The sequence below is a fragment of the Sorex araneus genome, chromosome 2 (genome assembly GCF_027595985.1).
Source record: "Sorex araneus isolate mSorAra2 chromosome 2, mSorAra2.pri, whole genome shotgun sequence".
NCBI lineage: Eukaryota > Metazoa > Chordata > Mammalia > Eulipotyphla > Soricidae > Sorex > Sorex araneus.
The window spans coordinates 108,782,415-108,854,503 of NC_073303.1; the positions used below are offsets into that span (position 1 = coordinate 108,782,415).

Genomic DNA, 72,089 nt, shown 5'->3' on the forward strand with positions numbered 1-72,089 from the left:
TCCTCCACCTCTAACATATCTCATGGAACACAGTATTCATCATTTGAACCTTTTGTTTCAACTTGCCACTTACCTGTCTCTCCTACTAGATTACAGTCTGCTTAAGCACAAAAGCTTTGACTTTTTCATTGTCATAGTAAGGGTTTGCTACCCAGAAAGCCCAAATAATATTGCATGGCAAAATATGAGACTAAATGGATAGGCAAAAGGAAAGTTTTTATTAACACCCTGGTAATACATGCACTAAGTGTATGCATTCACCGAACCAATCTTTTGAGAGCTAGTTGGCAAAGTCTCAGAGAAATTGATTGGTGTTGCTTGAAAGTTGAGAAATAGCTCATATACAGGTCATGTGCCTATGGATTTTCACATCACAGTCCTTCTCTACTACAGGAAGGAAGATATTCTTTTAATTTTTTTTATTTTAATGAATCATCGTGAGATACATTTACAGACTTAAAGACTCTTAAATCATTGCATTTCAGTCAAACAATGTTCAAGTACCCATCCCTTCACCAGTGCCCATTCTCCACCACCAATGTTCCCAGTATGCCTTCCCCCACCCCCACCCCTTCTTTCTTCCTGCCACTGTGGTAGGCAGGTAGATATTCTCATGTGCCCCTCCAACAGTCCCTTCAATGGTAAGCTGCTAATGTTGCCAGGTTCTAAAGAGACTGCAAATATGTCTCAACATTTTGCATGGGAGCCCGAATTTATATCCACCAATGACTCATGGAACAGTGATCTTTTAGGTGATACAAATCAATAGGGGGTGATGGGTTCCTCAGCTTAATTTAGACAAGTGTGCTGTAAAGTGCTTGAGCCCAGCTATAAGCACACGAGCTGCCATACCAAAGTAACTTCTCTGAAAATGATTTAGCTCTTTTCATTTCTCAAGAGCTAAGTAGGTCATTGCCCTCAACCAAAAATAACCTTCCGTTGGCTTCACAGGTCAAGAAACCATTAGAAAGAAATCATCCCAGATGCCCAAGGATGGTCTCCTGTCCAGCCACACGGGCGCCAAAGCCAACACCACTTTGACGCAGATGGACAGTCAGCCAGAAACGATAGAACTCCAGTGTTGGACGTTCCCTGCTTCTTCTGCCTGGAATTGAGAGATGTGGAAGATGGGATGAAAGGAAGCAGGCCAAAAATCAACAAAGGGCAATATATCCAAGCTGTTAATAAGTTTCCACAATATGAAGCGAGGGCCAGAGCCTGTATTACATGAGCCATTTGTAGTCTTTCATCCTGGCACTCAACGATAGGCCTTAAATATCAGCCAGGAAAGAGTCCTAACAACAGTCAAAAATAAATGATGGGTAATGGCTTGAATTAAGAAAAAACAGCTGGTAATAAAATGAATTATGGAAATTTTTAATAGAATGCAGAATTCGAGTTTTTGTTTAATTTTTATTTCATTCCTTCTTAACTGTGCCGTCTTAGGCTGGCCAATTATACAATTGAAAGCTACATTTTTCACCACAGAAAAGTATCGAGGAGGTACAGTGCCACCAGCAAGTCAACCTGTACCTGTGGAGCGAGTTCACCAGCAGTCTGATACCCTAAAATTGCCACTATGCCTCTGGCCAGACCCAAACAACTTGGAAACAAATTTCCTGAGAAATAAAATGGCCAAAAGTTAGGTATGTGGGAGTCCCATCCACAAACCACATCCGGCTCAGCTTTTTGTCTTGCTTCAGAATCCATAAATAAATCTCAAAAGAGATCCAAAGTCACAGTTACTCTTAGATCCTCACAAGGCTGAGCAAAACAGGATAAATCAGAGGGGGGCGGATTAGCCTGGTGCCCGCCCAAGTAGAGGCCCTGGCAACCACTTGCTCCCATAATCCAAAATTGCCACCATGCCCTGGGTCAGACTCCACTGTCTCAGGACAGACCTCAACGAGATGTAATCTGCTGAAAATTCAGATATGTGGGTTTTGTGACTAAAATCTCCAGGCTTTCTCTCGATTGGGATGGGCTACCTCCCTGTACCTCCCTGTACTTCCAGAAGCCTCAGCAGTCACATCCACACTCTGAAGCTGTCATCCAGTTAAAAAGTTACTCCAGCCTTAGGCTGGTCTCTCATTCTGGGTAACTCAGGGAAGGGACCACCAAGTAAAATGTGGTCGGAGGTCATGTGGGGGAAGGGTGATGCGGGCCGAATACAGACTAGAGACTGAACACAATGGCCACTCAACACATTTATTGCAAACCACAACACCTAATCAGAGAGAGAGAACAAAAGGGAATACCCTGCCATAGTGGCAGGGTGGGGTGGGGGGAGACGGGACTGGGGAAGGGGGGAGGGATGTTGGGTTTACTGGTGGTGGAGAATGGGCACTGGTGAAGGGATGGGTTATCGAACTTTGTATGGGGGAAACATGAGCACAAAGATGTATGGATCTGTAACTGTACCCTCACGATGACTTTCTAATTAAAAATAAACTAATAAAAAAAAGGTTACTCCAGCCTTATTGTCCCGATAAAAATACTGAAAGCCCTGAACAAACCTGATGACCTCTTAGTATCTGTATTGCAAACCATAATGCACAAAAATAGAGAAAAGCTGGGGGTGGGGGGCGAGGATATAGGGGGATGGTGGGAGGGAAATGGGGCACATCACATCGTGGTGAAAAATGTACACTGATGGAGGGATGGGTACTGAATCATTGTATGACTGAAAACCAACGATGAACAGCTTTGTAATGGTCTATCTCACAGATATTCAATTAAAATATTTTTAACAAAAGAAAAATGTTTATGATATTTTGAACCATGTACATTTGCATTATTGGAAATGTTAAATAATTATATAGTACTTTGTAGATTTTAAAGAATTAGACAAATACTGGATTTTATCTTGCTCTTCAATTATAAAGATTTGTGGTATATTTTAAAATCATAATATAGATATGATTTATGTAAAAGAACATCATTCTTGCTCTAAAACTGTGACACATTTTGAAACAAGAGTGGATTCTGTTTCCAAACAATTTCTTATTACAGTGTCCTCTTCCTCTAGTTCCTTCTTTTTGTGTGAGCAGGACAATTTATTGATTTTATTGCTTAATCTACAGCATTCTGACAGAACTAGGCAAATATCAGGCAATAACAGCCCCATTAAAATGTTGCACTGCTTTACAGTTGGCACAAAGTAAAATAAAGCATTAAAAAGCACTTTTGAAAGAAAAATGTGGTTTATAGACAGTACTCTAAGCATAGTTTTGTCATGGTTGAAATCCTTTTAAGCTTTCACTGCCCATCTAATAACTCTAGGAATCAAAAACCATCCACGTTCTTCCTCTACCCTGTTCTACTTTAGCACAATGACCCAGTTCTCTCTCAGCTTTGTACTTGACCTTCTGTCTTCTGGTATCACACACACAAGATGCCCGTTTTTCTAACACCTACACTAGAGGAACACATTTCGTCCTTTCCCGCCTCTGGGCCTTTAGTCAACTTGTTTTTCTGCCTAAAATCCTGTCCTTTCTCCTATCTGCCTCTCAAGTCCTGCCAAATTTTCAAAGCTCCTCTGTTTTAGGAAGTCTTTCAAAATACTCTGCCAATTCCTTCTTAAGTGCATTTTTCCTATACCCTAAGGACTCCTAAAGACTTCTAAGGACTTTATACCATCCTTCTATCAAGTCCTTCTGACTTCCCCTATCACTTTTTCTTATAGCTTTACAAAACAAAAACATGTAACTCTATCAATTGGGCTCTGGTTTATTTTCTTGGATCAAAAGGAAGCTGTACACATATTCACCGCTGGCAGCTTTTTAGAATGCTAGCAAAGTTTCGAAAACATCGCAGATACTAGGACACATGTTCTGATAGAGTTGACTACCTGGGCCTGGGGAATTTACAGTTTTGAGTAACTAGTTTATACTTTTAAGTAGGTAGTAACTGTAGCATGAACATTCTTTCAAATCATAAAATGACTAGCCACAGAGCACACGGTTTAATCTTTTTGAAACTCTAGATTAGCATTATTTGATACTATTGCTTTCCAGATGTGTGTAGCATAAATTATCCATTTAGAATCCAGAACAATCCTAAGAAGTGACTAATGTTGTTAATGTCTCCCCTGTACAAATCTAGAAGCAGAGACAGAGGAATATAAACCAATGAAGATGAATGGAGCTAGGCAGCAATGAATCACATCCAAGCAGCCTTCCTTCAAAACTAGAATTCACACTTTGCTCTACTTGTTTTAGTAGAGGGCCCCCAGGGGCCCAAATACACACTGCAGAAATGCCATCTGTACTCAGGTAGTCAAATCGCAGCACTATTCACAATAGCCAGAATTTGGAAGCAATCCATGTATGTGCCTGAGAACAGATGACTGGTTAAAGAAACTATGGTACATCTACAGAATGAAATACTATGAAGCAGTTAGGAAAAGTGAAGTCATGAAATTTGCTTATAAATAGATGGACATGGCGAGTATCATGCTGAGTGAAATGAGTCAGAAAGAGAAGGATAGACAAAGAATGATTGCATTTATTTGTGGAATATAAAAAACATAGCATGAGACAAATACCCAAGGACAGTAGAAACAAGGTCAAGGAGGATTATTCCTTATTTGGAAGCCTGCCTCAACTGCTGGGGGAGAAGGCAATTGGAATAGAGAAGAGACCATTATGACAGCGATAGTTGGAAATGATCACTCTAGATAGGAACTGTGAGCTGAAAGAAGGTAGAGGAACAAACATGATAACTTCTCAGTATCTGTGCTGCAGACCTTAGTGCCCAGAAGGAAAGAGAGAAGGTGGGGGGAGGATGCCTGCCATAGAGGCAGGCTCAGAGAAGTGGGGGGCGGCTAGAGGGGAAACTGGCATCATTGGTGTGGGAAATAGACACTGGTGGAGGGATGGGTGTTGGATCATTGTATGACTATAACTCGATCATTAACAGCTTTGTAACTCTATCTCATGGTGACTCGATTAGAAAAATTAAAATTAAAAAAAAAATAAAAGGAAAAGTGCCTCTAAGGTCTGACCACATTTCTATGAACTGCCAGTTCTCCATCCTTATCTTATGTGGGTTTAAGGAAAAGAGTTACAAAAACCCCCTCTTCCACCCTCCCTATCATGCCCACTTTCACTGAAACTTCTGCTTTTGTATTCCTTTCATCTTCCCTTTCTAACAACCACTAAAGAAGCAGTGGGGCTTCCTTTAAATTTAAACTGTGGTAAGTACCAGGTTGTTTGGAACCCCAGGAGCTACTGAATCAGTCACTGTTTGCCATATACTCTAACAAATATCTCTTTGAGATTCTAGAATGACTCAATCAGACATCCCACACCTGCCAAAGAGAATCAGTTGCTCTGAGATTTGAGCCGTTCCCAGAGTACACATTTTCAAAGGATCAGCCCTTTTATAGGCTTGGTTAGTAAAATGATGGGCTCCTGAGAGAAAAACAACCCTTGTTTATATAAGAGGGAAAATTCAGTATCTGAATCCTCAACAGGAACCTAGGAAATACGAATATTGAAATTTGGTAAATGATGAGACAATGATATTATTTTACAAGGCACATTCCTTAAAATGGATCAGCCCAGAGTTTCACATATGCCAAATCAATTTTGTTATTGTAAATAATGGGCCATGAACCTTCTGAAAAACAAATGCAGAATTTATGATATCCTACCTATGCTTTTCTGGAGAGAAGATACGCAATTTTGATGAATTTGAAAATTCCAACTATAAGGTTTTCTCTCAGCTAACTGTGGCATATTGGATATGCAAAAACAGTAACAACAATTCTTACAATGAAGATGTTACTGGTGCCCGCTCCAGCAAATCGAGGAGCAACAGGATGACAGTGATGCAGTGACAGTGATACAGTGAAGGTTTTCTCTCACCAAGAAAGTTTTGTGAGTAGGGTTGAGTGGAGAGATAAATTGGGACAAAATATGGCCCATAGTGCTCCCCGGTCTGATCCCTGCAACACACAGTCCTTAGAACACCAGCACCGCATCCTTAAGCCTTCTGTTGAACCACTGAACCGTGGGACAGGTTGACTGAAAATTGCCAGGAGATGGCTCAGGCCTCCAGAGCACTGCTTAGGAGGCTTTCTCTCCCTGAGAGATAGAGAGAAGAGAGAGATAATGAGAGAGAGAGAATATTGTTAAACATTGATTGGATTAATAATTATTTATAGATTCAGCTTTTGGCCCCTCTATGTAAAACCCTCCCAACTGGTCTGGCTTAGACATTCAAGTATACCCCTTGCTTCTGCTCAAATTCCTTCCAGAAAAGGCAATGTGTCTTTTGAGAGCAGAAATTATAGAACGGATAGTGTTCTTCCTGCCCGCAACCAATAGGTGACCTTGGCTGTTCTCAGGTTCCCCCACTCTCCATGCCTAACTCTCACTGACTGCCGTGTGGTGCCCACAGAAATATATCCCTTCAGAGAACATTTCACGGATCTGAAGAGGAACGATAGTGACAGTTGTGCTGTTTCTCATTTCCACATTGTTTGTATTTCTCCACAACCAAATCCTGTCCCTTCTCTTCTGCTGTGGCTTGTCTTAACATTGATGAGTAGTGATATGGTGCTTTAGAACTTAGGAACTCCTTCATAAATGTTACTTGATTCTCCTACGTCCTTAGAAAGTTCTGTTACTTGCTGAAATAGTCTATATACTAAATATTCATTTTATAAACCCTGAAAGTTGGAAGCTAGGAGAAGTCACGACTTGACTAAAGGCACTTGGTTATAAGTGATGGAGCTAAGACTCTTCTGTTCCTTAAGATCCAAGGGTTTGAAGACTATCACTATGACTGTATCACTGTCATCCCATTGCTCATCAATTTGCACTAGCCGGTACCAATAACATCTCCATTTTGAGACTTGTTGTTACTGTTTTTGGCATATCGAATTGCCACACTCTGCCATGCAGGTGGGATACTCTTGGTAGCTTGTCGGGCTCTCCGAGAGGGATGGAGGAATTGAACCCATGTCAGCCACATGCAAGGCAAACGCCCTACCAGCTGTTCTATTGCTCCAGCCCTTGAAGACTATAGTCCTAGATAATTACCCAGCATCTACCTTGTACCTACTTCTTCTCTTCCCATATGGCCAAATGACCCCTATTTAGCCACACACCATTATAATCATGTTCTATAACTATTGAAAAAATTTTTTTCTAGGGTTACTTCATTACCTACTCTCCCCAATCTGACTGCAAACTTTTGAGTGTGGGGCCTGCTTGTGTTTGAATAAGGGATAGTATCTGGCACCTGCCTAGTACTAAATAAATATTTGTTTATTAATATTTAAATAAATATTAAATAAATGTCAAATAAATAAGCAAATGGATGACAAATTATTTAAGAAGAGCTAAGGAAATTCTTTTCTGGTTTTATTAATGATGTTATTTCAGTTGAATATTCCCTTTCTTTACTTAATATTCACCAAAAATGCTGCTTAAGGCTAAAGTTTTTATAGGCAAACTATTTTGTAAGGAGGCAACTGTCTCTTGCAGGACAGTTTCTTTGAAAACTAGTTCATCAAAACCTTTGATCCTAAAGGTTTGTTTTATTTAAAGGGGGGGAATTTCCCAGTTAGAAGTACCTAATTTACTATTAGAATAGCTCTTATCTATCATATCTTCATGACACAGGTGCAGATCAATTGCAAGCAAGTGGAGAAACAGAGAATTTTTGAGCTGACTAAATTTCATGAAGGATTTTCAAGAGCAGCTCTGAGTGGGCATGCACTGTTCTTCATTACTCTTCTAATGTCGATATTTATTTGTCTGGAAGGTTCCAGGTGAGGAGTTGTTTCAGAAGTGCATCTGGTTTAATGAGGAAAGACATTTCTTGGGACTGAGTAAGCTATAGATGCATATCTGAGTTTCAGAAAACCCCAGCTGAGTTGAGTGGAGTAATTGGAATACAAGGTCAAAATTGTATAAGGCTGGATTATATCTTTTTCTCTGGCTTCAGAGAGTAACAGACACTCTGTTATGCTTTGCTGTGATTTTTTTTTCTGTTTTCCTACTTCCTCACGCAGAGAGATAATGCATTTGGTGTGATCCTTTACAGAAACTTTATGAGAAATTGTGATATGTATTCCAAGTACAGAATAGTTGATTTTGTTTTCTTTGCTGAAGAAGAGAATACTATGTCATTTAATTTAACTAAGTTTTTCTATTAAATTATTTACTAAGAAGTATACAATATTTCCTCCTGCTAATAACTTTTCCAAACTCAGTCATAGAAGCCATAATCCCATAAATAGGTGATATATTTCAGAAGACAATACAGATATACACTGAAACTGTCTGAACTACATAATCTACTTAAATTGAAGAAAGTGAGACTAATGAGATTTTCTTTTGGGCGGGCACAATTGGTGATACCCAGTGGTTCCTCCTGGTTCTGGCTCTGCACTCAGAAATCACTCCTGGTGGTGATCTGGGGACATATGGGATGACAAGGATCAAACCTGGGTTGTTCGTGGGCGAGGCAAGTGCCCTACACACTGTACTATATCTCCAGCTCTTACAAAAGCAATTTTTGGAGAAAAGAATAGTTTAAAAGTTTAAGATATATAATATTTATTGACCACTGTGTAATGAGTATGTCAAAGTCAAAATTTTCTGGAAAATTACTTGTGATGATGAGTTCTGAAAGAGGAGAGCAAAACAGCACTGTTATGGGTTGAATCACTTAAGTGGTATCCCCCAAACTTATAGCTTAAATCCCTTATTATCAACCAGCTGTATGAGAAAATAAGGATTTTAGAGAATAAGTAAAGTTAAATGCTTGTATTAAAATAGAAACCTAATTTGATAGGATTATAACCTTCTTATAAGATGACATGAGATAGCTCTCTCTAGCTCTCCATCCAGACATGTACCAAGAGTTTATATAAGCGTGTAGTGATACAGTGACTACATTCAAGTCAGAAAAGAGACTGAACTAGGTGCTGTCACCCTGATCATGGACTCAGCTTCTGGAGATGTGAGAAAGTGAATGTCTGTTGTTTAAGACATTTAGTCTATGGTGTTTGACGTGGAAGCCTAAGCTGGTTAAGAAATATTTCTATCTTCCCCTTCTCTGGAAAGATTGAAAGAACACACTAAGCTCTGAACTGCAAACACTGGAAGCCTCATTATAGATTCGTCTTGACAAAACTGAATTCTCATGTGAAGGATGCAGTCCGCCTATAAGTGCTGTGTGACATGGGTCACAGATATTAAGTAGTCACTGTCACTGTCATCCCGTTGCTCATGGATTTGCTCGAGTGGGCACCAGTAACATCTCCATCATGAGACTTGTTGTTACTGTTTTTGGCATATCAAATACACACGGGTAGCTTGCCAGGCTCTGCCATGGGGGTGAGATACTCTGGTTGCTTGCCAGGCTCTCCAAGAGGGGTGGAGGAATCGAATCCGGGTCGGCCTTATGCAAGGCAAACACCCTACCGCTATGCTATTGCTCCAGCCCATATTAAGTAGTAAGTAAGTTTAATGGTTTCCCCAATGGTAAGATAACTATTTAACATAGTGCCACACAAGGGTGATATATGCCAACACCTATGAAAATGTTTCAATAGTTGCATTTCAAAGAATTGATCCAATGAGGGGCTGGAGCAATAGCACAGCGGTTGGGCTTTTGCCTTTCACTCAGACAACCCGTGTTCGATTCCTCCGCCCCTCTCGGAGAGCCCGGCAAGCTACTGAGAGTATGGAGCCCGCATGGCAGAGCCTGGCAAGCTATCCGTGCGTATTGGATATGCCAAAAACAGTAACAATAAGTCTCTCAGTGTAACAATAAGTCTCTCAAAGACGTTACTGGTGCCCACTCGAACAAATCGATGAGCAACGGGATGACAGTGATCCTATGAGATTCTACTCAAGCACACAGAGATAGATGTATATAGGTGGTCACTGCCATATGGTTAGTAGAAGAACATAGTAGGAAAAAATGCTAAGTTCTCAAGTTGTTCATCAGTTAGAATACTGGTTATATAATGATATATTCATATACCAGAATATTGTGCTACACATTGAGCTACATATTCTTTATGTGCTACATAAAAAATGCCTCATTCCTTTCTCTATAGCACTTTTCTCATTCTTTCTGCCTTAGTATTGTTCCATGGACTATCCCTTTCAATGCCTATTGTTCTCTATATCAAAGGAGCACCTGCTGATTGTAAATGTATGCCCACTTCTCATTTTGGAACATGCTAGCTCCTGTCTGTGTTTGGCCAACTTACAGAAAGCTGTTGTAGGAGTACTTTATCTTCAGAGCTCAGATGTCACTGGACAGAACTGCTGTGGTCCATCTTCCTCCAGGTGATTCAAACCTTTTAGCTCTCCAGGTTAGAGAGGATCATTTCTTTATGGGATCTTGCTCATCTCTAAGCTAGTTCACCATCTTCTGTCTGATTTTTTAGTGATTTTACAATTCATAACCTATTCTATTATTAAGTTCTATAATTTTAAAATCCTCAGACTTTATGCTAATAAAGAAACAATGGCAAAAATAACCTTTGGAATCCTATAGAACGTTCTCCTGATTGCATGGAATAACAGAATATCTATTCATAAGCAAATTTGTATATGACAAACTTGGAAAGAACATATGAGAATAATTAGCAGAAGTAGGTTCTGTGAAGGTCAGTCGGAATTTATCCTTCATTGTATATGAACTTAAACCCTTTGCATTTTTAAGATATGTAGGACGCTAAAATTAATTTTAATTCTTTAAATTTAAAAATAATTTAGGATGTAAAAATAATTTAGGGCCAGAAAGATAGTATAGGGCTCAGATCTTGGATCCACATGGTCCCTTGACCATCACCAGATACAGCCCTGGAGGACCCCAACTACTACCAGGGTGGCCCAAGTAATGAGTTATACCACAGAGCCTGATTAGAACTGCACCCTTGGGCCCAGGGATTGAACAATCAGCTTGATTGACTGAGAATAACCTGGAGGTTTCCCTCAGCCTCCTGAGCACTGGTTGGGAGAACCAAACTCAGAAAATTTAAAGTGTAAAAATATTTCTGCCATTTCAGAGGAATTTCCCCCCAGGTCTGTTTTCTTGCCTGTCCTGAGAGGCTGGCAGCTTGATTCCAGGAATATCAACTCCACAGATGCCACATTGATCATGGCACCTTCATGCTCACCGTCTTCCAGTGCTTGTTCTGACTATGGGGATGGACACTAGAACTCATTGTTCACTTCATCCTAGACCATTGTTTACTAACAGCCTTTTCCAGTTCATGCAATGACGTGCTACCTGTGTACCAGTTTCTTCCAGTTACTTCAAATCGCACACCTGGCTTCCTCCCACCTTGGTCTCTCCTGATGCTTTCTCCTCCTACCCAAGGGTTCTTCTTCCTATACCTTCTCTCCACTAGTTAAATACTCATTTACAGAAACTTAGTTAATAAGGATAGAGTCAGGGAATCTTACTACATAGTTCATTTCTTCCCAAGTAACACACTGCCATGTTTATATAGTCTGTGATTGCTTCTTTAATGTTGGTTTTCAATGAAAGTGTTATCTGAATGAAGGTTATTGGAATCAGAGTCCCTTTGAGTTAACTGGAAACAATAGCAAACTTATTGTCTCCTCAACTGATACTTCTGGGGCATGTCAGCTGATGACTTCATCAGAAAGGGCTTCATAGATACACCTCGCCTTTTTTGTGCATTGCTTTTAGTTAAATCAAGTCCAAGTACATTTCTGTATAACTGGCTTATAACATCATAAATTTCAAAAAGCTTTTGTCTGTAATATTAATTCAACTAAGAAAAAGCTGGCAAATATGCATAAAATACAATAAAATCAATAGGCTGTTTCTGTGATCTCTTTTTGTTGCATTCCGTTTTTTTTTTAATGAAATTAGAAAAAAAAGAATCTTCCAATAACAATGAAATGATAAGGGATTTGTTTCTGTTTTTCAAATTAATAACCTTAGTTATATGTAGCCTTAGAAATAGTATTTCTAATTTTCAAGTGAGGGAACTTAGGTGTAAGTTGTTCTGGAGATTTGATCAATCTCTTCCAAGCCTGAGTATGTATTGGGCTCCAGAATGACCTCAATCCAATGCTATGCTGTTTCAGGAAATTCCATGATCATAATGACTCTTAATGGCCCTCTGGGCCAGGAAACTTGCTTCTGTGCTAGAGATGAGTGTTCTTTGTTATGCGAGTTCTCAACCTACAGTCACTTCCTTATATCTTAGGAGTAACTGAAATGGGGACAGTGACAGAATCATGACATCACACATGTGTTTGATGCTTTCCAAAGAAAGAGTTCAGATGATTAGGATGATCTGATAGGAGACACCTGGACATGCAGCATCACATTTCATTGATGCTCAGAAACAAAGGTAAATGACAGGGCACTCCAGTTAATGTCATTGATGTCATTGATGACCTCTGTCAGTATGGGATCTGTCACAGGAAGACAATGTAGTCAGCCAGCTTCATGTTAAACGGACCCCTTTGGCTCTGTTTTGAGTTTCTGGGTCCACTCCATTCGTGCTTAAGATGAATGAACTCTAACTTTACTATGCTCAGGATATGCTACTGACAATAGCAGGTGACAGGGAGAGCACGGGGACAGCCAAATTGTTCAGGAATATGATAAATGAAATGACAGGTAGCTCATAGCATTTGTCTGTTTCATTAGTGATTAATAAATGGTGGTTAATTAAAGGGCCAGTCAGGCTCCAGGGAACTTAGCCAATACACAGTCTCTTTCATGATTGTCCATAAATTCTCAAGATTACAGTCAACTAACCATACACATATTGCACACAAGTCACTAACACCAATCACTATTACTATTATTTGCTATATGGTTTCAGGGATCCAGAAAGCTCAGCTGAAAGTTCTAAGAAATATTATAGAAAAATATATGCATCATGCCCTTGCAAGAGTCTATCTAGATTCATTTCAGAAAAGAGTACTAATAGCAAGCAGTTAATGAGCACTTATAATTGTTAGACATTTTTCTGTTTTGTACTTTTCATCCAACTGGAATCCTCAGAATAACCTTCATAATCCTCCAAGGTATGTATAATTTTTATCTGTACTATAGAGATGAAGAGCGGAAACAGAAACACAAATTAGCTTAGGTAACTTGCCCTAGGTCATTGTGCTGAGGTGATCTAGAGTTCAAGTCTAGGTGTTTGGCTCTGAAGATCAATACATTAGTACTCTTCTAGGAAAACTATAATTACAAATTAGCAAATTGTTCATTGGGATAGGCACTGTGATAAGCAATCTTATATGTAAATCATTTATGCAAGCTTTAAAATGCACTTATTACCTCCCACATTTAGCTAGGAGTGTAGGACTCAGTCCTTAATCAGCTTTCTCTGAAACTTGACTCCAGAATATTGGCATTCTCTAATTTATTTTTTAAAAAATTACTGAGGCAACATTGATTTACAAAGATAGAAATGTTTAGGAGACAAAGAGATATAGGGGTTAAGGTGTATTCCCTTGCATCCCACCAACCCTGGCTCAAATTCGAAGAACAACCTATAGTCACCTGAGCACCACCAGGAGTGATCCCTGCCTGAGCATAGAGCCAGAAATCAGCACTGGGCCTTTCCAGGTGAGACAAAGAAGTAGAAAGGTTATAAGTTTTAGGAGCACAATACTATGCCACCATGCCCCCAACATAGAACCAGTATCCTTCCACCATTGTCCAGAGGATTCTATCTTTTCCTCTCATCAGACTGAGAGTATAGCCCACAGGGTGATTGCTTGGCATACAGTTGACCTGGCCTCGATCCCTGCCACCCCATATGCCCCCACCATCCCTGAGTACACAGCTGGAGTAAGCTATGAGCATGACGGGGTGTGGCCTGAAAGCCAAAGCAAACCAAAACCCAACTAAAAATATGTATTCTCCCCCCTCTTTACATAATCTCAGTTCTAGTGTCAGTCTAAAGGTTTGCTCTCACTGGGCATTGTCTATACCACTGCCTTATTTCTTTATATATCAGCTATCAATAAGAGCACCCAGTCTTGGTCTTTCTCCCTCTGACTTCTCTTGCTTCCATCTCCCTTTCCAATTCCATTCATGCCTTAGCAAAAAATAGGACTTCATCTTTTTTAGAGCTGAGTAATACTCCATTGCACTTAAATGCCACTACTCTTTATTTGTGGGGGGTTGGGGGAGATCCAGGAGTTCTCAGTGCAGAGATCCCTGGTTCTGCACTCAGGGATCACTCTTGGAGGGGCTTGAGGGACAGTATGTGGGGCTGAGGATTGAGCCTGAGGCTGCATGCAAGGCAAGCACCCTACCTGCTGGACTCCGGTCCTACTTCTTCTTTATTTACTCTTTTCACTGAGCACTTGGGTGTAAAAAAAATGTCTTCAATTTATAAACAAATGTGGCCTTGATACAAACAATATGCTGCTATGTATATAGTATTTTGCTACTGGCATATGATTTTTACCCAAGTCCCAAAATAAGTCCAAGTGTTAATTGCCCAGCTTGTCCATGTCAAAACTGAAGTTCAGAAACTGAGGGATTGATCTGGCGTCCTGTCAAACTTTGTCTTCACCCCCCCCCACCTTTGCTTCATTTATTTATAAGCGCCTTGTAAGTAACTGCTGTGTTCCAGCGTTAGAGGACAATGTTGAATGAGACCCTCTGTCTGAAATTCACAGTCAGAAAAAAAGAACTGATTTTATTTCTCTCTAAATACTTGCTACTCTCTTTACACTCCCGGTGCCATGACTTCTAGAAGGGGCAACTACTGGCCCGAGCAAATACCTTAGTCATCCTGGTTTCCCCGGGGAACCCTTTCTGGTTCATTTTCCTCTCCTTGGACTATAGTGAGAACAGAAAGCCTCCCTTACAGAAGATACAGAACTGGACGCTTGACTGCGTGAGCCCAGCCAGCTCTGTGGGGATGCTTCCAGATTCTGTAAGCAGAGAAGTGCGCAGGGAACTTGCCTGCTCGTTCTTGGAGCCCCACTGTGAGATGAGCAACTCCTGGAGTGGATGCGGAAGAATTAAGGATAGTTTATGCCAAGCACCAAACTTCCCTCAACAGCTAGAGGGCAGCGGAAAGAGCATGAAGAGAACTTCAGCAGGTAGAACACCAAGTTGGGTCTCCCTACCCCTTTGAGGATGGTGGTGTGGATGCCAAAAGATGTCCCAGCAGCACCTGCAAGGTTTTCCTGGCCCAAGACAGGAAGATGCAAGTACACGAGATCTCTGGCTCAACTTCCATTAGACTCCAAGAAATCAATGGGGTGGGGAAGTTTTGAAACCCAACCAAGTAGAAGTTCCTTCTACTATAATATAGGTTACCTTGCAGATCAAAGTGACAAATATCCCCAAAGGGAGACGGCGCGGCTGTTCCAGGTCTCCGGAAGCCCCGGCTACCGGGTCAGAACAGAAGAAATAGATCGGGTGTCTGAGACTCCCTCCTGGCTGAGTTCGGATCTTGGCCAATTCCGAGGGTCACCAGCTCGGGTGCCAGCCCTCCCCACCGCAGCCCCTCCACCGCAGGTCGCCGCTGCCAAGAGGCAGGCTGATGGCGGGAAGGGGCCGGGTGACCTCAAAGCAAAGCGGCGACAGAGCCGCTTTGTTTCCCTAGTTCGTGTGACTCCCCCCTTCCACCCCCCCACGCCGCCCCTGCTCCCCGCCCCCGCTCCCTACCCCCAAGGCCCCTTGCAGCCGCTTCCGCCCTGGCTCTGAAAGCGTTAACCCCAGACAGAGCTTGACGCACTCCCCGCGGCTCCCACCCAAGGTTCCTAAAAAAGAAAGGTGCAAAAGTTTGGTGAATGAGCGATCAAAGCTACCAAGACTTCCTGTTGCTTAGTTATATAAAGCAATGCACCGGCTGCGGAGTCGCAGCAGCGTCGCCCTCGCCCCTCCGCGGCCTCCGAGCGCCTGAGGTTTCCCGGGAACCACAATGAACAAGTTGCTGTGCTGCGCGCTCGTGGTAAGTCCCAGATCCCCGGGCGCGCGCCTCCCGCCCGCCCCGCCGACCCGGGCGGGCCAAGCTCAGCACCCCGGAGAGGAGGTTCCGAGCCCCGCTGGGGGGAGCGGTCCTCTCTCAAAGCTGCGCTCCAACTTGGGGCTCCCTTTCACTCCGGAAAGCTCTGGTTGAGAAGGAAGGAGCGCCAGATCTTTTTCTGTTTAAGTGCTTAAAAATAAAAATCCATTTAATTCACTTCCCTTCTTCATCACAGGTTATTAAGCCGCCCCTTCCCCCCACCCGTTCTCCCCATCTGTGCTAGGTTAACTCGGATGCTGTCAGCATCACTATGATGAGTATCGCCAAGAGTGTGTTCTGTTAGGATCAGGATAAGTTGGAGGACAGAGCAATCTTTAAACGATTCGACTTAGATTTGGATGTCATGAATATATGATACTTTAGGTTTAGTTCCACTGATGTGACTCTTAACGGGCTCTTTGGATAGCACCAGAAAAAAGATCCCACACAGGCACGCACACACTCTTCTTGAATAATTTAACATTTTAAAATATGTACTATTACTATAGTGTGCGTTGATGTTATTTATGCACGAACATATCAATTAAATCATTGAAATTCAGAGTTAAGTAGGACTATTTTGAACATTGTTTACTCATCATAGTGATGCTGACAGCATCCGAGTTAACCTAGCACAGATGGGGAGAACGGGTGGGGGGAAGGGGCGGCTTAATAACCTGTGATGAAGAAGGGAAGTGAATTGTTTTGTAATGTGGACTGTATAAAGGAGAAAAGTTTGGAGATATTTGAAAAACTGTGAATTTGGATCTTATTTTGATTTAAATATGTACTAATCGAGTTTGTAGAATTTGTGTGTGGACTAGTGACTAACTTCCTTTATGTTGCAAGAGTGCAAAAAATGAAATGATATAAATCAGACATTCCTGAGTGGGTAAGAAATAAAATTTTAAGTCACATATTTGTTTTGAATATTTTGGAGTAAATATTTACATTTTAACATCTCACCCACAGATAGAGAAGAAGTGAAGGCTAAGAAGTCTTCTAGTTAATTCCTGGGATACACAAATGTAAATAAGTAAATAAATAGCAAAGAAATGCTAGGTTGAGTAGAAGTCTGCATGTAAGTATGATAACCATGTGTATTCACCATTGTGAATGCTTTGGAAAAGTTAAACTTTATAAAAACATATTAAAATTGTACAATTATAATAATTGAATAATTGTACATATAAAATTGTACATATAAAATAATTGAATAATTGTACATATAAAAATTGTACAATTATAATAATTGAATAATAATGTTTCTCAAAGTGAACTTAGTTTCCAGGTCAAGAAATAATACAGTCCTAGGTGCTGGAGTGATAGCTTAGCCGGTAGGGCGTTTGCCTTGCACGTGGCTGACCCAGGTTCAATTCCTGGCATTTCATATGGTCCCCTGAGCACTTCCAGGAGTAATTCCTGAGTTCAGAGCCAGGGGTAACTTCTGTGCATCGTTGGGTGTGACCCAAAAAGCAATAATAATAATAATAATAATAATACAGTTCTGGCACCCCAGAAATGTCTACAATCCTTCCCTGTCACCATTGTGTCCTTGTCAGAGAAATCAATATTATGACTTCTAACACTAGAGATGAGTTTTGCTTGTATTTGAATTTTATAGCACTAGAGTTTATGAGTCTTTCATACAAGTCTATTAAGAGAACATCTCCACTGCTGAGTATACACTCATTTTCATCACTATATAGTATTCCATTATATGGATACAACATGATTGTTTTCACTCTTAGCTTTTGGCTACTGTAATTTATCTTGCTAAATGGGACTACTAAGTCTTCCGAACTCTTGTTTTTTTGTCAAAGATTTAAATTTTAGGATTTCTATTCAATTATACACAGACCTTATACTAAATCTTTCTAAATAATAGACAATCATTTTTTAATGTGAAAATATGTGTAGATAATCCTAAAATGAGACAATGCAGTCTTATCCAAAGAGAAGACTTTATGGTGTGACCTGAAATAATAAGTAGGAGAGATTTCCATTTTTAGAATTTGTGAAATTGACTTGTATCATAAAAGAATGGAAATATAACTTTGTAGTCATACATTTAAATTCAAGATGGGCTATTATAAGTACTGAGGTACAGTTCTAGCAACTGGAAGCACTGGAAATATCTAGTCCTTTGTACCTAGGATGCCCAAAACACCAGAGTCAGAGTGGACAAGTGTAAAACATTTCTGTCCCTGTGGAATTCACATTCTGATACTGAAGGTAGATATATTAAACAGGTCATTACATGTAGTAAGGAAGTATAGTATTTGATATGCCAAAACCAGTAATGATAGGTCTCATTCCCCTGATCCTGAAAGAGCCTCCAATCTTTGGGAAAGACAAATAAGGAGAGGCTGCTAAAATCTCAAGGCAGGGAGGAATATAGACGTTACTCGTGCCTGCTCAAGTAAATCAACGAACAACGGGATGACAGTGATACAGTGAAGCTAGTATGATGAGAAATACAAAAGGCAAATGCTGAGTGACTGGGGATTCTTAAAAGGTCTAGACCTAAGGGAAGCTATAAAGCTGTGGTTATCAGTTTGGTCATTTTGGACCTAAATATAAATGTTGGCAACACCATTTACTTAATTAAGGAAAGCAGGCATAATTAAATTTCTCTTGAGCCTTAGCTTTCTGTACAATAGAGATCTTGATAGACCACATATAATCTATAATTATCAGCATTTTGTACGCAGATAACCAGGAATCTTCTGGAACATGTGAATATTGTGAATGAAGGGGTGCTCATGCTCCAAGGAGGGAGAGAAGGTCATTCTTAAATTGAAGAGCAGAATGTGTCACTGATGGAAGACAAATCAAGGTGCCCAAACCTAAGCAAGGCAAAATTGTTTGGCAGAGTAGAATTCTAGGTCCATTTGGTGAGCACAAAGGATGTCCTGGTAGGCAAGCTGTAAGGGACATGACCATGAAGACAAATTCTGTACTCATGGGCTTGTCTAGAATGCTCACTAATGTTGTCAAGTGGAAGCCTTAACTATGCAAGATGAGACAGCATTAGCACATGTCACACCTGCCTGAAAATCCCCTGATCAAGGTTATTTTATATAACCAAGTTTCAGAAGCATCTATTTAACTTCTCAAAGCCATCTTCTGAGTTCCTGTTACAACAGTAGAACTTGGGGTAAAGGATGGAAAGAAACAGAAGAGGAAGGAGAATTTTTTCTCAATACAGTCTCCTTTAGGATAATGTCTTTCTAACTCCCTTTTGTTTCATTACTGTAGGCGTAAGGGTTTCTTCCTCTTCTCCAGTGGTTATGGTGCATATTTATCTCACCTATTTATTTAAGAAAATTTTCTCTTTGAAGCTTCTAGAAAAAGATGAGAGTCAAATTCAGAACAATACTGCTCTGTCTCCAGGAATCCCCTGGCCCCCATCTGTCCTAGCAGTCTTCAGCACAGTCCCTAATTCCAATCTAGTCTTTCATTTTACTTCTCAGGCTAACACCTCCTGTTGTCAAACTCCACTGGTTGGGGAAGGAAGCATTCTATGAAAGATGTTTGATCCACTTAACTAACAGAACAAGAACTGTTGCAGAGCCTATCCAGGGGGCACTAAACACTCAAAATTCTTGCTTTTCTGATCATCAAGGTGCCTATTGACTGTGTTCTACAACCCTCAGCGCCCCCTGCCTGTGTGTGTTTGATTTTCAGTAAAACTTTTCCAATTTAAATCAGACTTTCTTTGGCAGTGGGGTAGGATGGGGGTGCGAGAGCAGTGAAACAATACTGAAAAGAATGATCTTACAAATATTTATGTTTGCATTTTCAAACATAAATACTGATTCCCTTGGGGTGTCTCTTGCATTGCTATTATTGAGCCAAAAATCATCAATGTATTTGTATGTCTTACCTGTATTTGTACATTTTAGTCCTCATAACAGATTTCTTCTATGCTAATTCATATGAAATTCTTTAGAACAACCTTCTCTTCTGAAATGACTGACATTTAATAAATCAACATACTGGCATAAGTACACTATAAAGGGAAAGAAAATAAATCACACATGAAGACATAAGGAAGTCATGGTATTTCAGCACCTTTATGTAGAATTGACTTGAATAGTCCATCAGGAACCAGTACTGATGATATGCTTTGGGGTTCAAAACAGTACTTGATGTTTGCTTTGATCCTTTTCTGAAATAGTGAAGAAATCTGGCTAGTGTTCAAAATAAAGTACAATTGTCTATCAATTTTTATGTTTTAAAGCTTCTAGAAAATTCTGTATGTATAGAAATTCTGCAAAAATCTCCTTGAGTTGGATATAAAATTAGATTACAACAATCACTCAGATCATGGTAGACATTTTAATAGATATCAATAGCATACCAGTTGTCCATCTGACATTTGAAAATTGTAAAGGCTATAAGATTATTCTTGATTGTTCAGAATAGCTAGCAGCCTACAGTCATTGTATCAACAAAATCCCCCACAAATTTCCAGAACTTCTAGGAGGCAGTAATAGCACCACCTCTGTGGTAAACCTAGTATGAGCTCTTTGCAAACATAGATTTTTTTCATCCTATTCATATTTGTAGCTCCTAGTTTCCACAGCGCCTAACATGCAGTGTGTGTTTGCTGAGTCAAAGAAGCTATGGTGAGGTTTGCAAGGACCTTATAATCTACTAGCAGTTTCCATGGATATTCCAGCTGAAAGGAGTTTATTGCCGGGAATTTATTTTCTGTTTGAAAATATAAACCTCTACCTGCCTGACCATATTTTAAACATTCTATTATACATTTCTACTATAAAGATTCTTAGGAATATTTTCATGTAGGCCCATTCTTAAGCAGCAAGTGAAAAATAGGTTCAAACCCTGTGGGGTGTGCTCTGAGTTCAGCCGAACCACTTTCTGATCTCTTTTGGGTCATCCTAGCTTCAATTTGGGGACTTGATACATTGAAATGTTTGTAAAATATTATACAGAAGATACCAAAAACGCATTTTGACTAAAAAATAAAATGTCCAGAGAAGAGAAGCCTGAGCCATGGGTTAAAAATAAATCTAGATAATTTACCTAGAGCAGGTTATTAAAGCCTTAGGGAAGATTTCATATGGCAGAAGATAGAGAAGTAGCCTTAGAAACGTTTTTGATTCTGATAGTCTGGTAAACAAAATGCAAATATGAACAGTAATAGCAGCCATGTTTAGAAAGAAAAACAAAAAAATCAAAATAAAATTTAGCAACCCACAATAGCAGGAACTAGTGAATCGGAAATCCTAGCAACATCTGTAAACTATCTCTGCAAGAAGAAAGAGTGAGGTATGGGTAACTTGAAATAGATACAAGCACAGTATTTTTATGTGACATATAATTAGTTTTTGGAGCTCACTACCACAGAATATTTTGGTGTGACTATCTTTGAAACTCTAAAAAAAGAATTCTTTTTAGACAGTTGTAAGGTATAAGAACAGGCTTACAAGACATTAGGTGAGGCACTCTGTTGTAATCTGTCCTTCTAATACTGTCTACTTGAGATCTCTTCATTAACTCCGAAAAGGCCAAAATACTCTCTAGGCATGCAAACACGGCCTACATGGTTTCTCTCAACTGCTTTGTGGCTGAACATGATCCAGGCACTTGAGTAGATTTTTGTTTTCATCTCAGTTTCTCTGAAGCATCTAACTCAGCCAGGTCATAAATGGAGGGAAGGAAATGTCATTCCCAAAGTCCTTTTTTAAAAAAAATGCTCTCAATGGCCTTGATTTATTATTATTTTAGTAAATTTTAGAAAGTTTATCTCTCAAAGAAATTTGATGGCCTTAATGCTTTGAAAACATTGCTTGATTATCTTCAAGCTTCTTTAATAATAATGCTAAAAATAGTCTAAGAACTTTCACTTGGATTTAGTCTGGATTTTCTATAACAGCCTCTAAGATAATCAACTATAGCATAGAAAAACAGGTGTCAAGATGAATTTAGATTTAAAATGAGTGAGTAGTTCATCTGTGCTTTTTGACTGCCTTTGATAAATTCAATTTTCTCTCAAGTCTTTGACCCAAGCCTCAATTTTTCTGCCATGTGATATTACTTTCTTATTCAAAAATCTGTCTTTTATTCTTATATGAATATCATATTCAATTATTGAAATAATTTCTCTCGTCATCATTATGTAGCAACATCACCAACCCAAAATAAATGTAATTTTAGCCTTCAGTTGTGGGGTATAGTGACAATAAAAACCACTGAAATGACAGAAAAGATAGGCTCTTAGTTCTGCCTTAGACACTGAAATCCAACCTATAGGTGACTTGTCTTCTCTAGGTATTATGTATCCATCTCTGAGAAAGGGTTTAGATCTGATGGTGCGTCAAAACTTGCCGTTAATTGGAAGTATTGTCATTAAATGATAGATTTAAAGACATGTATTACATTCTCTTAATATTTCAAACATACACAAGTCAGCCTCATTTATTGGTAAATAAATTATCCGCGAAATGTCACTTTTTTCTGCCCAATTGACTTCATATGTAAGTAATTTCATTTTGTCAATGAAGTAACAAGAAGGACATAAAAAATATTACCTACTCATATGTAGTAAGGCTTATTAAGATAGTAGGTTTTTCTCTTAAAGCAAACAATAAATTCAATATTAAAAAAATCCTTCTTGCCTTAAGCTAGTAGGCATGGAAGTCATCAATGTACTTTTTTTTTTAAATAGTCCTTTTAGTTAGAAGCTAGGTTCAAGACATTCCCCTAAGACATATACTAACAAGTTACAATTATGGTCAATAGCAGTTTCTTTAGACTCACTAAGTAGAATTTCCTTTTAATTTATGTTTCTCAAGGATAACACAGCAATAGCAGGTACTCAGGAAGAACCTGGCAACATCACATCTCTTTCTGTTATAAATGTTAGATCTTCAGGGCCAGTAAGCCTGAGAATGGGCAGGTTGACAGAACCATTAAATATTACACATGTCTACCTTGGGTAGCTAATAAACAGAAACCTCTGTTCCCACATTCTGTTTTCTGTTTCCTCTTTCACTTTTTGGAGGCGGAGAGCACACCTAGCTTTGTTCAGGCATATTAGTCCTGCCTCTGGGCTCAGAGATCACTGTTGGTGGTACTGAGATAACCATATGCAATGTGAGACACTGAACCAGTGTTAGCCACATACAAGGCAAGAGTATGTGCCTTGTATGTGCAAGAGCTTGCACCTACTGTCCTGTTCCATCTTTTATTTTCTTTTAATTAAATTAATTTTTTTTTCTGCTTTGGGGCTACTCCTGGCAATGCTCAGAGATTACTCTGGGTTCTGCACTCAGGAATCACTCTTTGTGATGCTCAGGAGATCATATGGGATGCCCATGGATTGAACCAGGGAACAAACACCTTACTCACTGTACTATCTCTCTGACCTGCACTGCCATCCCTTCTTTGAATATGCAATCTAATGATGGAAGAATCTTGGCACACTGATGGATATGGTATAGCAGAAATGCAAGTATAAAACAATAAATATTGCAATCATGCAGAATTGGTAAATTTTTAAATAATAAAAAATTGGAGCAGCAGGCCCCCATAATAAAGGTCAGATAGAAAACATGAATAAGGTTGAGTGAGTAGCAGAGTAGTTTGTCGTAAATTGTTCCCAATCCTCTTCACTTTCTGGAACGTGATTAAGATTATATTTCACAGCCCCTCTTGGTGGGGGTGGGAAATGTGACTAGTCCTGCTCAGTGATGAGCCACTGCTAACTTAGTGCCATTATATGTTTCCCTAACACAGTTTTTTGTCACTTGACCTCCTGCCCAGCAAACCAGTCTTGAATCAGAGAATAGTTGCTATATCATCCTACATCCTGGGCAAAGACCTATGTTTACAGCTTGCAGTTGATCCACTAAGAATGTAGCATGAGTGAGAAATAAACCTTTGCTGTTTTTAAACCACAGAGATTTTTAAATTGTTTATCAGTGTGACCTAAAACCCAGCCAGTCCTGACTCATAAGAATGGCCAGTAATTCTCTGATCATGAGAGGAAGTAACTGCAAGAGAACACTGAAAAAGCAGAAATAACTACAATCTGTGATTTGGGATAATCAGCTTAAATTCCTTCTTCATCAAAGCTATTGTTGAAGAATTCTTGAGGAAGAACCCCATTTTTGCTTCTGTGTTAAAAATTCAAACTGTGGGGAACTGAGATGACACCAAAGTTTAGCTGTGATACAAAATAGGACAAACAAGAAATCCTTAAAAACAGCCAAAAAATCAAATACCTCATTATGTGAGAGTAAGAAAACATTGATGTTCTTGTCCTGACTTCCAACTGACCCTTCCTTCATAGAGGTTTTGTATAAGTATTCTGGTGCCCTTGTTAAAAATGAGTTTCTAGACTTTTTAGAAAACAAAAGAGGATGTGGCAAGTACTTATCCTTTGGTACCTTACTAGAGAGAATAGTTTTGGAAACACAAGAGTGTTAGAAAAGGAAAGAGAGAAAAGGCCAGGGGGTCCTTAATGAATTGGTGATTAGAACAAAATGCAACTATTAGCTCAGTCTTTAAGGATCCCCTTCCTTGAAGACTGTGTGAGCTACTCCATTCCAGGACAGTAGAGGGAGAAGAGGAAATTATTCTTCAGGATAGATAGATGGCAGATGGATAAAGAGATAAACAAAAGATTATCAAGAGGTAATTTTTTTAAATTAGTGAATTACCGTGAGGTACAGTTACAGACTTACAAACTTTCATGCTTGCATTTAAGTCATACAATGATCGAGTACCCATCCCTCCATCAGTGCCCATTCTCCACCACCAATGATCCCAGTATTCCCCACACCCCACCACACCTCTGTGGCAGGACATTCCCTTTTTTTCTTGCTCTCCTTTTGGGTGTTGTGGTTTTCAGTAGAGGTCTTGAGTGGCCATCGTGTTTGATCTATAGTCTACTTTTAACCCGCATCTCCCATCCCAAGCGGGTCCTCCAAACACCCTTTGGAAGAGGTAATTTTATCTTACAGATAAAAGACAATAGATTAAACTGAGTTTTACATTGTGTTATTGTTGATATATCACATGCTTATGTCCTTCTTAAGATTTTAAGTTCCCCGATAGAATTCTCAGTTGGTAAAGTCATTAATTCAGGCAGGGTTAGACTAGAATCCCAGTTTGACTATGTACTAACCCAATGACCTTTGACTGATTACTCAATTTTTCTGAGCCAGCTTTTTTATTCAGAGTCAGAATAACCCTCACTTTCGTGCTGGCTGGAAGGGATGGCGGATATGAGCAGGAGAAGAGGAGGATGAATATCAGCCTTCTTTATAAGAATATGATATTGATAGTAAGAGTTCTTTGAGTATGGCGCTCTCATTCTTCTAGTATGGTGTTTCAGATGTTGTAAGAGTAGACTGAAGGTTTCCATGTTTAACTCATAATGTTCATATTAACTGTCGGGTTTCTATTTTATTTCATAACCCTCATGGCATGTTTCTTTTTCTTGCCATCTTATATAACTATAAGTTGGTTGGGTTTTAATCAGGTCACTAGCAGCCCAGAAAAGCTTTCATAAGGTGGCAAGAGACATATATTATTCTGAAAGAAAGCACCAGGGAAACAAATGAAATGGAGTGAAAGAACTGAAGTTCAGAAATGATCACTGTCACTGTCATCCAGTTTCACATGGATTTGCTTGAGTGGGCACCAGTAACATCTCCATTGTGAGACTTCTTGTAACTGTTTTTGGCATATCGAATATGCCACAGGTAGCTTGCCAGGCTCTGCCGTGCGGGTGGGATACTCTCAGTAGCTTGCCAGGCTCTCTGAGAGGGAGGGAGGAATCGAATCAGGGTCAGCCACGTGCAAAGCAAACACCCTACCCTCTGTGCTACTGCCCTTCCTGAGCCCCAAATGCCAGACATTGTAGCTGGAAACTTTGAATTAATTATACCACCCTTGTGCACATCACACAAATACTCATCACAAAGTATTAGGACAGTTGTACTAGGGCTCCTACTGAGTTGTGCTCTTTTGAATTCAATTCTGGTGATTAACAGAAACCCAGAGAAGGGATGTCAAAGTCCAGGGACCATAATACTTGAGATCACTCCATAAACTTGGAAAGTTTTAAGTATTCACCTGCACTTAAATTTCTTTTCCTCAGAGATTTGTTTTCTTTCAAATACTAGTCTATCAAATGTTAATCATCTGCAAAAAAACTCTGTGGTACCAAAAGCATTTTAATCCAATCTATCCTGAGAATTCTGGTTGATCCCAAACATAAGCAAGATAGCACTATCCAATTTAAAAGGCTTTTCTATTAAACTTGACAGCTAAAGGAAACTTCTGATGGGAATGAAAAAATCACATTAAAATTGCATTTTACCTGGAGACAGTTTTTCCACCCCATGAGAAGCAAAAGACTGTAAAATCTATCTCGGAGATTCATCTAATAAATCATAATTGCTTGCATTTCCTTTTCCCTGTTTGCCTAGCAAAAGCTGTGGACAATAAATCAGTCTGTACAAAGAAACAGATTTAATTCATTTGCTTTTACTTCCTCACCTAGAGACAGAATCTCCAGCTAAACTGGCTATTGTGAAAATGATTAAGTCATGGTAGATACTCAGGTAGGCAACTGGAGCAATAGATAAACCTCTCAAATGAACATGCTGTTTGTGCCCCTGCCCTTTTAGAGTTGGAGCAGAATTGCTTGCAAGATGAAAGGTACTTAAAAACATTCTTTCTTCAGGCAAATCCTGCCATCCCTCTCCTTCTAGCAGGCAAGATAACTGAATTTTTATGGTAATCTGCAAATTTAGCTTTTACATGGTTGATGGTTATAATCACTAGTAACCCTAATTATCGACAGGCTTTCTACATATCTATTGAAAAGTATTAAATTGGATCTGTTGAATACTCACCATGTATAAGAAACCATGGTAAGTATTTAAGCAATGTCAGGAATGTGGAGAAAAATGCTTTCCTCTCGGGACTATCAATGCACACACCAGAATTATTATTTTTTAAAACATTTGATCTAGATTGGGAAAGTAATACTAGTAGAAAACAGAGAGAAACTGGTTTTAAGATCAGATTAACAGAGGATTTTACTAGAGAAAACTCACTGATACATTTTGTGTTTGACTTACTTGTTTACAAGAAACTTCAAAATGTCTTCAAAAATGGGTCTGATCCAAATTTATTTCTAACTTCTGTGCAATTAGCATATTTAATAATGCCTCACGATTGTCTGGGATCCTATTCTTCATGAAGTTTGCAGAAGAGTGAACTCATTTCATTTTTTCATTTTTAATAGTTTTTAAGGGCTACACCCGGTGGGTTACTCCTGACTCTGTGCTCAGGGATCACTCCTGGAAGGGCTTGAGGTAGCATATGTTGTGTCAGGAATGGAACTTGGGTTGGTTCATGCAAAGCAATACCTGATGTACTATATCACTCTAGTCCCAAGAATAAACTCATTTGAAATATAACAGTTGTATAGAAGTAGTTAAAATCATGCATATTTTACAGACAAGAGTCCAGAATTACTAGCTTAGTGAGCCTAGCAATCAAGCTGATTTTAAGTTCTGCTCTGCATACTTTAAATGCAGATTCCCAGCTGAAAGTGCTCTTGGGAATTCACATTAATCGCACTGCCGAATGAGACACGTTTTAGAACTTATCATTATTCATTTAACAGTCTTCTTGAAATTCTGTGATAGATGTGTTTTACTTAATCATTTTTTCCTAATATTTATTAATCCCAAATTAATAGTTTAATCATTCTCTTTACATACATAACCTTATATAATATCATTCAAACTCTCATATTATAGGGAAGCTTATATGCTCACAATACTGAAAATTGCAACTCTGCCCTGAATTTATAATACGTATATCTATTTGTCTGCTGGACATTACTTGAATCACATAAATGGATATTATCCCAAATGAATTCATTGTCTTTCTCTATTACTCTCTCCTCCTTCTGCTGCCAGTAATTAACAGTGATCCTAATGCTTAGAATTTATGGGCATGTTCTTCAATTCTTTTGAGTAATTCCTCCTCATGCAATCAGCCAATATCACATATATACTGACTCTCCTACCTTACTTGTTCCTAAACACAGCCTCTCATCATTTCTCACCTATTTCTCTTCTGAATCTACTTTTTACTCTTTTGGCTTACAAGTGTTTTGCAGTGATTTGTGAGTATTTCCCACCAGACTGGTCTTTTAGACAATTGTGCCTACAACTCCATCACTTGGCAGTATTTACAGAGTGTGATTATTTTAGTAAGTATCTTCTGGATGAATGAATGAGTTACCTAAGAAATGAAGGGGGAAATGTAAAGAACTGTAAGGCTACAGAAAATTAAGAATATAATTGCTCTTTACGAAAATATTTATAATAAGTCATATTAAGTATAAGAAAACTTTAGAAAAGTTGCCATGATATATATCCACAATGTTTCCTTTCTCAGCTAAAATCAACTGGAAAATGGCATGGTTTCCAAACTGACCAGAAGTTTAGCTAACTCTGGACCATCTTCAAATAGTTTTCTTTGGCAAACATCATGACGAGGGATGACAAAAGGAACTCCCAAACCAAGTAGTTATTTCGGGCTTTGTGTGGGCTCCTTTTAATGAATTTTCCATAAAAGGAAACCCACTGGGTCACTCATGGTTCTACAAATCAGAGAGCAAGGCTGGTAGAAAGGAATTGAATGCATTGCGTAATGCAAAATAAACTCATTGGAGGAAGCGTATTCTGCTTCGGTCTTTTATGAAGAATCATGCAGCAGTAGAACACTAGTAAAGTCACTTGTTATTTAAGAAATGTCCGCCCTAGTAGTCTTGGTTGAAAACTGGTTTTAGTACAAAGATAAAAAAGTCAAATTCATTCATCAGGATTTCTGGATGGCTTTGGTTGATTTTCTAATTTTCCTAATTGATTTGTAATCTGAGTGTAAAATTGGTGTTTTGGGGGCATACTTTTGGATTATGCCTAAATGGGTACGTTAAACAATTTGACCCCAAATAACACTTTGTGGCAAATGTCCCTAATTTGAATTCTGTCTCCACTAATTTCTGAGACCTAGAGTGGTTAATTAATTATTCTGTGTAATTATTCTGTGACTTATTTTTACAACTTATGAGAAATTAATATTAAGAATGTTAAAATATCTTAAAATAAATATGAAAATATTATAAAGCCTTGTTTTTCCTCTCCCATCTCTACAGAGTATATATGCAATGCATGTTCATCAGAGTAAAATAGAAGACAGAATTCTATTTTTTTAGCCTACCCAAAATTACCACACCTTTCTACTTGAAATTCTCATTTTTCAATAATAATGCAAAATGAATAACGAATAAGGATTAACTAAAATATCACTTAAAGCATATAATAAGGAATCACTGTATCACTGTATCACTGTCATCCCGTTGCTCATTGATTTGCGCAAGCAGGCACCAGTAATGTCTCCATTGTGAGACTTGTTGCTGTTTTTGGCATATCGAATATGCCACGGGTAGCTTGCCAGGCTCTGCCGTGCTGGAGAGATACTCTCGGTAGCTTGCCGGGCTCTCCAAGAGGGGTGGAGGAATTGAACCCAGATTGGCTGCGTGCAAGGCAAATGCCCTACCTGCTGTGCTATATTACTTTTTTCATTTTCACCTAAAACAAACATTAATTCACCTTGTTTAAGACAAGACTGGGCCTTTCTTTGGAATATCTTGTTTGTTAACTGAAGTTCCATGCTGTCTTTTTTATACAACTCTAATATATTACATATTGCCTCTCCATTTCTCTTTTAGAACTTAAAGGCGTTTGTGAATCAAATTAATTATATCAACCTCTTGCTTTAAAAGATTTTTTAAAAAGAAGTACTTTTTATCATTTTGGTTTTACAACTGTTTTGGCTACTCCACATTGCATAGTAGTTTGTTGTGTTGCTTTGTTTCAGTTTGGCAGCCCATGTTTATCAACTTGTTCCCAAAATATTTGATTTACTTTTCACAGAAAAATAGGAATTTTCATAGCCATGTGTATAAATATTCAGTTGAATCATCAAATTAGTTAAATATTATAATTACACTTATGATTTCATCTACACACAACAAACAGTGATTCAACAGCAAATATGCAATAGCTTTTGTTAAGCACGTAAAAACAGACAGGAGGTGACATGCTAGAGAAGGCCTAAGAACTCAGGGAGCTGATGTGAAAGAGGGAAGAGAAGGCATGTATAGATCTGAAAAATGGAGGCTATAAAATAGAGTTCTGCTGTGAACATGGGTTTTTTTCACACAGAGTAGAAGAAGAGGCACTGTGTGTGTGTGTGTGTATGTGTGTGTGTGTGTGTGTGTCCGTGTGTGCACATGCGCAGTGCGCTTGCACATGTATATTGCACTATGGTTTACAGTACTGTTGCTGATAGTGTTACATACATAACAATTTTCCATCTTGTTCTGAAATAAATTTAAACTCTTACTTGTTTTTAAACATTATCAGCTGGCAAAAGAGTGAATGTCAATATTAAAATAGTCTGTCCTCTGGAATCTTTTACATTGCTGTTCCAAGCAGGCAAGACAAGAGACAAGCCTGAGATGAAGGGCCTATTAATCTTAGCCATCCTCTGTTTAGTTACTAGTTCCAGAAATTCTGTGTGGGAACTGGGGCTAACCAGAGACTGAGTTCCAAACATCCAGTTTTGACCACACATCATTCTGACTTTTCACCAAAGTGGAAAATTTTCAAGTTAAACACAAGCTTGATGGAACTTGTTGAAAAGAAATTGGTAACTTTGCAAAGCTTTCTGATTTTTCAAAAATACGTGGTGTAATTCCATGTGGTTGTCTTGGAGATACTAGCATAATTGCTCTATAATCCTTTCATTAACCGTATTTATTTAATTGATTTTATTTTCTGTGAATTCCTTTCACCCCCAACTTCCTTGTAGTTGAAGGAATGGCGATTCATTTCCAAAGCATGGTTTGAGGAGACCAGTCCAGTCCATTTGCCTTGGGGAAAAAAAATGACATCAGCACACTTGCTCATAGCTTGTATTTGTCCAGATCGTTTTAGTGAGAAACACAAGGGCCATTCTGGGGGTTTTCCCCATCCCATTCTCATCACATGGCAAAAGAGTAAAGAGTCAGTGCTGATGAATAAATGGATATGACCGAACTGTATTGAAATGGAAAATGTGAACTAGAATTTGTCAGACTGAGAAAAGTCTCAGTGAGTCTATCAGGTCTCACTCACCCAATATCAGCAAAGGAGTCAATACACTCCCCTGAACCTGGAGCCCAGCACCCTCAGAGCCACAGAACCCTCAGAGGAGCCTTTCGAGGAAACTAAAGGAAGCAGCAAGAGAATTTTTTCTTAGTGCTCTTATTCTTTAGCTTTAAGGATTTTTAACAGTATTTGAACAAAACCCTTCCAATATGCCTTGAAATATATAATTTAAAAATCCTTGAAGGTATAGACCTTCAATAAGTTACAAAATATCTGACTTCATTCGGTTTTATTTCCTTCCAATAGATGATAGCTGTTCTTGACACATTTCTTCACTTCTTTGCTATCTGCCTTCTTGCAGGGCCATGAGTTTCTTAAAGGCAGGGACGATTTTGTGCACCACCATAATCTAATTCTGTCTACGATGCATGGCATGGCAAGGGTGCTCAATAAATGACTTGTAGGAATAGATTCTGCTTCTAGTCATTATACACTGAAGTAATACTGTAACTCACTACTGATCCTGTTCTCCACCTCTGAATCCAGTCCATGTAAGGGAAAAAAAGAAGTCTCAGGGAAATATACTCCCCCCATAAATCTTCATTTTGGGGGTATCCTAAAAATTAACACATGTAGCCCAAATTTTACACTGTACTCTACTTTATCTTGGTTCCGCTTAATTCGTATCACTGTGAAAATTGCTTACAGTTAACAGAGTCATGGCCAAAAGTAAGATGGAACTATGGTCTCCTGAGCACTGTGAGGGGCACTTCTGAACACAGAACCAGGAATAGCCCCTGAGCAATATCAGAGCCTAAGCAGTTACTCAAGTCTCGCATATTGTTCCCAAGAGTTGTGGAGCATGATGACAGACACTGGCGCAGATAAGACCTGACCTTGCATAGCAGCCCAGAAGCGAAGCCTCACAAGAGGGAGTATCTGGGCAAAGTTGGCAAGAACAGCTGGCAAGTCAGCCAGCACCAGGTGTCCAACCTTGAGCCTCACTTGACCTCCTGGTCACATGAGCCCTAGACACAGAAACTGTCACGTATGCTTAGCAAGTCATCCTAACTGCAGCATCTATTTTTGATTGGGATTGGACCAATCAAACTAGAGTTGGAGAGGTGATCGGCCAATAATGCTAAACTTTCTGATTGGACCATCCTCTTAAGCCGAGACCCTGTATAAAATATGTGTTTAGGGGCTAGAGTAATAGTACAGAGGGTAGGGTGTCTGCCTTGCACTCGGCCAACCTGGGTTCGATTCCCAGCATCCTATATGGTCCCCCAAGCACCGCCAGGAGTAATTTCTGAGTGCAGAGCCAGGAGTAACCTCTGAGCATAGCCGGGTGTGACCCAAAAAGCCAATATATATATATATATATATATATATATATATATATATATATTATATGTGTGTGTGTGTGTGTTTATTTGACAATAAAGTGAACAGCCATCAGCTGCTCCCTGAGGGTGTTTCTCCACCCCCCCTCATCCTTCACCCCACGTCTGCCTGGACCTGGTGTGGGCACCACTGAGGTGGGGGAGACTGTTCCCCAACACAGAGTTAAGTTTTGGTTTCCTATGAGGTTTCTCAAGTTCTTCAAGGAAGAGTATTGACAAAAAGGACTGTGTTTGACCTGTCACAGTTATATGTAAAATAAAAACTAAAAGCCAAACAGACCATCCCAATGCACAAACACCACTGTTCCCAGTGAGATTGCTTGTCAGTAATGAGCAAAACTGCTTCAAGGCCACCCTGAAGACCATTTGAGATCTAAAATACAAGACAGAATACTTAGGTGAAGCTGCACTCCCAAACAGCACCCTGACCCGTGACATCCTCTCTGCACCCCCCTGCACAAACTTTTCACTATCTTTCTATATGGAAACTTCCAAAACCCAGGCTGCCCTGAGAAACGCTTCCCCATTAACCTGAAGAGAAATGATTGCTTACCCCTCTAGATATCATTCACCAGTGGGAGACAAGATAAACCAAAGGATGTTCTACAGAAAGTATGAGTCTTAGCATTCTAGGAATCTTTCCAGAAGACAGCAGTTTCATGGGGATAAGGATCATGTCTTACTCACATATTTCTGGGATCTTTCTGGTAGGCATTCAACACATGTCTGCTGCATGACTAAATGCTTTATCGGGATGACTGTTCATGTAACCATACCTTCAAGCATTGCCAACTTTTTATGTGTTTGGAATCAGAATGTCTCAGAATGAGCAAACTCAGGGCACTGTCATCTGGCTATAAATATGACTATCTAACCACTGAATCTAAAAATTATCATCACCCCACTTTCTCCTCAATATTTCTCCTCTTTTTTTTTCACAACACTCTTCTAACATAGAACATCTGTGAATTACCATTTTCTTGTTTTCCCTTCTGGACCACAAGAACTGGATTTCTTACTCATTCTTTATTGCTATACCCCAAGAGCCCCAGAAGAGAGCTCAACATATATTATGGGTTTAGTAACTATTGATCAAGTAAATAAATACATGAATAATTTTTTTTTTTTTTGCATTTTGGGTCACACCTGGCGATGCACAGGGGTTACTCCTGGCTCTGCACTCAGGAATTACTCCTGGCGGTGCTCAGGGGACATACGGGATGCTGGGGATCAAACCCAGGTTGGCTGCGTGCAAGGCAAACACCCTGCCCACTGTGCTATCGCTCCAGCCCCCTATACATGAATAAATTTTGAATACAGACTCCATGCACAGGAATCACTGCCCGACATTGCCAAATCCCAGTTCTTACTTCAAAACTAGGAGATAAGAAGGGTTAGGGTTATGAGTCTTGGGAATGTACATTTTTATCAACAACTCTTGTATTCAGAAAACCACTAGTCCATCCAACTCAGTAAATCAAACATAATTCTTGAGCTCAGGGAGATAAAACATATTTCATGCCCGGGGATTATTTGGCAGGGTATCAAAGTGGAATCACTCCTATTCTGAGCTTTCCACATCAGACACCCGAGAGTCTGGATTGCCCTTTATCAATCATCCTAAAAATTAACTTCTAATTTGTTATTATAAACCCCTATACATCACTGTTCCCTAACATGTTGTGTCTCTAATTGAATTAACTTCCTTGCTGCCCAGTAAGTGTGCATCACTAACATCAAACCCATGACTTACTTTGGGTTTTACAAAGAAATTTTGAATCTAATGATGACTTTGTTCAGAAAGGCTACTCTGTGTCTCTGACAAGAAGCCATTGTTTCCTTTCCTTCTTCCAGCTCCTGGACATCTCCGTTAAATGGACCACCCAGGAAACCTCTCCTCCAAAGTATCTTCATTACGACCCCGAAACCTCCCGGGAGCTGATGTGTGACCAGTGTCCTCCTGGCACTTTCCTCAAGCAGCACTGCACAGCGAGCCAGAAGACAGTGTGTGTCCCCTGCCCACCCTACCACTACACCGACCGCTGGCACGTCAGTGAGGAGTGTCTCTACTGCAGCCCAGTGTGCAAGGAACTGCAGCATGTGAAGCAGGAGTGCAATGCCACCCACAACCGCGTGTGTGAGTGCGAGGAAGGCCGCTACCTGGAGCTGGAGTTCTGCCTGAAGCACAGGCGCTGCCCCCCTGGGTCTGGCGTCCTCCACCCTGGTACGCATCCGCTTTGCCATGGTGGGAAATATGCATTAGAAGCTGACAAAGTAGGAGAGTTGGGAAGGTTTAAGGGAACATTCACACGGATGACATTAGAGGGAAGCAAATTGCTAAGGTAATGGAACCCGCTAGGTAACGTACTCTGCATCTGGATGGCTGCCAAAGGACCATTTCTCAGAGGATTACCTTGGCACTACAGGGCAATTTAGTGACAAATCTCAAATGCAGCAAATTGCTCTCTAATGAGATGCGTGATGGATTGCTCTTTTTTTTAAAGGTATACGTTGTGAGCTGCACTGCTTTCAATCGCCGTGTACCTCCGTGTTTCACTTCGGCCTGGACGGCTTCAAACGGCAATGGTTTTTTTCTTTTCTTTTTTTGACAAACATCAGAACTGTTAATTGATACCTAAAGAGTAATTATGCTGCTATTAATGAGGCTCTAGAGTGCTAACAATGAGCAGTTATCATTAATTATGTAAGAAATGAGAATGATTAGGGAAATGCATTCCATTATTAAAAATGAAGCTAGTTCTCCCTTCGGCCTGGGAGTTCATTGTCTGGGAGGATAACGGCCGTAGTCGCATCCCTCCAAGGCATTTATTCTTGGCGTATTCGAGATGCCCAAAACAATAACAACAAGTCTCATAATGGAGACGTTACCGGTTCCCGCTCGAGCAAGTCGATGAGCAACAGGATGACAGTGACAGTGACAGTGGCCTTTGACAAAAGAGATAATCAAGCCAAGAGTATGAACTTGTCTACCAAGTACTTTCACCATCTGCATTTTGAACAGCACACAGTTTAAGGCCAGAGCACACAGAATAATTTTTAGTTGCAATGCAAAGACACAGTCATGAAGTTTCAAGGTAGCTTGTATCCTTTCATGACTTAGGAAAATTAAGAGTATTTATTTACTTCGGTAGAAGTAATAATAATAATAATCAGTGTAGAATCTGGCTAATTGGAAGCAGTGTTCCTTGATTTCAGCTCTGTTAATATTTTGGGCATGGAGATGCTCAATGTGGGCATCTGTCCTATGCATTGCAGTTATAGAGACATCACTGGTTTGGGGACACTCATTTCCAATAGCAATGTTTCCCTGCTGTGACAACTGAAATGCTTCCAGGAATTATCATTTGCCCCTGAGATGATATAATCTCTAAAACCATTGATTTAGAGGATGCTAATTAATTGTTACTGGTTTAACTTTTAGACATGGTGAGATGCAGTTTAAATTCTTAGATGACAAATACTTTCAGTTGACAGACCAAGCCAATTATTCAAAAGTTGAAGTACATTAACTTTCCAAAGTTTTGACAATAATGAAATTAATCACAGAATGTGAAAATTGCTTGAGTCCTTAAAAATGCTCTTGAGTATTTAAGGGAGAAATTGGTGACACATCCTGATTTGTTTCAGATGATAATTTGAGACTCAAAACTAAGCCAAGTTGTGGAATAAGAAAACCCATCCAATAGAAACAGCAATTTAATTCAATTTAGTAAGTTGAACACTTAGATAAATTAAGTAAGGTTAAACTATTTGGCTTATAAATGAGGATATTTTAAAAAAATAATTGAAATGGCAAGATTTTTTTCACCAAACTCTAAAAATGTTATAAAAAAAAAAAGGAAAGCCAGGAAACTTAGGACAAAGGTACACATGTGGGGGATGGAGGGCCCTATAGTGGGGATGGTACTTTCCTTCCCTAAAAACTTTCAGTGTAGTTCCCCACGGGAAATCAAAGGTTTCTAGAAGCCAACAAATGAAAGTCCCTGTAGTGTTACTCTGAATATTACTCAAGAGCTTTTCTTTTATTTTTTGGGGGATGACCACATCTGGCTATGCTCAGTGCTCACTCCTGACTCCACATCAGGAATGAGTTCAGGTGACTATATGGGGTGCCAAGGATTGGACCCTGGTTGGCTGCATGCAAAGAAAATGCTTTTCGAGCTGTACTATCTCTCCAGTTCCTCAATAGTTGTTTCCTTTTTTGTTGCATTGAAGTCAGACTGTCAACTCTCCATTTCTCTTTCTTATTATACTTGTTAATCCCACAATTCTATTGTAATTACCTACAGGTAGCTAACAGAGTAACATTCTCAATTCCAAAGCAAAAGTTTTTTCCTCTTTGTGGTATTTCCATTTTGCCTGCAAGATCATACTTCTCATATTTGCATTGCTATTAATAAGACAAGCTCATTTACTTAAAGGGAGCGATCCATCTCTTTGTATAAAAGTTCTACCAATTATAATAGAAGGGAAGCTGAGAACGTTGGTTATATAAAGCTTCCAAGTAGATGAATAGTTTTTGACTTCTATCACTCTAAGTTTCCTTTTGTCAAAGAAATTTAAGGGCTAAATTAGATGAAAGAATGCCTTGTATCTATGACTTTCTCAGTAGGAAATCTGAGTAGACTCAAGCCATTACATCCTTACTGAACAATGACAACTGGCTTTTCAGAATATGAGTCCGTTGGTAAAGGAAGGGCTAGATCCAGATATCCAAGATGTCCAAGACTATCAGAAAATTATTATACAGTGCATTTGGAATCCCAATCCAAACATGTCTGCTTATAATATATTGGGATCTGGTGTCAAGTAGAAACACAATTGAGGAGAAAGATGTGCTAATAAAATATTTTTTAATGGACTTTTGAAAAAAATCAAGTGATTCTTGAGGTACTGTCATTGCAGCCCTGGAAATGACATTTAGTATGTGAGAATTCCTAGCCTATGACTTTCCCTTCTCTTTTATTTCTGCCTGTCACTGGTCATTACTAAAACAGCATCAATGCCTTTAAGAAGGATAGAAGGAGATAAAAAAATAAACACGCTTTTAATTTTTCTAGTTTTGATTAAAGATTTGATGAGATGGGAGATAAAATATGTTTCAGAAGTGAAGTTTATTAGCTTTTGCTTGCTTTCATTTGCCTCTTTTGGATTTGTTATCTTACATAAGCCAGAATTGACCTTTGAAAGCTGTATTTTAATATTGAAGACCAAATTTGTTCAACTAGCTTACACTAGGTGGGGGTATTTTCATATGCAAATATGCTGTAATATATGTTCTCTTTGTGCATATTTGAGTCAAGGGTTTGAAGGTGTTTATTTTTAATTTTGTCATTCATTGTTGACAGGTTCAAGTTTTCCTACCAATGATTCCTTTAAATTTATCAAGTATCTTTCACCACAAAATAAAATGCCCTTGTAGTCACCCTTTGCTGAAATTTTAATGACTGTGCTCCTTTAAAACTCAAAGGTTTAAGCCACAGTATATATCATCTTCCATTTACGAGGAAGCTTAACTGCTGGCTTACGCTTTTCCGATAGCAGCCAACTTTATGTGAACCTTCAAAAGTGTATTATAATATTGTAAATTTTACTTCTCAAGGTTAGCATACTTATTTGAGTTGCTTCCCAATTAGGATTCAGGAAAGAGAGGACTTCAGTAGAAAACAGTTGGAATTTAACCATGTAGTATTCACTAGGCCCTGAGCTAAAACAGCAATTACACAGTAGTTATATGCCAGCATGGTTTCTTAGGAATCATGCAGTGGAGCGTCGTAGAGTTGCCAACAAGATCTTATGGACACATCATCAAAGGCAGGACTAATGGACATTCTATCTTTATTTCCTTTCTCATTTTCTGAGTACTGTGCAGGCAACAGGAAAACAAAGTTGAACAAGGAAGAGAGACCACCTAAGGTATTCAATTGCAGAAATTTCCTTCTCCCTGTCTAATGAAGTGAAAAATGAAAATGCCTGAAGTTTTGTGCACCATATTAGTAGCAGTAAAAACCAAGTGAAACCACTTTCAGAAACTGTGTTAAGAGTGTGTCTGCTGTGAGAGTATTTGAGAAGGTACTAAATTTCTTGGTATTTTCTCTAGGAACCCCGGAGCGAAATACAGTTTGCAAAAGATGTCCAGATGGGTTCTTCTCGAATGAGACATCAGCCAAAGCACCCTGTAGAAGACACACAAATTGCAGTGCATTTGGTCTGCGTCTGATTCAGAAAGGAAATGCAACCCATGACAATATATGTTCTGGAAGCAGTGAATTGACTAAGAGATGTGGAATAGGTAATTTGATTATAATTATATTGCCTTTTATCTATTACCCACCTATGAGTTGGACACTGGCTATCTTATGGGAAATTAATTGTTTGCCTTTCCTGAATTTTATCCAGCTCTGACTATTCTCAGTGCATCACTTCCAAGCCATTAAGCAAAAGCTGCCGAAAGGTTCTTAACATCTCAGATAAAAATTTAGCCTCTTAATTTCTTCTTCTCGACCTGGATTCAAATCTTAGGGAATGGGGTGACTTAAGATTATGGGAGGCTAAATGATCAGAGTCAAACTTCAGAAGTATCTTTCCAGCTAAGAAGCAAAGTGAGGTTTTTGGTGATGAATTAGAAACATAAGCATGTTCGCTACATGCAATATTACCACATCTATTTAATGGGAAACTCCAAGTGCCTCTGGTGTCTTACTCTTTCACTTAGGAAATGTCACTGCCCCCAAGCCCGAGTGACCTATATCCGAATGCACCCCAGGTCTTTAGGGCCCCAGTCAACCTGGTGATCTCATCTTATCACTCCCAGCCCTAGACTAATCATAGCCTTTCTAAAATAACACCAAGGAAGATGTGCCTTTGAGTATTTCCAAAGGTTCCCAAACTTAAATGGCCTATCAACTACTTTTCTGGAAAAAAAAATGCTTCAGTTTTCCCCACCCACACCCCCTCAGACAACTACTTTTTAAAAGGTAATAAACAGAAAGTACATGTTTGTGCCCCTTGACCTAACAGCATCTGAGAAACTACTGCCTACATCCCACAAGTTCCCCAGGAGTTGGCATTAGCCACTTTGGGATTTATTTAACTACTGTTTAACTACTGATTTAACTACTATGACACTTATCAACTTGACCACCTTGTGCATCTTTGTATGGCACAGAAGCTTATGTAGAATTGAGTGTGGGCTGGGAGAGTTAAGATTTTGATTTTACAACCCAGTTCACCATTTCTGTACTGTTACTGAAATCTTAGGCAAGTCTTTTATTTATTACTTACTTATTTATTTATTTTGGTTTTGGGAGTCACACCCTGCGATGCATAGGGCTTACTCCTGGCTTTGTACTCAGGAATTACTCCTGATGGTGCTTAGAGGTGGGGGAGGGTGTGATATGGGATGCTGGGAATCAAACCTGGGTTAGCCACGTGCAAGGCAAATGCCCTACCCACTGTACTATCATTCCAGTTCCTAGGCAAGTCTTCTAGCATTAAGGCTACCTTATTTGAAACATATAATGAGAAGAAGTGGAGCTGATAGTAGATTTATACTTTATTATCTTTATTAAGTTAATAAAATTAACTTTAAAAAGATAATAATAAAATTATTATCTTTATTAAGTTCACTAAAAAAAAATTTACCTTCCATCAGACACTAGGTCAAGTTCAATACAGGTAGTAAAGAAAAGAACCAGGATTCAAACCCAGATTTGATGAATCTAAAGACAAATTCTTGGACTTGGAGATATAGTTCAGAGTTTTAGTTGATATGGTTTGTATGTCAGAGACCCCAGCCCTTTATGGTCTCCAGAGAATCACTGGATTGTAACCCAGAGCACCAAGCTGGGAGTAGCCACTGATTACTGCTGGGTATAACAAAAACCAAAAAATTAAACAAAGCCCCAAACTGAAAATATTTCTATCTACATATTCATGCCAGAGTAATTACCCTTTTCATTTCTGTTTCCTTTTGGAGCCACACTCAACAGTGTTCAGGGCTCTGTGCTCAGGGATCACTTTTGGCAGGGCTCAGGGGACAATAAAGGGTGTCAGAATAAAACCTAGGTTAGCTATATGCAAGGCAAGCACCCTGCCCACAATACTGTCTCCCCAGCATAGTACCATTTTCTAAGTGGCATGTATTTATGTTCATTTTTTTCTACTTAATGCATGCTGATATGTCTATTGTCATCCTTTTTACAAAGGCAAAATCCATGTTGACATATGTTCAAGAAATAATACACTATGCCACATTCCTTTTCAAGTTTTTTTCAAGGCACTCATTATATTTGTTTTGAAATTCATCTTGAAGTACCCTCTGAGCACAAGAAAAACCTTAAATAGAATGTTAATATCTGCATTGATTCTTAGCATTTTTTCTCGCATTTAGAGCACTATTGTATTCTTGTTAGATATTTATTAAATCCTTCCTCCAATGAGCTAAAAGAACTTTATAATGGATACAAGTGAGGTTGAGAATATACCAAATTGCATCAACATAAGGTTTAGAATATTATATCTTGGGAAAATTCAAGATGGATTTGTTTATTTTTTAAATGTTATTTTATAGGCTTTGAATAATCCAATTGTTGACTAAATTTTGTGGATTTTCCACTTTCTTTTAGATGTCACTCTGTGTGAGGAGGCATTCTTCAGGTTTGCCATTCCTGCCATCACTCCTAACTTGCTCAGTGTCCTGGTAGCGAATCTGACTGGCAACAAAATAAATGCGGAGAGTATAGAAAGAATAAAACGCCGACACAGCTCACAAGAACAAACTTTCCAGCTGCTGAAGTTATGGAAACATGAAAACAAAGACCAAGATATGGTCAAGAAGATCATCCAAGGTATGGCAATCAGAAATAAGCAAGTTGACCAGAAAGCAAAGATATCCATTTATCATAAAACAGAAATAAGGCTATGTTCCAGTAGTGTCATTGATCCGTGATGGTTTCCCATTTGCAGTGACTATTTCCAAGTGATAATATAGATGCTATTCCGAGAGACATTAGGCATGGTTTTACTATCACCTCTACCATCCATTTCCCTCAAATGAATAAAACCAAATGCAAAACTTGACCCCAGAAAATCTGCCTTTCATTCCTCAGTAGTCTTATTAGCATACCGTCTGGTGTATCCACAAGCTCTTTAACTACTTTGGAACTGACCTTGCTGTTATATTATGAAGTTATATTGCGTCTACTTGGTAATTCTCTCCAAGAGAGCTTCTAAGTGTCTTACAGATATCCATCCTTTCATTAATCCTCACAACATGACCTGTTTTAAAATTACCATTTTAATAGCATATGTTGTAAGGATTAATGAGATAAGGTTTTCAAAGTATTTAAGTTTTGTGAGAGAAAGGGCTAGTTAAAGCCATGTACTCTCATTTTAAAGTTTCTAAAGAGTTTGAGAGAGAGAAAAGAAGATGGATGATGATGGTGACAGTGGTGGTGGTGATAGCGAAGAATCCAAAGAGTAAATGTCAACTTTTACCCAGTATGAACTTTAAGCTGTAAGAAGAGTTCTGTCTTCAACAAACAATAGAAGGACATGGCAGAAAATGAGGGAGGCTTATCATAAATCAGACAGTGATGACGAGTCATCTATACTTCTCTTGATCTGTAGTGCAGTGACTGGAAATTCCTACACATCCGTAAAAATATATGTAACAGAAGCAGTCAGTTTTAGGAGACTGAGATCTTGGGTAGCCAAACGTTTCCACCTATGCAAAGATTAAACTTTTCCTCTGTTGTTGGCGAACATATATTCTTTGAAAGAATAACTAGCCCTGAAGCAAAAAAAAAAGGGAACTAAAGAATCAGAGACTTTTAGAATCAGAAGGGAACAAATCCCTGTCTTAAAAATTAGGATATTTCAACCAGGAAAGCTGAACAGACTTGCCTTCACACTTAGGGACACGAAATGACTCATGTCATTAATAAGAACACGGGTTACTCCCTCTCATGTTTGTGCCCTGCCTAATTATTGAAACATTCTCAAAGCCTGGAGTAGTCCTTGTACTCATCCATTGGATTCCCAGATCTCCTATTCTCTGGTGATAATTCCCTGGTGGGGATGTTTATTAAATACCTATTGAAGCCACTTTCAAAGTGTTTTCCTGTTAACTATAAACTGGAGAAATCTTACCAAATAGCTGACTTAAAAGCCTTATGTTTATCAAAAATGTTATGGCCTTCATTTTTTAAAACTTTATTAGGAAAATAGAATGTGCCTCTAGCTTTCTACATGTCTTCCCCCCACCCCACAACAAGGGCTTTTCGAGACACTCTGGTGAATGCCTAGAACACACATCAGTCTATTACAAAACAAAATAATATTGACCTCAGTTCTCAGGAAAAATTAGCATCACTTGACCTATGCCACGTACCACTATATCACCCCACCCTAACAAAAAGAGAGGAAAACTTTGTACTGAAACTTTGAAACTCTGAGAGAAATGTATGCCCAGGTCCTTTGGGGATGGCTATAGAAAGACGGATGCCCTGTGACTGTTTCTGCGTGTTTTCTTGATGCAGATATTGACTTCTGTGAAAGCAGTGTCCAGAACCACATGGAGCAGGCGAACCTCACCCCCGAGCTGCTTCAGAGGCTGATGGATGGCTTGCCAGGGAAGAAAGTGCCCCTGGAAGACATTGAGCAAGCCACAAAGACTTGCTCCTCCAGAGAGCAGCTCCTGAAGCTGCTCAGCCTTTGGAGAATAAAAAATGGTGACCAGGACAGTCTGAAGGGGCTGTCAGAGGCCCTCAAACACTTGAAAGCATACCACTTTCCCAAAACGGTCACTCAGAGTCTAAAGAAGACCATTCGGTTCCTGCGTAGCTTCACCATGTCCAAACTGTATCAGAAGCTATTTATGGAAATGATGGGGAAGCAGGATCCGTGGGTCAAAATAAGCTGCTTGTAACGCGGAATATGGTCATTGAGCTGTTTCTGGGCCACATTGGATGGATACGTGAACTGTTTCTCAGGCACCTGAGGGGAACAATGACATCTTCCTCAACACCAAGAGTTAGGCTGGACCATAAAACGCACAAGAAGCTATGGTGTGGCGGAAGAACTAACAGCTCCTCCCCACCCCCCAAGTTCAATCATTTCCAAATAGTTTCTCCAACTGAAAGATCTGGCCCAATATCTACTGACTATTGTTTTCTCTTATTACTACGTGCAGTAATTCAACTGGAAATAAGAAAATAGCCTCTATTGTGCCTTACTTAATATGGGAATGTCTAACTTAAATAGCTTTGAGTTTTCACCTGTTTTAGATGCTTTTATTAGAAAGCCATATTTTTTTTTCAGTAAAAGTTACTAATATATCTGTAACGCTATTACAGTATTTGCTATTTATATTCACTCAGATATAAGATTTGTACATATTATCATTCTAAGGGGAAATTGTGTATGACAATTTTAGAAAGAAAAATTATATTCTGTTTATTATTATGATAAATGAAAGAGATGAAATATATATTTTTGATGAAGTTTGTAGCATTTTTTAATAGGTACTGCCATTCTTCCTGTGTCGAGTGGCCTTGTAATATAATTCTTGTATAGGCTGTAATATCATTTTATAGAAAATCCATTATTATTAAGTCAATTGTTTAATGTTGGAAAGTGGATGAAATATAAATTATCTGAATATTAGATGCTCTGAGAAATTGAATGTACTTTATTTAAAAGATTTTATGTTTTTACTATATAAACATCATTAAATTCATCAAATTATTTTTTATTGCTTTTCTTCTATCTTTTATTTGAATCAGACATTAATAGATCAGAGTTGTCACAATTTTTCCTATTATTTTATCATCAGGGCTATCTGAGAATTGTTAAAGATAAGATTTCTGTACCAGTATACTCAATATACTGAGAAACCCTGTAAAGAACGGTTGAACCTTGAATTTTAAACAGATTCCAAAATATCTTATATCATATTGCCATCTGCAACTTAATTAGAAAAAATTGTGTAATAAATGAAGTTCAGGGTCTTGAGGGAAGGAAAATAGCACTGTAGCACTGTCGTCGCATTGTTCATCGATTTGCTTGACCAGACACCAGTAACATCTCCATTGTGAGACTTGTTGTTACTGTCTTGGGCATATTGAACACACCACAGGTACTTTGCCAGGCTCTGCCCTGTGGGCGGATACTTTTGGTAGCTTGCCAGGCTCTCTGAGAAGGATGGAGGAATCGGGTTGGCCAAGTGCAAGGCAAACGCCCTACCCACTGTGCTATCGCTCAAGTCCGGGGAGGAAAATATCTTGAATTATTCACAAAGAGAAGACAGGCCAATCAGGAGGTGATGATATTAAGACAGAGATTGTGTATTATAACCATTGCCAAACAAAGTAGAGGAAGTGAAAAAAATCCCCCCTAAAGAGTGTCTGTGGAGGACCGTTTGCTGACATCTTAAATTTGGACTGCTGGCTCCTAATTCTATGAAAACACTCAGTTCTGTTTTATGTTTGCTCGTTTGTTTGGAGACCGATCTGGCAGTGCTCAAGAGCTACCCCTGGCTCTGTGCTGTGGGGCTCACTCAGCAGTGCTGGGGACAGAATCTGGACATGCACTCAGCCCTTTGAACTTTCTGACGCACATCGCTCTCGTGCGTAGTAACTGCTTCTTCATCAGTCACCAAAACAGCAGCATGGATTCTATCCAAACCACAGAGGTGGCAGAATTGAGATGGCTCTGAAAGTAATAGCATTTTCCCTTATCTTCTTCTTTTTTTTTTTTGGCGGGGGAGGGGTGGAGCGGGGATTACACCCGGCAGTGCTCAGGGGCTACTCCTGCCTCTGCACTCAGGAATTACTCCTGGCAGTGCTCGGGCAACCATATGAGATGCTGGGGATCGAACCTGGGTCAGCAAACTGTCCTCCCTACTATACTATCACTCCAGATCCCCCATGGTTTCTAGTTATCTATGTTCTTAATTAAAATTCCCAATGCCTAGAAGAAAGACTCTGGTTGTCCTAAATTGTGACTGTGTAAAGACAAGGTCAGGGAGGATCTGTCTTTTTTGTGTTCTTTACTTTTTGTTTTGTTTTAAATATTTGCAACTCCCAAGAGTGTCTTATGTAGTGAACAGGTTGTACCATTTCCCATTCTTTCCCAATCTATTTCTCTCTCTCTTTTTCTTTTTTCTACACTGAGTTAAAATATAATGTTAGCACGAAGTCTTTGCAAAATCATATAGTTGTGGCTACTTTGATAAGGGGCAAATCCAGGTAAATATACACAAATTTAAAAGGAAATAGCAGAGATGAAGACAAGAAACTCAAACCTGGAGTTCCCAGTGTTCCAGTACTTAAAACAAGAGAAAAGTGATGCAGAAATAAAGTGCTGAAATCATGAACAGGCAGATAGAAGTTAGCTAATGACCACTGACTTTCCCTTCAGAAGTTCCAGTTCTTCCACCCAAATTCCCATCTGAATTTGAAATGAAATGGCCCACACAGCATCTGAGTTTAAGAAAACATCTGAAGTTTATAGCATCAAATGTAATTTGTGAAAATGCTACTGTGATGGCTTCCCTGGAACCCTGAGTTCAGGCTACTGCAAACTTCTCTCTAAGGGAGATAAAATAGGTAAGTCATAAAAAAAAGTTTCCTTTTTCATACCCTCCACCAAGTCAGGAATTTTGTAAAACATGCATTGATGTGTTCTTATGAATAGGCCAATGTCAATGGATTTGTGGGAAGAATATCATGTACGCAGTGGCCCTTTGCATTACATTATTTCGGGAGTACATGATACCAACCCAAAGAATTACTGTTAACGCTAACGTTGGTAACTGAGTTCGTGTCCCCTGCATTCCTTTCCCTTTATTGTTGCGATGACCAGGGACCCACTCACACTGGTTGTGGAACCCTCACATATTGGTGTAGTGTTCAAAGGGCCAGACTCTTTAGTTACTTCGGTACTCACACACCTCTACTGAGGCACCAGGGCATTCCATAGAGCAGAGCTACAAGGACAGTTCTAAGTGTATGTGGGTGGTACCAAGGCTCAAATATTGATGTCATGCTTGCAAGGTAGGCACTTTTGCCACCAAACTATTAATTTTTATCTAAGATTTGACATCAGAGCCAGAGGGATAGTAAAGAGGTTAAGTGTTTGCCTTAAGTACGGCACACCCAGATTTGAATCCCTGGCACTTCACATGCCACCAGGAGTGACCTATGAGCATAGAGCCAGGAGTATGCCCTGAGCACCACTACATATGACCCCCAAGCCCCCCTAAACATAAAAAGATGTAAGATATATGCTGAGTCCTTTTTAATTTTTTTACTTTTTAATTTTTTTATTTTATTGAATCACCATGAGATAGTTACAAGCTTTCATGTTTGGATTACAATCACACAATGATCAAACACCCATCCCTCCACCCACCCGTGCACATTCCCCACCACCAATAGCCCAAAAGGGGGGTATACCCCCCCTTTCCAACCCTCCCCCTGCCTCCCTGGCAGACAATATTCCCTATACTCTCTCTCTACTTTGGAACATTATGGCTTGCAACACAGACACTGAGAGGTCATTACGTTTGGTCCATTAGCTACTTTCGGGATGCATCTCCCATCCCAGTTGGTTCCTCCAGCCATCATTTTCTTAGTGATCCCTTCTCTATTCCATCTTCCTTCTCCACTCCACTCATGAAGCAGTCTTCCAGCTATGGGGCAATCCTCCCGGCCCTTGTATCTACTATCCTTGGGTGTCAGCCTCATGTGATGTTATTCTATATTCCACAAATGAGTGCAGTCCTTCTATGTCTGTCCCTCTCTTTCTGACTCATTTCACTTAGCATGATGTCCTTTTTTAATCATCTTTCTGTTTCCCACCCCTTCTCCCCTTTTAGGTCTATGGTCATCCAGTTGTCCCAGTTTAATTTATTTTTAAAAGTAGCATTTTTTCAATTAATTGTTCATTTCTCTTTATAAAAAATAAGTTGGTGATACTTTTTTGGGCATCTTTGTGGACTCTTTTATCCCATCACTTTTTGAGTCTATCTTTCATAATATTACACTCTTCATTGCTCTCCTGTATTCTAAAATTATTTCTGATTATCACTTTGTCAGTTATGTCTGTTGTTTTTCTTGCCTTTTTGGTATGGCTGTTCTTTTCCTTTTCTTTCTTTTTAGCTTAATATCCAAATAAATATGCAAAGCAGTAGAAATTGAGGTAAATCTCTTACTTTCAGTTAGAATTTTAATAAAATTATTTTGTATTAATCTAGTTAGTTTGAGGCTTTTTGGCCATTTGCTTAGTTTTTCCTATGGCTATGTTAAGTACATATAGATTTTAAGTTCCACTGGTCATTTTTTAAATAGGGTGATAGAAGTGAAGCTAACAATATCTGTTTGATCTGAGTTTAATTCTCTTTAAGTTATGCCTTAGGATCTTTTCTTTGTATCCCATTGCCCACTTCCCATCTCTTATGCACCATTTGAAATATTTCAGCCTTCGTAGGTACAGATGTAGTTTTACTGTACTGCTTAAGGAAGTTTCTTAGGCATATCCGTGTCACAGTGTGTGCCTTTCTCTACTCTCCTGCCCTCCTCTTCTTTTTATTGTGGACTCAGTATCTAGTCTTGTCTGTTTGCTAAAGAATAAGCTTTTGTAACTTTCTGTTCCATTCTACTGTAATGCGTATTTTTTGTTTGTTTTGAGGGCGCACCTTACTGTGAGGCCACACCTCACTCCTGGAGGGGCTTAGGAGACAATATGTGGTGCTGAGTATTGAACCCTGTCTGTAGCATGCAAAGCAGATATCTGCTATGCTATCATGGATGTCCCTACAATGAGTATCTGTCAGTCACAGAAACAGTATCACTGTAGCACTGTCGTTCTGTTGTTCATCGATTTGCTTAAGCGGGCACCAGTAACATCTCCATAGTGAGACTTCTTGTTAACAGAGACAGCTTTTTCCCCATAGATTTGTGCTTGTTTTCTTCAGGTTGTCTTTTCTTGTCCTCTTCACAGAGCTATTATTTCTTTCTCCAAGATAATCTTGTTTTTTTTTTTTCTGATTTATTCTGCTGGTTGCACAAGGGGACGTTGAGGAAGGGCCTACAGGATGCAGATTCCTCATAGTTTCACAACACCAGGAATTTCACAGTGTTCTACCAGACACACGCAACCTTCATCAACATTTCAGCCTCCCCTCCTGAGTTCCTTTTTCTAGTGCCAGTTGCACTAATCACTGCCTCTTAGATTTTAAGTCAGTTATTAGTTGATACCTCATGGTCCTTGTTTAATTAAGATTATTTTTAAAGTGTAGTATTTTGTAACAAAGGTGAAGGTGAGGTATAGGAATTTTCCACATATTCTCTGTCCCTGCACTGGTACAACCCTCGTCATGTCAATGTGTTCAATGTGTTCCACCAATGGAGTAAACAAATGATTCAGTCACAACTGATGAACCATACTGCACATCATAATCACCCAGCTCATGATCTATATTATTATTCAATCTTGGTGATAGTCATCTGATTGTTATGTTTTGTCAGTAATTTAAAATTAATTTGTTTTATTTGTGTTATTTTGCCATAGGGTTTAGAGTATCACAACTCCAGCTCTTGGGATCCTCAAGTTCTTTACATTACTCCAAGGCAAAAGCCAAAATGTTTTTTTTTTAAATAATGTAGGAGTACTGCTATTTATTCAGCCATTGATTAAGCTGATTAAATTGGGCTGAACTCCACATTACTTTTTTATTCTATTCTGAATGTTAACTTTATTTTATTATTTTATTATTATTCTCCCCTCCTTTTTTTTTAATTTTCTGTGAGATACAGCTACAAAGCTTTTATGTTTGAGCTTCGGTCATAAAATCATCAAGCACCCACCCTTCACCAGTGCACACTTTCCACCACCAAAATCCCCAGTGTTCCTCCCGACCCCCATTCCAGCCCTTCCCCTGCCTGTGTGGCAGACAATTTCCCCCATACTCTCTCTCTACTTTGGTTACATTTGATATTTCAACACCAGTCTCACCACCACTCAAACCTGCTGAAAACGCAATGTTAGACGATTTGTTTTGTATTGCTTGTTATGGATAGAATATAACGTCCAGGAAATTCTGTGTCATTCTCTTCTGGGAGCTTTAGTTTATAGTCTCTGGGTCTTGGCATTGATAAGATTTCATGGCACCAGTGGCAATTTGTGGGTGTGACTGCCAAGCTACTGGAAAACTGGGGACCTGGGGGGAGGAGGCCCAGACCGGATCCAAGTGGGCTTGGAGATCTCAGTCATGGGTTCCCGCATGTCTGGGTTTTCCTGCCAGTCCGTTCTCTGGTGAGGTTCATCCCGTCTTGGGTGAGGCTTGTGCCCTCTTGGGTGAGGCTCATCTGAGCATGTGGAGAATGGCCTTGGGCATGGTGGTGGTTGGGTTCTGGAGGCTGTTCACTACCAAGATTCTGCTTGGGGTAGGGAGGGAAACTCAACCCACCCGCCTCTGAGGTGCCCTGTTGAAGACGGCCTGATGTGGGGTCAGAACATTCTGTGGTGCTTTCTTCTGGGAGCTTTAGTTTATAGTCTCTGGATCTTGGCCATTGATGAGATTACATGGCGCCAGGGGCTGTTGGGGATGTGACTGCCAAGCTACTGGAAAACTGGGGACCTGGGAGAAGGAGGCCGAGTCCTGATCCAAGTGAGCCTGGGGCTCACAGTCATGGGTTTCCACCTTACTCTGCACTATAGGCCCTAACTGTATCTTTTGATCTCTTTCGAGATTTATGCTTCTCTGAAATAAGGACAATAAATGAGCTCATATAGCTGAGTCGGAGGTGGTTTGTCAGTGTGTCTCCCACATACCTAACTTTTGGCATTTAACTTTTGGGAAACTTGGTCCCAAGTTGTTGGGGTCTGGTCAAAGGCACAGCAGCAATTTTGGGGTATCTGGAAGTCTGAAGGCATCATCAGGCTGCTGATACACTCACCCCACATGTACAAGTTTACTTGCTGGCAGCACCATAGCCCCTGTTTACTTTGCACGAGTCTGACCCAGGATTGATTCCCTAGCACCTATGTGATCACCTGCGCCTCTCCAGGTATCACCTGACTACAGAGCCAGGAGTAAGACCTGAGTACTGCAGAGTGTGGTCCCAGCCCCCAAAAAATATATAAATAAAATAAATAAGTAAAACTTTCACTTAGATTTATTCATAGCATATTTTAAATTGACAGATATTCTAAAGAGTGAACAAACTATGCACATTTCTAGAGTTAAGAGATCTGATGAAGTATTATAAAATCTTGTAGTGTAGAGGATGTTACAGGTTGCAAGTCACTTGCCCTGCACACAGTCGACCTGGGTTGCATTCCCTGTACTGCATAGGGTTCACAAGTACCACCACAGGTAATCCTGAAGCACTGATAGGAGTGCAGAGTCAGAAGCAAGTCCTGCCAGTGTATTCCAAGCCCCCAAAATAATAAATGTTTTTCAGTGCCAGTTAAAGGCCTCCACTATCAATGCTACTTTTTTAACATTTGACAAGACAAAGTTAATTTCTCTTCTTTTTTGGGGGGAGGTTTGATTTTTTTGTTTGGGAGGCTATACCCAGAGGTGTTTAGGGTTACTCCTGGCTCTGCACTCAGAGATCAGACCTGGACAGGCTCTGCACTGAAAAATTACTCCAGGGGGTAATCACGGGAACACAAGGGAAGCTGGGGATTCAACCCAGGTCAGCTACATGCAAGGCAAGCACCCTAGCCTCTGTGCAATCTCTCTGGCCCCCAAGTCAGTTTCAGATCTGTGTGGGCTTCCTCCATGTTCTCCAGTTTCCTCCAACTTGCCACTGATGTGCATGTACAGTTTGCTGGCATGACTAGATTGGAACAATCTGAGTGAGTCTGGGAGAATAAGAGTGTGTCTTGATGATTTTTTAAATGTTTAAATGGAAGTTTTATTTTTAAATTTAATATTTCAATAATTTAAGAGTTTCTTGTCCATGGTGCTGTCCTGTCAGGTGCCTGGCTAGACCTTGGCTACCTGTGACTCTGAGCTGGAATATATAAATAAGAAAAATAAATGAATAAATACAAATAAAATTTTAGAACTATTTGAGGCCTTAGTTTAGAAAATATACTAGTTTTGTGACCAGAGATGTGCCACAGAGAAAAAAAAATATCAGTCTATGCTGAAAGTTGTTTCAATACGCCATGCTTTTCTTTAAGTTCCAGACAGTAAGAACCTACCATGCTGGCCACAGTGCACTTTGTATCAGGTCAAAAACAAGGTTTTTGCCATCATTATCTTGAAAAGTACAGTTTTTATTTGTTTTAGTTTACTGAGAAACTACTTTTATCAAACAAAAAGATATTTTTGTGTGGGCTTAGACATGAAAGTAAGTGTGTGGAAGAGGTCTAAATCCAAAGTATTCACTTGACTGTAATACAGACATATATAACATGAGAATTAGCTCCTTTCCAAAATACTTAGCACCTTTGGTGAGATGTCTTCAACTGGTATCCAAATTCAATCAGGATACACTTATTTTTCTCTTCCTTAATCAAAGTTCAAAATAGTGGCTATTATTTGTTCAACTCCTAATAAGTATGTTTATCTTGAATAAAACTATGTTCTGATTCTTTGACTTTTCTGCTGTTGCATTCCAAATTTCTGCCTTACTAAATCTATGAAATGAGTAAGCACAGATTTAACCAGAATAAGTCCCAGAAATGATTTCCTTAACTGTACCCAATTCTAAGATTATAACCTAGTTGAGGAGACAGAATAAACACATGACAGAGTAATTGTTAATACCGTAAATTATGTGCTAGGTGCCAACTGAATTTCAGAAACATTCAATAGTCATCAACTACCCCATACCTCTGAAGCTCAAGGTAGACCAAGAAGCAATCATTTCAGCTTGGCTTGTAGATACACCTAGGGAAAGAAAAATGGTTACAGTATTTTATACACCGGAAATTTTATTGAAAAACAATCTCTGGTAAAGCGTATATAACATGCTGAAAATTCATTGACTAGAGTCATGTAATTCATACAAAATTCAAATAATGGTATAAAATAAACTTTATAGATGTTCAATAATGCAGATATATTTTTTAATAAATAAAAGTAATTGCTTTACCAAACTCCATGTCAGTCTGTTTGGTACCACATTCTTGTATGAAACTACTCTTACCCACCCAACATTTCAAGTGAGACATGCAGTCCCAAATATCATTGGCAATAATAGCATCTCTTTCTGACCTCCCTCATTCCTAATCCAAGATTGAATTAGAGACCTTCCTATGCATTTGGGGTTATACAGACTTTTTCCCTATCCACCGAAAATCTCTAAACCTATGAACCTAAAGCAATGAGAGTTCACAGAGAAAGGGAGTTAGCAGAGAGAAGTAGAAAGAACAGACAGGCATAAAAATTTGATGAGCAGTTTCCATTTTTAGCTACCTGTTTTCTTCCTCTTAGTTTTGTGAACTTTTCCTTCTCATTCAAAGCCAGTGACTGTCATTCAGAAACAAAAGTCTTGAGTAATATGCTAGATAAATAAGAGGTCTTTGAATGCCGACACTGGATTAGAAAAGCTAATTAAGAACACTCTGAGGTTATTATCCACTTGAGAATCTTTCATTTTTTAGCACTGACCTATAACCACAATACGAAAAGAAAAACCTGATGTTTTAGGAAAAGCCTTAATGTTTTCAAAGTAGAAGTTCCAGATTATTCTGGCAGGAGCGTAGAGAATGGGTTGGAGCATAAATAGGCTAGAGAAAAACCAGAATAGTTAACAGAACAGCCGAGCCATGAGGTAAATAGACAACTCAGACTAGAGGTAGCAGCCCAGAGTGGAAAGGAAAGCTCACATTCAAGAACCATTAATCTTTCCAGAAGTTTCATCAGAGGAGGTGCACCATCACTGGGCATTTTGCTCTGACTAATATAGACCAAGAGCCTGTCTTTTTCCAAGTATTTAATACAAAGTAAACCCCCCACTTCCTTCAGTTTTCTTGAGTCTCGTCCCCGGGAAATACAATTTATCTTTTGAGACGCAAAAGCATAAGTCCCATTCCCTCAAAACTTCTTGTAATGAAAACAAAGCATCTTCCAAATTGACGTTTCTACAGCAATTTTGGTTTTTCATGACTCACTGACTTCAGACAAGACAAGGTAAACAGAGCGGTTCATGCATAACGTTCCTGTCATTCTCATGAAATCATAGTTTTTGAGCGACAACATGAAATCACCTGTTCATCCATCCTGCCTGAAGACAGTCATCCCTAATGCAGCCTGGAGAGTGAAAACTTAAAATTTAACTACTTAAAATACATTATTGATATAGAGAATTCCTCTACCACACACATGTGTACAGTCAGTAGAATACAGTTTCAGATATTAAAACTCTCCCTCTGAAATTGAAGATGGGAAAGAATGACTAAATGAATAGAAAATTCTTCTTTGGGGGGGAAATTTTTTTAGATGGTGGGCCATTATTAATTACTCCAGCACAGTGTTCTTTTCAAAGATACTTAATTATCCACATTATTATTTAGGATAATTAGGATGTACATGCCTAACATCCTTTCAAAATTATTTTGATCCCATACATCAGAAATGGAGGATGAAATTCTTATTGCACAATTTGGGGAAATATTGTTGTCTATAAACATTGCAGATTCAATTGAAACTGTGATTCATTTAATAGCACAGCTGGTAGCAGAACTCAGAGTTCCTTACTCCTACTAAGCTCTTGATGTTTATCTTTGTGCTTCTCTTTAATGATGATGGGAAACAACCATCTTTCTCTCTTTGTGCACATTTAACCACATGGTTTAATAAATATATTTATCATTATTTTTATCTACTAGTGGCTTAACTGTCCCTTGTTACAGATGCTAATGGTAATAACAACAATGGCAATAATAAGAACTATTATCTGGTATAAGCTTTCCTATTATCTCTAGATCTGGGTCTATTTATATTTTTAGAGAATAATGTTCCATAGAGTCAAAAGCTAGAAATCATTGATTGAACTTCTGATTTGCTTCTATAATTAAGCTAGAAATCATTGATTGAACTTCTGATTTGCTTCTATAATTACCTGCTATTTATTGTAAATTCCCTTTGCTCAGAGTACTACCCAACACTTAGACAGACACTGTTTATTGGATACAATCCAATAGCTGTATTCCTGACCCATGTATTTTATCACCATTTTATTCAATATTAACTCCCCTGACACCCACGATTTTCAGGTTTAGACTCCTATTGTCTGCTAGTTGAGTGGACCGCAATGTTTGCTGCACTAGTCTATGATCTGTGTTGATTATACGTTTGAATTGAAGATTGAGAAGCAAATATTGCTCTGCAACAGGATGACATCGAGAGTCAAGAAAAACGATGCTCATTGGTTAATTCAGAGCAATTGAATTGAATTGGTCACAGAATCAATGAAGCAAAAATCAGGAGGAGGTTTCCAAGGATAGAATGAAGGGGCTACAGGGTGGGCTTTCCTTAGAGGCCCAGACTTAATGAGTGTCCTTGGACAATACAATTGAAAATTACGTTGTGCCAATGGCACTGTGGAGCCATGAGAATGTGGATGTAGTGTGCCTGCATGAGGAGGTTTCTGACAAATGTAGCACTCAGAAGGTGCAGCTATGATAGAGGGCAGCTGCAGGCATTGGAAAGACCATTGCGATTTCCTAGAGGTAGCTATTGTTGGCATTGCAGAGAGAGCAGCTGTTGGCGTTGGAGAGCGAACATCAACAGCCATTAGAAAGAAGGCACCTGCAAGGTATTGATAGTGACAGGCTTTACAGACTACAAGGAGTCATTGCAGAAATGCTCTTTCTTCACATCATGCATAACAGAGTGATTAATTTTTCAATTTTGATAAAACCCTCTTAAGACAATCACTGACATTTGAGAGTCTGAGTCAGCAGATCCCCCTCAGGGAATCCCCAGACCCCACAAGAAAAACCCAAAGTCAGACAGTTCCTTGGAGTTTCAGTGATGACACATCAATCACGCTGACTTCCTTTTGATGACTCTGGATAAAAGAAAATCTCTTTAAAAGGACCATTCCAATTGGAAACAATCTTAAAGGACAGCAGAAAAGAAAATTCATTGAGCATTTGTCATGGGCTGAAACCTTGCCCTTTTATGTTCATTCTCTTAACAGAATTACAAATTTGTCTTAAACATTCCTGTTTTAAAAGATAAAGGACTGTGACTCAGAGAGAATAAGTTACAAGCTCACCATTTTATAACAAGTAACAGTTTGAACCCAATTATTTCTTTAGAACCACTGACATTTATTTTATGCCTGACCCAAAGGAATTGTGGAAATTTAAGGGAGCTTAATCTTGAAATACTGATGGAGGGATTGGTATACTGTCCTGCAACTGTGAAATGACGACTTTATTACTATTGTTTAAAAAACTGTTCCTTGGAGGACAAAAATATAATCAAAAGGAGGGCCTTTAAAAACTGTACTTGATGGTTTCTACCTTTTTTTTCCTTGCCCTAATGTCAAGGAGAAATGGATTTCATATAGTTCTGAGATTTTCCCACTGTTGGATACCTAAGCCATCCACACTTCTGACAAAAAGGGGTACCTGTTATCCCCACAGGATAGATAACTTGCTAGAATAAGTCAGGAAAGTGATCTATTTATGGTGACAGTTTTATTATAAAGGATATTCCTAGGAGCAAGATAGAAAGTCCTCTATAGTGATTCCATGCCCCTTCCTTATAATTTCAGATACATTTCTTCCATCAATAATTTACCAAACAAGAAAGTTCTGTGTTCAGATTTTTTAATGGGACTTTGTGGGGTACATGAACATGGTTATGCTACATGAGAGTTAGGCTGACTTCCAACCAGGCCTTCTTTGAACGAGGCATCATTCAGCAAAACTTATATATAACTGCTGCTGTGACTAACTGCCTGTTACATAACCACAAGGAAAAATGCACTGGTGGTGGCAGGAAAGGTGAGTGGGTCCCCAGACCAGGCCAGTTCTGTTCACTTATCTATTTGATATCAGCTGGACCCAAACACCACAACCCATATTCAGGCAGAGGCTAGATTAAAGGTAGGTCAGGCTTACCTGAAGCTCCTTGTTTATTCTTCTGCAGACTGGCAGAATTGGAAAGCTTGGGGCCTGGCACAGAACAGAAAACCAACATTTTTAATTTCATAAGTAGGAGTGGTTATACTCAATCTCCAGATCTTCTCCACACCCAATAAGTCAAGCTATCACAAAGTGCCAAGGTTGGCAAAGTGGTTACTCAGTCTCATGACCACCCCCATGCTGAAAACATGAGTCTATCAATAGTCATCCAATTTGCATCAAAAGATACTGTTAATCACTTGGGACATTCCGAAGATGCAATAGCTCCCTCTTATAATTGAAGATCATCAGATCGATGACTATCATATGCTACCACCCTCTCCTTAAACTTATTTTCATGCAATTCTCACTGTTACTACACATTTCCATCCACCCTTTCAACATCTGCAACCAAAAATCCTAGAATCAGCCTTGACTCCAACTTTCTCCTTCCCTCCTCAAATAGGATCATTTCCTTTCAGTTGATTTTCTTCTCCAGATTTCCTGAGTTTATAATCTCCTCTCTATACCCACTGCCACTGCTATTCATATTCAATGGATCAGAAACCTAAGTTGTTCCTCAACTTCCTGACAAAGCTGCCTTCCCATCTGCTTCCACTCTTTCAGAAAACTGTGAGATCAATCTTCTTAAAACATTTAAGTGATTCGCAAGAATTTGTTTTTCTACCCAACTTCTATGAGTATCTTTTTTTCCCCTTAGTCTTAACTTTCCCTTCGGCCTTGTGTTAAAAAAAAAAAAAAAATTCAATAAAACTACCAGAGTTGTAACCTGTCTTTTCAAGGAGGAAAAAGCACTCGTTGGAATGAACATCAGCTCTGGAGTATAGGAGATCAGAGTTTAAATCTCAGGTGTCATTTCCAAGCAATAATGGTGGACCTTACAAAGGCATGGTGTAAGCTATGGGTGGAACGTGATTCATCATACAGGAGTAGTCACAGAGAATCTATTCTAATCGGTAGTTCCATAGGCATTTCTCACTCTTATCACACATTTCTCCAAATCCTTCATTTTGAAGGCACAATAGTAATTTCCTATTGCTGTCCAAATAAATGTATTTTGTTATAGTTCTGGGAGTTAAATGTGCAACCTGAACCTCACTGAAACTAAAATTAAGTGATTGGCAAGGAGACTGGCCATGGGGAAGGAATCTAAGATTGTTTTCTGGAGCTAAGCACACTCTCATGGCCCATCTCAGAACTCTCCGAACAGCAGATCTCTCTTTCTGGTATTGTGAATATGCCTAACGAAGTTAATGATGTAGGCTTAGGAAGCCTATGGCGGGCCTACTGATGTTTAGACAATTTAATTAAGGGAGTGTGAGGAAGAAGGGATCATTTTGAAAGGAGAAACCAGAAACAGAATTTAAGGGGGAAAAGTAAAGTATAGGTAACAGGTATCTTTTTTAAAAAATCTAATCACTGTAAGATACACAGTTATAGAATTTTTTCACATCACAGGCCAGACAAGTAGAAGCAAAGATAAACAACTGGGACTACATTAAGCTAAGAGGCTTTTGCACCTCAAAGGAAATGAATCACCAGGAACAGGGTCCACAGAATGGGAAAAAAATTATTTACCCAATACTCATCTGATAAGGGGTTAATGTTATATATATGTATATTATATCATATCATGTACATATATCACTGATAGAACTTTACAAGAAAAATATCCAAAAAGAGGGAGAAGAGATGAGCAGAAACTTCCTCAAGGAAGAAACGGGTATCTTTTGACCACTTATTAACCTTCATGCTCTGTTAATTACTGAACTCTTTCAAGCCAACCATCTTCAAAGAGGGATGTACATTCTTCACCAGTGTCTCAGTAGTGGAGAGGAAATGCTGTGTCTTTCCCAGAGTATGGAGTCGGAATATGTTTTCAATGAACTTGAATTTCACAGCAGCATAGATTTATTCAGTGACTGCTCAGACAGATAGGGCTAAAAGTAGGAAAAACAAAATAAAAGATGGCTGAATGTTTGGGACTATTCCTTACACAATTACAAAGAAGAAATTACTTTCTCACCCTATGCTCACAGGTCACAAAGGGCACTGCAAGAAAGATGAATCAGAGGAGACTATTATGAAGAAAACTGCCCAATCTCCTCTCACCCAGTGGAAGCAAGAGGCACTAAGTAACCTTAAAGCATTGTCCAGGCATAGAGCACTGGCCAGACAACAGTGTTAGGCAGACAGCCACTGCACAAGAAAACCTTGTTTACATTAAAATGATCCACAACAAAAACCATGTCAGACCCGGTGTTTGCTTATTTTTATAACTTATAAAAATTCTTTCCCACTTGACCTTTCTTGATCCCCACCCCATCCCCAATCCAGGGGAAAAGATTCCTTTGTAAATTTCATAAGACAAATTGTTATCTTTATACTTGAGCTGAAGAGTCTAATTCCCTCTAGCGAAAGACTGAATGATACAGATAAAAGCTTCTTATCTCTTTTCTGGAAGCATCCCTTTCTTAAGAAAAGTAACCTGGGGGGTTATTCTGTTAGGCTAAATAAGTCATAGGGGGAAGGAAAAATGCCAGATAACTCACTCCATTGGAATATAGAGAGATAGAACAATGCGAGAAAGAGAAATACTACCAAAGAAGACAAATCCTTGACCTTAGTTTGCAAAACTCAGATAAGCCAGCAGTAAAAGGAAAGATGGTGGAAAATGAAGACAGGACTAAGGTGATGTAAAGGAGTGATAGAGGTTTATGGTCACTGTAGTGGTGGGGAGACACTGTAACTTTTTGTATCAACACTATTAACTGCATAGCTACATTATTTATAACAACAAATATAAAAGTCTCCCTAATCACAGCGTCGATGATTACAAAGTAACCTGTTGTTATTTTAAAAAGTTAACAGTTTAGAGGTAGTACCATGGGTAAGGTTATTGTTTGTCCTGTGTCCATCCCTAGTTTGAACCCCAGCACCAAATATCACCCCCTGAGCACTGCCAGGAATAAGCTCCGAGCAGTCAGGAGTAAACCTCAAGCAGTGCAAGGTGGGGCCCCAAAAGCAAACAAACAAAAATAAATTTAAAAAGCAAGTCATGGTGGAAAATGTACACTGGTGGAGGGATGGGTGTTGGAACATTGTATGACTAATACCTGATCATGAAAGCTTTGCAACTGTGTATCTCACAGTGATACAATTAAAAAACAAAAATTTAAAAAATAAAAAAAACAAAGTTAACACATTACCAAAATGCTAAAAATTCAGTATCAAGATTCATTTAAAAACATTCCTAAGGAAAGATAAGCTTGGAGGGAAATTTTGAATTTCAATCATGGCAAGTTCTGTCAGGAAATGAAAACTTAATATTAAAAAAACATTTATAAGCAAAAACTTGGTCAAATGTTTATAACATAGCACTGCACACCTACTTTTGAATCAGTGAAAGCTCACTTGTCAAATTATTGTCATTTAACTATAACTATGGAATATAAATGATCAGAATAGAAGACCAATAGCATTAGTCATAGAATGCTAACTAGTGCTCTAAAGAAAATAATAATTACAAAACAATTTTCAGTTATAAATAGGAGACTGGTGTCTAGCTATTGGTGTCCTGCAGCTAGAAAATGGTGAATCCATGATTCAGACCCTGGTCTTGACCCCAGAGCTCATGTTTTTTCCGCTGGTCTCTGCCATCTCCTTAAAGCCCATAATTAAGCAAAATAATATGATCTTCACAAATGAAAAATTCTTATGCACAAAAGTGACTAGACATCCTTTGGTTGATCAGCTTCCAAATATGTGGCAAGCCCTTTTTTTTTTTTTTCTGGAAACCTCAGCTGGCATAAGGGACCTTAAGTTCAGACAGTTCTGATGACATAACTCAAGGTCTCCGTGGATGTTGGCATGAGTCTGAATTTGCCCTGTACCCTTCCCTCCTGGCATTTTCTTCCCGGACCCCTAGGCCCAGATCAGACTACCCACAGGACTTACAAGTGGGTGTGGTGACAAAGCTCATGGAATTTGAAACAAGGTACATTGCGATCTCTTTCTCCATGCCAGTATTTCCACAACTCTTACTCTCTGATGCTTATTCTTGACTCTGTAGGACTTCATGTTTGTTTGTTTTGCTTTTAGCTTTTAAAAAGGACTCTTAGCAACAGCTCAGGAATTTTATACAAGTTTACCAAAAATCCATCACTACTTAGCATGATGCGAAGTGCTTCTGGAAAGGACCAATGCTCTGCAAAGTGGGATTTGAAAACAAAATTTAAATATAATCTAGTTTTATGTTTTCCTATCCCGAGTCCCATTCACCTTGTTCTAGTCAAAGAGCATCTTCTCGAGTCCTCATCACACCCAAAGAAAATGAGCCAGAATCTTAGTCATTCTGCAACTGTGATATCTCAGAGTGTTTCAGCCCGATATCATCTACTTTTGGGGAAGACTAGAAGACATCCTTTACTTAGGAGGGTACTGTTTTTGTGAAAAGGAGGCTATTTTTTAAAAGTACTGAAAAGGATCATTGGAATCAAATTCAAATAATTCAATAGATCTGAGTTTACTTCGATCTTTACTCACTCAAATAGCAGATGACTATGGTCTAGTCACTTGGGCTTCTGCCACTTTCTTTTCTCAGAGATAAGCAGAGATGTAGCACTACTTCCCCTTGTTATCCCAGAGTCCTATAGCAAAGATCACAGAAGAGAGTAGATCACAAATAACTCATAAATATTAGCTAATTTATGAGCCATCTCTGCTACCAAATACTATAAAAGACATTTAGAGACACTATGATAGATGAGATATCATATTTTAATTCATATTTAAATTTAATGATATTTAAATTTAATAAGTTTAAATTCACAGAGGGGATTTAAATGAGGAGAGGGGCAGCAGAATTAGAGCAACGTTGTCATGGGAGGAGTGAAGGAGGGAGTTTTGAGATCTGGGAGCCCACCCGGGAACCAGATTCTAGAAAGAATCCACAGAGGAAGTCAGAATTGAGCAGATTATGAAGAATGAATGGTGTTTTCTGAGGAAACAAAGGAGGAATTAGTGTCTCAGGAAAGTTCAGAGCATATTAATAGTTTCTGAAGTGCCTGGCAAAGCAAGTGGCTTTAAGCGGGAAGTGTAATAAACAATCGTGTTTTAGAAAGATAATTTTAGAGACAATGAGATGAAAAACATGAGAAAAGAACTCTTGTTGTTCTTGTTATTGGTAATTTCTCATCTACATCTGAAGAGAGAATGAATTGATCTGAGAGTACAGTTATTCACAAAGAGAAATCCTATGAAGTAAGATCCGGAAGGTGAAATAGATATTTTCCTTCATTCCATGGTGAGGTGATTCCCTTCAGTAAGATGAATGCTCTTTTACGGAACTGCAGATTCCTTCAGTGATACCTTAAGAAGAATATAATGTTGGAAAAAGAAGTGAATCTCCGGGAGCCTGGACTCAAATTAAGCTTTGGTAAATTCAAAAACATTTTATAGACATGTGGGGAAAATATTTTATGACATAGAATAAAAGTTCTGTAGGCAATAAAGAACATACCCATGTCTATGATCTCTAGATGTTTCTACAGATTTAATTTCCTTTTCATTCCTGAACCATAAGTCAAGTTATGGAAATCTTATAATGAGAATAATACATTTCAAACTTATTAAACAATTTCTATATTCTAGGTATGAAGTGCTAAATCTTAAGCAGAATACCTTATTTTCTCAACAATCTTAAGAATTAGAACTCTAGTTCTCCCCATTATATGTATTATGTAATATATCACTGTCATCACTGTCACTGGCATCCCGTTGTTCATTGATTTACTTGAGCGGGCACCAGTAATGTCTCCATCCGTCCCAGCCATGAGACTTTAGCAGCCTCTCCTTACTCATTTTTCCCAATGATTGGGGGCTCTTTTCAGGGTTAGGGGAATGAGACCTGTTATTGTTACTGTATTTGGCATATCGAATATGCCACGGGGAGCTTGTCAGGCTCCTCTGTGTGGGCGGGATACTCTCGGTAGCTTGCCGGGCTCCCTGAGAGACATATACATATATTTCCCTTTCTGATGATGGCCATGCGGTCCAGGAATACGCTCACTCATGTGTGAGGCTCCACCTGAGCATGTAAAAAGTGGCTGGGAGGGTGGCAGCAGTGGGATAGTGGAGGTCTGTTGCCAGGGCTGGGCCCCTTGGATTGGGGAGGGCTCTCATCAGTCCCCCTCTGGGCACCCTTGGTGCAGAGTCCAGTAGCATGGTTATGGGGGCCTCATTTTATGCTCCCTTCTAGGAGAAGCAGCCATGAGTCCTGGAGGGTGGCCAATGAGGAGATTATCTGGTGCCAGCAGGAGTTGCTTATGAGTGTGATACCTGGGTCACATATAATAGCATCACTGTCACTGTCACTGTCATCCTGTTGCTCATCGATTTATTCAAACGGGCACCAGTAACATCTCACACTGTGAGACTTATTGTTACTGTTTTTGGCATATCGAATATGCCCATGGGTAGCTTGCCAGGCTCTGCCATGTGGGCATGATACTCTTGGTAGTTTGCTGGCTCTCTGAGAGGGGCAGAGGAATTGAACACGGGTTGGCTAGCATGAAAGGCAAAAGCCCTACTGCTGTGCTATCGCTCCAGCCCCCCATAATCACATATATTATATATAAACATATATAAATAATCTAATGTTTGGAGTGCTTAAATAACTTTCCCTACTCACACAGCTTATGGGAACTTTACTAAAGAAATTATTGAAATGACCTGGAATAATAATGAAATGCATCCAATAATATATCTGCAGAAACAATTCTTTCTGATGGACTATGAATAAGTTGAGGATAACAAGAAGATATCAGCCTTTGTCTAGGAGAGCAATAGCCATAGTTATGCATGGAATAATTGCAAAGAGACTGGCAATATTTGGGGGAGCTATCTGAAATGAAGCAATTGATTGTGGGTCTATGACTGAATGAGGGAGAAGTGAAGGCAACAATTCACATTAAAATTGGGCAGGAAGCCAAGGTCTGTGGACTCAGATTTCTCTGAGAGTCAACAGAAAAGTCAGGGTACCTCAAATTGCATTCCAAGCTCCATAGTAATTCAGAGTGTCAGCCCAGCATGATATCAAACCAGAAGTCTAATTCACGAAGCTGTCTTTGTGCTTATGGGCTGGTGAGGCTCTGGGGACATAGAGATTGCCATTATATTGGCAGCCAGTTTGTGAAAGTTAACGGAGAAGAGAGGAAAAAAACCAAGAAGTTACAAACTAGCCCATAATCAATTTCAGACTTGAAAATTCTGAGAAAAGATTCTGTTCTACTTAGGCCTAAACAAATTTCACGCTGATGGCAGGCTGTTTTTCGAGAACTCTGCCTTTATCTGCTGTTCTATTACCAACTCCACTGTTGCGAATGGATTTTCGCATGGAACTCAGTAGTTGGCAGTGCAGAAAAGAATCTGAGAGCAGCAGCAGAAATTCCCTTAAAGGCAAATAACATCAATGTCTACCCAAGGGACTGCAAGGAGATGTCAATGCCTTCGAAATCAATCCCAAAAGAACTGTATAAGTCTTAGCCAAGGACGTGCAGTCCCTCTACAATCCAGGAGAAAGCCACAGAGTCCATAGATGATCTCACCACTAGAGGTCTTTTTTTTTTTTTTTTTTTTTTTTTTGTAAATAGGGCAACTGAATGTTAAGATTCTTGCTGCTTAGAATGTGGGAATCTATAGAACCAGTGCATCTAGAAAGCCCTTATGAATGCAGACTCTCAGCCCCACTCAGGACATAAGAAGTCATAATCTCCATTTTTAAACGTTTCTCAGATGACTGCATTTTAAAATTAAGATCAGCTTACGATGGTACGGGCTATTTAAAAATCAAGAATCTCACATTGCATCATTAACCTGAGTGTACGTTTGTGCCTCTTAGTCATTTAATAAATACATTAACCATTGACATCCCCATACTTGCTCTTGCCCATGCTAAGCACAATTGGTAATACTAAAAAAAAAAAAAAATTGCCAAGATAAGATTCCTGTTGATAGCATGCCTGAAGTTGTATTGGAAAAAGAGAATGCAAATTGGAGAAAGAAAATGCACATTCTTAGAACAACCTTTTGATCAAAACAAATCAGAATCCATCATCACCCCATATAAAGTAACCAGAATTCCACAGTGCAAGAAGGTGAAGTCCCGATTCTATAGGTAGGACCACACTTTCCTCCTCAGTCAACTTCATGGCTGCTGCCTCTCCTCAGAGCTTGGTTCTAGCTACATTAAATTTGAAGCCTCCTAAAGTTATGAACCTTGTTCTCATCTCCATGTCTTGCACTCTCAAATGATTCTATTATTGTACTCTCTTTTTCTGATAACTCCATTTAATTATTTTATTTTATTTTTATTTATTTTTTGGTGATAATAATTTTTATACATTTATGTTGCAATATGTTTAACTCTATTTATGACACAAGTCCTGAAATAAGTACTGCAGTTATCCTCATCAGTGAATAGCAAAATCTCAAATTCAAACTTTTTCTTGCTGCCTTTTAATGCAAAGAGCAAGCTTTGCTTCCAAGTTTCAACTTTATTGTTGCTATTATTGTTACTGTTATTGCTATGAATACGATATGATGTGTCCCTTTCTAATGATGATCACAACTCATTATGCTGAGTTTCTTTAAATTATATTCACATAGAAAAGTTAACTTTCTACGTTTCAGAAATGTATGCTACACTTTATCCTTTCTGGTTTACTAATTATGTTATCACAAACATATTCTTGAGATCTCAGCCCCTTCTTATTAATACTCCTTTTGTGAGTTCTTTGGATCACTGAGCACCACCAGGTAGTCTATCTTGTTATTATTTCCTTATCCAAATATACACTTTAGCTTTCTGATCACCATTTAAAAATTTTTAACTGTTTACCTTAGCCAGATTTATTCAGGATTATTTTCTCATTGTAGAATAATTCTTTGTAAATATTGTCCTGTAGAGAACACCAAAAGGATCCTTTATTATTGGAAATTTTTATACATGTTTTTGTTATTTATTTATTTTTTTGGTTTTTTTTATTAGTGAATCACCATGAGATAAAGTTACAGACTTACAAGTTTTTATGCTTACGTTTCAGTCATACAATGATCGAGTACCCATCCCTCCACCAGTGCCCATTTTCCACCACCAATGGTCCAGCATCCCTCCCACCACCCCCACTCTGTCCCCTTCACCCCACGCCGCCTCTGTGGCAGGGCATTCCCTTTTGCCCTTTTGCTCTCTTTCTCTTTTTGGGTGTTGTGGTTTGCTACAGAGGTATTAAGTAGGCATCATGTTCAGTCTATAGTCTATTTTCAGCCCGTATCTCCCATCCCTAGTGGGCCTAGCACCCTTTGCTTGGTGATCCCTTCTCTATCAGAGCTGCTTCTTCATCTAGCATGTGAGGCCAGCTTCTAAGCTGTGGAGTAATCCTTCTGGTACTTATCTCCACTATTCTTGGGTGTTAGTCTCCCATTCTGTTATTTTATATTCCACAAATGAATGCAATCTTTCTATGTCTGTCCCTCTCTTTCTGACTCATTTCACTTAACATGATACTTTCCATGTTTATCCACCTATACGCAATTTCATGACTTCATCTTTTCTAATAGCTGCATAGTATTCCATTGTGTAGATGTATCAAAGTTACTCTACTGTTTACCTTACAAAGCAGTGGTAATTAAAACTGCATGGTACTGGAACAAAGGCAGAGCAGTAGACAGATGGAACAGGATAGAATATCCCTACACACACCCTCATATATATGATTATTTAATCTTTGATAAGGGAGCAAGAAATGTAAAGTGGAGCAAGGAAAGCCTCTTTAACAAACAGTGCTGGCAACACAGGACAGCTACATGCAAAAAATGGGCTCAGACTTACACCTAATACAATGCACAACAGTCAGATCAAAATGGATTAAAGACCTCAACATTAGACCAGAATCCATAAGGTACATTGAAGACAAGATCGGCAAAGCCCTCCATGACATTGAAGCTACAGGTATCTTCAAAGAGGACTCGCCACTGACCAGGCAAGTGGAAACAGAGATAAACAAATGGGACTACCTTAAACTGAGAAGCTTCTCTACCTCAAAAGATACAGCGATCAGAATACAAAGACAATCTACAGAATGGGAAAGGATATTCACCCAATACCCATCTGATAAGGGGTTGATATCAAGGATTTACAAGGCACTGGTTGAACTCCACAAGAAGAAAACATCCAATCCCATAAGAAAATGGGGCGATGAAATGAACAGAAATTTTCTCAAGGAAGAAATCCGAATGGCTAAAAGACACATGAAAAAATGCTCCTCATCACTAATCATCAGGGAGATGCAGATCAAAACAACGGGATACCATCTCACACCACAGAGACTGACCCACATCCAAAAGAACAAAAGTGACAGGTGTTGGTGTGGAAGTGGGAAGAAAGGGACTCTCCTTCACTGCTGGTGGGAATGCCCACTGGCTCAACCCTTTTGGCAAATAGTATGGACGCTTCTCAAAAAATTAAAAATTAAGCTCCCATTTAACCCAGCGATACCACTCTGGGAATATATCCCGGAGATGCAAAAGAGTATAGCAAAAGTGACATCTGCAACTATATGTTCATTGCAGCACTGTTCACATAGCCAGAATCTGGAAAAAACCCGAGTGCCCGAGAACAGGTGACTGGTTAAAGAAGCATTTAACTGTTTTAGACTTCACATCATCTTTCTGTGTTTCTCAGTAGCATTTCTTAGTCTTCATTCTTGTAAAACTCATGACTCCTTCTTTTGGATTCCCACTGAAAAATATGATGTTTCTCAGAAACAGAGGCTTCCAGTACACGATTGACTATGAGAAATGGGATTGTGCATGAGACAGTTATAAATTGTTGATGCAGTCAATCAACATCCCAGTCCTCATCCCTAATTCTCACTGGACTTCTATACAGACAGACCATCTGTCCTTCCAGTTCAGCTCTGTATGTACTAAAGGCTCAGTCTGAAGCTTGAGATAGTCCTCCACATCCTTTTCTTTTGTGAGACTCCTATGTATCCCTTCATCTAATTGCAAATAAAGCATCCCCCTTAAAAAGCTTCTCAAGAGTAAGTTGGAACTTTCCACCTAGGAGCTTTCTACCTAGTTCGTTACTTTGTCCCTCTCCCTTTAATCTGGCTGATTATATATCATGGTTTAACTGTCTTTCCCACCCATAAATTTTATTTTTCCCTGGAACAGAGACTTGTCTCCTAAGGCAGGAGGAGAATTGGTTGTGGCTTATTTGCATCTTATTTTTGGTATCCTGCAAATCTGGGACAAAATAGACAAGAATTTCAAAATCCCTGCTAAATAATCATCAGAATCAACAACAAGTGTCCTGAAAAGCTGAATATTTGTCATTTATCCCCTCTAAATTCTTCCATAATCTAAGATATGGTCTAGATATGCTTATTTTTCACAGATAATTCTTATGTGGAATTAAGATTTAATACTACTTCAATAAACCAATTATTTTATTAAGGAATTATTGTTCTTAAACCCTTGTAAACTATATTCCTATTTCTTTTCAAAATTAAGTTAAGGCACTTACTTGATCTATTTTACTAATTAGATTGCCTTGGTACTTTATAACTGAATGAACTTCATTCTTGCCTACATCCTGACCCCACCATAACATTAGGAAGCAGTATACCTTTATGGATTAATTTCTTTGTGGTCATTCTTATATACAGAATTTGGAGAAAATTAGATAGAATACTATGATGGTTGAATATGACTTAGCCTTCTTTTTTCTGTTTTCTATATTCCTAGAATATCATGCTTAGACCTCTACAATCTTTTTTCCTATCTTTTCTTTGTATATTCGTGAGCCAACTAGACTTTGACCCAGATAAAATTTAAAGATAGGGAATTTTTTTTTCTTTAGCATTGTAATTTCAAATCTTAGCCTGGTACTTCCCATAGTTGATAACTTCATTTATCCTATCTGAAATAATAAGTGATAGATTGACTGAGTTTAGATTTTCATAAAGGAGGAAGAAAAACTTTGTAGCAGTTTTGGTGTTTGGATTCAAGATATTCACAGGTAGAAAGATGAATATGTTTAGGACATGCACAAGATAATAAGAAAATAATTTGTGACAAAATCTGATTTTTTATTTTGGAGAAAGTTGGAGGACTTTTGTGTAGGAGAGGATGCTGTGCAGGGAAACCTTTCCCGGAAGTCAAAGTAGCATATTCCTATTCACAAATCTGTCCTAGAATTATGGTTGGGTGTGTGAGTATGTGTGAGTGTATGAGTGAGTTTGTGTGTGAATGTGAATGTATGATTGTGTGTGTGAGTGAGTGTGTGAGTGTGTGTATGTGAGTGTGAGTATGTGTATGTTAGTGTATGATTTGTGTGAGTGCATGTGATTGTATGAGTACGAATTTGGGTGTGTGAGTGTTTGAGTGTGTGTGAGTGTATGTGACTGTGAGAGTGTGTGTGTGAGTGTGTGTGAGAGTGTGTGGCAGGGGGTGACCTCACAGAGGTCCCTCTCTGCTCTTGGTCTCCCGGGGCTTTGGCTCCTCTGCCCGTCCTTACTGGAGGTAGCAGCAGGGGTCAGTGTGAGCCCAGGCTGGGGCCGCTGCAGAGGGGCCCCTTACCCCCTGAGCCTTCCTGAAGCCCCCCACCCTCCCTTGAGCCTGAAAAGGATGTTTATATTTTGTCATGTGCCTGGTGCTTTGTTCAAGTTATCCCCTTAAATCCCAACAACAACTTCTTGTAACTGCCACTTTTAAGGTGACAGTAATTAGAAAGAGTGTAAGTGGTTCTTATTACTTAAACTTTTCATTGTATGCACTATGATCTACTTTCATATACTCAATCTGGCCCTCAGTTTCTGTATTTGAAAATATATGAATTGTTCTACATAAACCTTTTTGTTTTATTTATTTAAAGAAATCTTACGTAGACATATTTTTTTCTCTTTGGGTCACATCCTGCGTTGCACAGGGGTTACTCCTGGCTCATGAACTCAGGAATTACTCGGGGCGGTGCTCGGTGGACCCTAGAGGATGCTGGAAATCGAACCTGGGTTGGCAAATCCGCTGTGCCATCACTCCAGCCCCTTACATAGACTTATTTCAAATGAAGAATTGGTAATGTAGAATAGCATATTGGAGAAAAATGAAACTTCCCCCTAATGAAAACATATACATTAATGATGTTTTTTGAGGGATATTATTATTTTTTTTTATTAGTGAATCACCGTGGGATACAGTTACAGACTTACAAGCTTTCATGTTTGCATTTCAGTCATACAATGATCAGGTACCCATCCCTCCACCAGTGCCCATTCTCCACCACCAATGACTCCAGTATCCCTCCCACCCACCCCTACCCCGTCCTCCTCCCCACCCCACCTCTGTGGCAGGGCATGAGGGATGTTAATTATTTTCAAAGTATTTTTATTAGAATGCCATTGCACAACATCATACACATTTTGGGTCCTTTCAGTTTTAAAATCAATGGGCTTACTTTGCAGCAGAGTTTTCTCGACATTTTTTGGAGACTGTCTATTACTTAGAAACATGTCCTATGTAGCATTCAGTAATTGCTTACTGAATATAAGAATTGAGTTAAATCGCCTGACCAACTCGGAGAAATAACAACAGTGTAATATTTTACTCCAGTTAAAAATGTTTCTTCATAGTTAGTGAATAAACTGTAGGTTCACATTTCTTCACCTCCGCCCATGTCTTACTATGCACTTAATAAAATTTTTTTTGTTTTCAAAGACCAGTTCCATCACTCTTCTCACCGCAGTCTTCTCTGACTGCCTTATGGTAAGGAGGATGAGATTATTCCAGTTGATTTAGGCGTGAGATCAGTCCCATTTGAACCTTGAGCTGAGATATAATGAGGCAAGAGTGGAATAGATGACCAGAGGCAACTTCAGCGTACAATTCATTTCCTCCCGGGAATTTAAAGGAAGAATTGCTTTCCCCTAGAATCCCCAAGCTTCAGAGGAACTTTTACTGCCTTACAAATAAAGTGACTACATCTAGTTTTAAAAATGATATCACCTCTAGCTTTTACAATAATCCATAGGCTTTTCATAACCTACCTCTGCTTCCCTGTCATACAGAATTACATCTGCATGCTCCCTCCCAGGGAAGATAACCCTTTCAGTAATGGAAGATTATTGAGTAGGTTCGACCTTTATTTACTACACCTCTGCCTGAGGCGTTCAGGTCACTGTTCATGCAGACAAACCCACCCGCCTATGGAAAGAGGTTTGTTTGGGTTTTTTGTTTTGTTTTGTTTTGTTTTGTTTTTGCTTTTTTAAAAAAGACACATCTTGGGTCACTTTTAGCAAAATAAAATTGAGTTACAATTATGTAACCACCACCACTAAATTAAAGTGCTTACTCCCATATACTTGACATTCAACAGAGATGACAAAAGAAAGGAACAGATTAAGCGTTCTGGATCATGGGGCTATATGAATCCTAATGAATGGCTGTTCTCAGGGATTTTTAAATTATACAAAATTGTTTCATGTTTTGAAGGTTATCACTTACCATTTGTCTACTTTTGTATCCTTGGTACCTGGCACAGTGACAACATGAGTCCTTCAGTACATATTTGTTCACTGAATCCTACAACCAGTAGATTCATCTCTATTTTGTTCTTTCTTTTTCGGCATAATTGAAAATGTGCTATGACTATAATAAGCACACAAATATGACACCAGAAAATGAGTCATCAAAGTCAGAAAGAAACCTCTGTCTCCTGTTTTGTTAATGTTTTGGTTGTCATACCTGTATTCATTTGTTTTTAATGCTCTCCTCTCCACTAAAACTTCTTGCTTGTTTTTAGACCACACCCAGCTGTGCCCAGTCCTTATTCCCAGCTCTGTCTTTGGAGATCAATCTTGATTGGCTTGGGGACCACATGTGGGCTAGGGATGAAGCCCAGGGTGGCAGCAAGCAAGTCAAGCATCCTGCCCACTATACTATCTCTCCCGCCCATATATTCTCTTTCATTGTTGTGATGTAGAGTATTTATTGATTTGCATATGTTGAACCAAATTTGTACCCCTGGGGTGATCATGGTATGTGATTTTTTTTAACATATGCTATTGGATTTGACTTGCTGAGATTTTTTGAGGATTTTTTTCATTGATGTTCATCAAAGAAACTTGTTTAAAATTTTGTTTCCTCGTAGTGTTTTTACCTGTTTGGGGTATAAATATAATGTTAGTTTCATAGAAGTTGTTAGACAAGTACCCCATTTTTTCAATAGTTTTGAAAAACTTAAGGATTAGGAAA

At 39.0% G+C, this 72,089-nt stretch overlaps 1 protein-coding gene across 1 annotated transcript; it reads left to right on the forward strand.

Moving 5' to 3' along the window:
- The first annotated feature begins 15,746 nt into the window (after positions 1-15,746).
- On the forward strand, positions 15,747-44,319 carry TNFRSF11B (TNF receptor superfamily member 11b). The gene is made up of 5 exons (XM_055128017.1): positions 15,747-15,952; positions 34,485-34,854; positions 38,752-38,943; positions 41,279-41,500; positions 43,193-44,319. Exons 1-5 carry the CDS (start codon positions 15,923-15,925, stop codon positions 43,579-43,581), a joined length of 1,203 nt encoding a protein of 400 aa, XP_054983992.1. The 5' UTR covers positions 15,747-15,922; the 3' UTR covers positions 43,582-44,319.
- Positions 44,320-72,089: the final 27,770 nt, after the last annotated feature.

What these genes read in the sequence shown, in the direction of transcription:
- TNFRSF11B (XM_055128017.1), top strand. Translation starts at nt 15,923, where the DNA reads ATGAACAAGTTGCTGTGCTGCGCGCTCGTG. An exon ending in TGCTGTGCTGCGCGCTCGTG is followed by an intron (nt 15,953 to 34,484) that starts GTAAGTCCCAGA and finishes TCCTTCTTCCAG; the next exon opens with CTCCTGGACATCTCCGTTAA. An exon ending in GTCTGGCGTCCTCCACCCTG is followed by an intron (nt 34,855 to 38,751) that starts GTACGCATCCGC and finishes TATTTTCTCTAG; the next exon opens with GAACCCCGGAGCGAAATACA.